The sequence below is a fragment of the Megalobrama amblycephala genome, linkage group LG1, assembly GCF_018812025.1.
Source record: "Megalobrama amblycephala isolate DHTTF-2021 linkage group LG1, ASM1881202v1, whole genome shotgun sequence".
In the NCBI taxonomy this organism is placed as follows: Eukaryota; Metazoa; Chordata; class Actinopteri; order Cypriniformes; family Xenocyprididae; genus Megalobrama; species Megalobrama amblycephala.
In genome coordinates, this window is record NC_063044.1 from 51,434,463 (window position 1) to 51,504,756 (window position 70,294).

The 70,294-nt window shown below is 37.3% G+C and overlaps 3 protein-coding genes across 5 annotated transcripts; all 3 read right to left on the minus strand.

Annotated features, from left to right (window-relative positions):
* Positions 1-10,667: 10,667 nt before the first annotated feature.
* On the minus strand, positions 10,668-18,601 carry hook2 (hook microtubule-tethering protein 2). The gene is made up of 6 exons (XM_048200247.1): positions 18,454-18,601; positions 18,295-18,377; positions 18,067-18,170; positions 17,869-17,976; positions 17,708-17,779; positions 10,668-11,190 (listed from the first exon to the last, which is right to left on the minus strand). The coding sequence occupies exons 1-6, from the start codon at positions 18,543-18,545 to the stop codon at positions 10,996-10,998; spliced, it is 654 nt and encodes a 217-aa protein (XP_048056204.1). The 5' UTR covers positions 18,546-18,601; the 3' UTR covers positions 10,668-10,995.
* A 2,571-nt stretch (positions 18,602-21,172) lies between these two features.
* Positions 21,173-37,810, minus strand: LOC125274055 (nuclear factor 7, brain-like). The gene is made up of 6 exons (XM_048200102.1): positions 37,160-37,810; positions 36,967-37,062; positions 36,543-36,770; positions 36,436-36,458; positions 36,236-36,354; positions 21,173-22,239 (listed from the first exon to the last, which is right to left on the minus strand). Exons 1-6 carry the CDS (start codon positions 37,550-37,552, stop codon positions 21,737-21,739), a joined length of 1,362 nt encoding a protein of 453 aa, XP_048056059.1. The 5' UTR covers positions 37,553-37,810; the 3' UTR covers positions 21,173-21,736.
* Positions 37,811-46,145: 8,335 nt separating this feature from the next.
* Positions 46,146-60,742, minus strand: LOC125273997 (protein Hook homolog 2-like). 3 transcript variants are annotated; one of them, XR_007186168.1, is made up of 24 exons: positions 60,585-60,742; positions 59,564-59,646; positions 58,372-58,444; positions 58,220-58,270; positions 57,922-58,054; positions 56,560-56,627; positions 54,818-54,880; positions 54,652-54,732; positions 54,405-54,568; positions 53,073-53,213; positions 52,790-52,991; positions 52,592-52,702; positions 52,428-52,509; positions 52,245-52,311; positions 51,673-51,810; positions 50,349-50,436; positions 49,834-49,839; positions 49,670-49,704; positions 49,511-49,593; positions 49,264-49,367; positions 49,062-49,169; positions 48,903-48,974; positions 46,385-47,360; positions 46,146-46,257 (listed from the first exon to the last, which is right to left on the minus strand). XR_007186168.1 is itself a non-coding variant. In XM_048199974.1 (23 exons), the coding sequence occupies exons 1-23, from the start codon at positions 60,705-60,707 to the stop codon at positions 47,229-47,231; spliced, it is 2,208 nt and encodes a 735-aa protein (XP_048055931.1). In that variant the 5' UTR covers positions 60,708-60,742; the 3' UTR covers positions 46,146-47,228. The 3 variants fall into 3 exon arrangements, 2 of the variants coding, with proteins under 2 accessions (XP_048055931.1, XP_048055946.1); XM_048199974.1 differs by having other exon boundaries at positions 46,146-47,360; XM_048199989.1 differs by lacking the exon at positions 49,834-49,839 and having other exon boundaries at positions 46,146-47,360.
* Positions 60,743-70,294: the final 9,552 nt, after the last annotated feature.

Genomic DNA, 70,294 nt, shown 5'->3' on the forward strand with positions numbered 1-70,294 from the left:
CTGTAATACACTGTACTGTCACCAAATTCACTGCACACATCACTTATGTCCTGATAGTTACACTACAACACTTATTTGGGGGAAATATATTTTTGTATAATTTTTATGATTTTTTTTATATGAAAATAATTCCATAACTTGACTATTATGGAAATTATATTCAATAACTTCACTGTAATACACTGTACTGTCACCAAATTCACTGCACACCTCACTGATGTCCTGATAGTTATACTACAACACTTATTTGGGGGAAATTTGTTTTTGTATCATTTTTATGATTTTTTTTTATATGAAAATAATTCCATAACTTGACTATTATTGAAATTTTATTCAATAACTTCACTGTAATACACTGTACTGTCGCCAAATGCACTGCACACATCAATTATGTCCTGATAGTTATACTACAACACTTATTTGGGGGAAATTTATTTTTGCATCATTTTTATGATTTTTTTTAATGTAAAATAAATCAATAACGACTATTTTGGAAATTATATTCAATAACTTGACTGTAATACACTGTACTGTCACCAAATTCAGCTCACACATCACTGATGTCCTGATAGTTATACTAGAGCACTTATTTGGGGGAAATTTCTTTTTGTATCATTTTTATGATTTTGGAATATCAATCAGTAACATACTCAGTTACAAATGTAACCTTGGTTCCCTGAGATACAAGTACTGTGTATGGGGAAAGGTCTCCTTTTTCCCCGCTGCTGAAACCTTTTTCAATAGCGCAGTGTAACTGCATGGCCATTGGTTCAAGCTTGAGAACTGAACTTTTCTTGGACACCGCAGGAGAACCAACGGACAAGTGAGATCGCCGAAGCTGTCAAACCCTTTATTATTACACTTGCAAGGAGGGAGCTAGCTCCCTAGGGAGGCATGATGGCGGAGCTCAACAGAGGCCGCCGTATCACACCGAGAGGACCCGAGCTTGTAAGGTCGGGATATCCAGGTTATAAAATCTGACAAAAGTGGACGGCGAGGACCAGCCGGCCGCCTCACAGATGTCCTTAATAGAGACTCCACTGGACCAGGCCCATGAGGAGGCCATTCCTCTCATGGAGTGGGCTCTAACTCCTATGGAGCAATCAAAGCCCATAGAGGAGTAACAGAGAGCAATAGCGTTAACTATTTAATGCAAGAGACATTGCTTTGAGACCAAAGACCCTGTGGTGCGGCCGCCAAAGCAGATAAAGAGCAGGTCAGGGAAGGGAACGGCTGTGACCACTCAATGTAGGTCCTCAACGCCCTAACAGGTCAGAGTAATTCCAGCTCTCGCTCATCCAATGAAGGAGGCAGCGCTGAGAGGGAGTCGAGAGCACTTTAGGGACATAGCCATACCTAGGTTTCGAAACGACCTTGAAATCATTGGGCCCAAATTCAAGGCAAGCAGGGCTCACAGAGAGGGCCTGCAAGTGGCCAACACACTTAACCGATGCTAATGCAAGTAGTGGAGCGGTCTTGAGCGTCAGGGGCCTGAGGGTCCAGCTGACCGCAGCGGCTCAAAGGGGGACCTTTGAGCGCTCTATGGACCGTGGAAAGGTCCCAGGTGGAAAAACCTACACCTTGAGCGTAGAAGGGGTCAGACCCTTATCCAGACGCTCCTGGAGAAATGACAGTATCGGGGATACGTCGCATTCAACAGGGTCTTCGTTGCGTGCCAGGCACCAGTCAACGACAACCGACCACTTCTGGGCGTAGAGGCTTCATGGATGGGGCTCTCGCCTGAGAAATGGTGTTCAGCATGTCCCCGGGGAGGTTTACAGGCTCCCATCGAGGGACCAGAGGTGCAGAGCCCAGAGTTTTGGCTGAGGGTGTCAGATCGTCCTGTTTGCCTGAGAGAGGAGGTCCCGTGTCAGGGGAATCGGCCAAAGGGCTTTCGTGGAAAGCCTGAACAGCTCTGAGGACCAAACTTGGCTCCTCCAGAGCAGGGCCACCAGGAGGACTCTGTGCTTGTCTTCCCTGATTCGCCCGATGACCTGAGGGATCAGAGCGATCGGGGGAAATGCATAAAGGAGGAGGCTGGGCCAGTCGTGGACGTAGATGGTGCATCTACGTCTTTCGAGAAATAAATTGGGCAATGAGAGTTGTCTTCTGAGGCGAAGAGGTCTACCTCTGTCTTCCCGAAAATCTCCCAGATTGTGAGAACTGTCTCGGGATGGAGCATCCACTCGTCCGAGGGGACATTGCTCCGAGATAGCAAGTCTGCTCCCAGATTTGTTCTGCCTGGTATGTGTGTCGCTTTGAGCGACTGCAACCTTGGCAATGCCCATTCCAGGAGGCGCCAGTGTGCAGAGGCGGCTGGACGAAAGGCCGCCTTGGTGATTTATGTAGGACACCACTGTCATGCTGTCTGACTGGACTAAGACGAGGCACCCTGTCAGGAAGGCCTGGAAGGAGTGAATGGCTCAAATCACTGCCAGCATCTCGAGGCAGTTGATATGGAGATGGCTCTCCTCGTGAGACCACGAGCCGAAGGCTGGTCTGCCCTCGCAAAGAGCACCCCAACCTGAGTTAGACGCATCTGTTGAGAGCACCGTCCTTCTGGACACCGCCTGTAGGGGTACTCCATGACTGAGTCAAACAGGGTTTGTCCAGGGTTTCAGAGCTGCTAGGCAGGCCTGATTGGCCATGCCGCCAAGCCTGAGGAGGGACCTGAAATTTCAACCAGTATTGCAGAGGTCGCATCCATAGAAGGCTGAGCTGCAAAACTGGGGAGACGGAAGCCATCAGCCCTAGCATCCTCTGGAAAAACTTAAGAGGGAGATAGGCTTTGTTCCTGACGGAAGCCGCAAGCTGCTGAAATAGCCAGAGCGCGCTCTGGGGAGACTACAGCCGTCATGCAGACTGAGTCGAAAAGTGCCCCCAGGAATGGGATACGTTGGCTGGGAAGCAGTGAGTGTAGCGTCCAGTCGAAAGAAGTCAGCCAGAACTGATGGTTTAGTGACTTTTTTAATGAGTTTCCTTGCAGGTCATAAACCAACGTAAGAGCTTGTTGCCACTTTCGACTGAGGCTATATTCCTAATATCTTTATCCTTTGTGGCCGTTTCACCTTCTCTTTATTGCTAGCAAACTTTTCCTTGTCCCTTTTCTTTTTCTATTAGATCCCCGCGCATCCCGTTCTTTCAAAATAAAAGCCAGTTTCTTCTAAACAGGAAGTGTCAAAATAAAAGCATTTAAAAGTATATAATCGTCATACTTTGAGGTCCTTTACAGTGAGCTCTTGGCAAAGTTGACCCTGAGTTCTAGGCACTCTAAATGGCTGAAGAGCACAGATCTGTGATGTTCTATTTCAGTTCGCGACAGTGCCAGAATGAGCCAGTCGTCGAGATAATTCAGAACCCGGATTCCCATTTGTCTCAGGGGGGAAAGCGCTGCGTTCATGCACTTCGTGAAAGTGCGGGGAGCTAGGGACAGCCTGAATGAAAGGACTGTATATTGGTAAGCCACGCCCTCAAATGCGAATCTCAAAAATCACCTGTGGTGGGGGGCTATCTGGATGTGAAAGTAAGCATCTTTCAGATCCAGTGAACATCCTGTACTTCCGTCTCATGAGGTAGAGGTTCAGGAGTCAGAGGTCTAAGATGGGTCTGAGACCGCCATCTTTCTTAGGGACGAGAAAATAACGGCTGTAGAACCCCGATTCGCTCTCTGAGGGGGAGACTATTTCTATAGCTCTCTTCCTTAGCAGAGACATCACTTTGGCTCGGAGAACATGAGCATCGTCCATGTTTACCGAGTGGGAAGCACCCCGCCGTAGCGCGGGGGCCTTCGGGCGAACTGTAGCGAGTAGCCTTGATTTATTATCCCCAGAACCCACTTTGACACTCCGGGGAGTGAGGTCTCGGTCCACTTGACAAGGGGCTGAATGGCGCTGGATGATGGACCGCTGAGAGGGAGCCCGTACACCAGCGAGTGTAGAAGAGGAAGTTTGCTCTTTCTTTGAGAAGGTAAAATATTTATTGTGTTTGCCATAACAACGGCGTTTTGCATGGGCACAACAGCAGTGGACCCAGGTAGCAGAACACATCCCCCACGTCCCCCATGCCCGGGGTGGCGGGGGGATTAAACGAATGAGCTTTCGGGGTGGTCCGGCCTCTGCGGGACTTTGCCCCTTCCTCTTCTTTCCCGTTAGATCAGGAAGACTTGGGAGGTGTCGGGTCCAGCGAAATCTTTTGCCGGGGGCCCTGATGTCTTGGGAAGGAGGAGCGTCTGGCAGGACGTGCTCACTGGCGCTGTTCCTTTGAAGGTGCTGCCTGGGAGGTAGAGAAGGCAGGCTTGCTCTGCTGAGCCGGCACAGTCCTGGGGTGGCTCGAGGCAGAGGTAGAGTTGGAGAGCTGGAACGCTTGTGCAGGAAGTGTCGCATGGCCTGGGACTACTTCTGAGCTGCAGTGTAACACGCTCTGTAAATCCCTCTACGGCTGGCCCGAAGAGACCGGTTGGAGAGACCGGGGCATCCAAAAAGACCGTCTTGATCACCTCCTTAATCTCGGTCAAGTTGAGCCAGAGATAGCGCTTGAGCATGACCAGGCTGGCCATGGATCGTCTGATGGCCTGGGCTGTAGCTTTCGTGGCACGCAGGGCCTAATCCGTGGCGCTGCGGAGGTCGCGAAAGGCAGGTGCATCAATCCCAGACTCGTTCAGAGAGCGGAGGAGCTTCGCTTGGAACATCTGGAGGATAGCCACGGTGTGCAGCGCTGAGGCAGCTTGGCCTGCAGAAGTGTATGCTCTGCCGGCTAAAGCAGAGGTAGTCCTGCAGGGCTTAGATGGAAGGGCCCTCTTGTTTTTCCACCCCACAGCCGCGGAGGGGGGCAGAGGTGAGCCGCCACTGTTTCATCCAGGGACGGTAGATGCTTATAGCCCTTTTCCAGTGAGCCATCAACTGAAGTGAGAGCTGAGTAGTGTGCAGTATGTAAGCAGACCTAATAAGGTGGGTGCCACGACTTGGTCAGCTCATCATGGACTTCATGGAAGAACGGCACAGAGCGGGGGGGCCTGGTGACGTCCCAGCAGGAACCACTCATCCAGTCTACTGCGTGTTGGCTCTTCAGGTGGGGCCAACTCGAGGTTAAGTCCAGTGACGGCAGGTGGGCGGGGTCCTCAGAATCACCGGCCCATTCCTCTGTTTCAGAGGCCCGCCAGGAGTACATGGCAGTCATCAGACGGCTCAGACCTCAGAACCGCCGAAAGAGACAAGGTCGCTCGCTTCTCGTGGCGAGAGCTGCCGGAATGCTCTTTTAGAAAAGCGCCATTAAACCGCGGAAATGTGCTCTTTTAAGCAGCACCGGATGAGTGAGAGGAGCTTCAGCAGTGGGGAAAAAGAACACCTTTCCCCAATTATTTTCATATAAAAAATTTTTTTTAAAAAATGATATGAAAAGAAATTTCCCCCAAATAAGTGTTGTAGTATAACTATCAGGACATCAGTGATGTGTGCGGTGAATTTGGTGATAGTACAGTGTATTACAGTGAAGTTATTGAATATAATTTCCATAATAGTCAAGTTATGGAATTATTTTCATATAAAAAAAAATCATAAAAATGATACAAAAATATATTTTCCCCAAATAAGTGTTGTAGTGTAACTATCAGGACATCAGTGAGGTGTGCAGTGAATTTGGTGACAGTACAGTGTATTACAGTGAAGTTATTGAATATAATTTCCATAATAGTCAAGTTATGGAATTATTTTCATATAAAAAAAATCATAAAAATGATACAAAAACATATTTTCCCCAAATAAGTGTTGTAGTATAACTATCAGGACATCAGTGATGTGTGAGATGAATTTGGTGACAATACAGTGTATTACAGTGAAGTTATTGAATATAATTTACATAATAGTCAAGTTATGGAAATATTTTCATATAAAAAAAAAATCATAAAAATGATACAAAAACAAATTTCCCCCAAATAAGTGTTGTAGTGTAACTATCAGGACATCATTGATGTGTGCAGTGAATTTGGTGACAGTACAGTGTATTACAGTGAAGTTATTGAATATAATTTCCATAACAGTCAAGTTATGGAATTATTTTCATATAAAAAAAAATAATAAAAACTAATACAAAAATATATTTCCACCAAATAAGTGTTGTAGTGTAACTATCAGGACATAAGTGATGTGTGCAGTGAATTTGGTGACAGTACAGTGTATTACAGTGAAGTTATTGAATATAATTTCCATAATAGTCAAGTTATTGATTTTTTTTTCACTATGAAAAATCATAAAAATGATACAAAAACAAATGTCCCCCAAATAAGAGTTGTAGTATAACTATCAGGACATCAGTGATGTGTGCGGTGAATTTGGTGACAGTACAGTGTATTACAGTGAAGTTATTGAATATAATTTCCATAATAGTCAAGTTATGGAATTATTGTTCATATAAAAAAAATCATAAAAATTATACAAAAAGAAATTTCCCCCAAATAAGTGTTGTAGTATAACTATCAGGACATCAGTGATGTGTGCGGTGAATTTGGTGACAGTACAGTGTATTACAGTGAAGTTATTGAATATAATTTCCATAATAGTCAAGTTATGGAATTATTTTCATATAAAAAAAAATCATAAAAATGATACAAAAATATATTTTCCCCAAATAAGTGTTGTAGTGTAACTATCAGGACATCAGTGATGTGTGCGGTGAATTTGGTGACAGTACAGTGTATTACAGTGAAGTTATTGAATATAATTTCCATAATAGTCAAGTTATGGAATTATTTTCATATAAAAAAAATCATAAAAATGATACAAAAACATATTTTCCCCAAATAAGTGTTGTAGTATAACTATCAGGACATCAGTGAGGTGTGCAGATGAATTTGGTGACAATACAGTGTATTACAGTGAAGTTATTGAATATAATTTACATAATAGTCAAGTTATGGAAATATTTTCATATAAAAAAAATCATAAAAATGATACAAAAATATATTTTCCCCAAATAAGTGTTGTAGTGTAACTATCAGGACATCAGTGAGGTGTGCAGTGAATTTGGTGACAGTACAGTGTATTACAGTGAAGTTATTGAATATAATTTCCATAATAGTCAAGTTATGGAATTATTTTCATATAAAAAAAATCATAAAAATGATACAAAAACAAATTTCCCCCAAATAAGTGTTGTAGTGTAACTATCAGGACATCATTGATGTGTGCAGTGAATTTGGTGACAGTACAGTGTATTACAGTGAAGTTATTGAATATAATTTCTATAATAGTCAAGTTATTGATTTTTTTTTCATTATGAAAAATCATGAAAATTATACAAAAAGAAATTTCCCCCAAATAAGTGTTGTAGTGTAACTATCAAGACATAAGTGATGTGTGCAGTGAATTTGGTGACAATACAGTGTATTACAGTGAAGTTATTGAATATAATTTCCATAATAGTCAAGTTATGGAATTATTTTCATATAAAAAAAATCATAAAAATGATACAAAAATATATTTCCCCCAAATAAGTGTTGTAGTATAACTATCAGGACATCAGTGATGTGTGCAGTGAATTTGGTGACAGTACAGTGTATTACAGTGAAGTTATTGAATATAATTTGCTATAATAGTCAAGTTATTGATTTTTTTTCATTATGAAAAATCATAAAAATGATACAAAAACAAATGTCCCCCAAATAAGAGTTGTAGTATAACTATCAGGACATCAGTGATGTGTGCAGTGAATTTGGTGACAATACAGTGTATTACAGTGAAGTTATTGAATATAATTTCCATAACAGTCAAGTTATGGAATTATTTTCATATAAAAAAAAATAATAAAACTAATACAAAAATATATTTCCCCCAAATAAGTGTTGTAGTGTAACTATCAGGACATAAGTGATGTGTGCAGTGAATTTGGTGACAAGTACAGTGTATTACAGTGAAGTTATTGAATATAATTTCCATAATAGTCAAGTTATTGATTTTTTTTTCACTATGAAAAATCATAAAAATGATACAAAAACAAATGTCCCCCAAATAAGAGTTGTAGTATAACTATCAGGACATCAGTGATGTGTGCGGTGAATTTGGTGACAGTACAGTGTATTACAGTGAAGTTATTGAATATAATTTCCATAATAGTCAAGTTATGGAATTATTGTTCATATAAAAAAATCATAAAAATGATACAAAAAGAAATTTCCCCCAAATAAGTGTTGTAGTATAACTATCAGGACATCATTGATGTGTGCGGTGAATTTGGTGACAATACAGTGTATTACAGTGAAGTTATTGAATATAATTTCCATAATAGTCAAGTTATGGAATTATTTTCATATAAAAAAAATCATAAAAATGATACAAAAAGAAAGTTCCCCCAAATAAGTGTTGTAGTATAACTATCAGGACATCATTGATGTGTGCGGTGAATTTGGTGACAATACAGTGTATTACAGTGAAGTTATTGACTGTTTTTGTAGTATTCGCTTTTCCGGTTTTGCACTTTGCAGACGGTCCCTTGGAATCTGTCTCTCAGTCGTCCGCACATAGAGACTAATATATTTTGTCCACCGCGGAGGAAAGCTGATTTTGAGGAAAATTGGGTTGTAGCTGCCTCTCTACATTACTACGATAGAAAAGAGGTGTTATTTGTGTAGTAACATCGTTTAGCTCAGGAGTTATTGACCCGGGAAAGTCGAATCTGTGAATATGCGGCCAACTTTACTTAAGTATGGCACTTACACTTTTCCAAATATGGCCCAATGACGCTACGATGAGCATTTAGCCTACTACTTTTTAAAAATGCGTTAAGGAAGCGGGTCGGGTACAATAGCCTATTTTTCGTTCTTTTTTTTTTTTTCTTTTTTTTTGCGGTCCGAGTTGCGGGCGGGTTAGTTGAAAACGTCGGTCGGGTGCGGGTTGTTTATACATTGATCCGCGCATCACTGATGGGAACCGGAGCTTCTAATGGCAGGTGCAGTGATGCAATGGCTTTGTCAATTAGCTATTGGCTCTTTTACTTAGAATTATTGCAGTTTCTTCCATTCACAACTAACAGGAGTGAACCGTCTTTCTTGTCAATGGAAAGAAAAGTGTGACCGCACCTTAAATCAACACAAAGTTCGATGGACTTTATTTATATACATACACCTCTTTACCTAATATGACAATGAACTCACACAAAACAGATTATTTTTGCACCAATAATCTCATCTATTGTAGTGCAAAGAGCAGTGAGATTAAAGTGAATTATTCATGTACCGACCCCATCAGTCCAACACCAACAGCATGATCGAACACTGTGATAAAACACAAACAGAACTATCAGAACATCATCACTGTGACAGAACATTAATAAAGCAAAAAACAGTGGAAAAACTGCAGCGTAAAGAACAAACAAACATCTGGAGATCGTGAGCGAACAAACCTCAGTGTTTGGACTGATAAGGGTGAGATCAGTAGTGTTTCTGAACATACAGTACTGACTGAAGATCAATAAATACAAGCTACACTGTAAAAAAAATCCCGTTGTTTCTACGGAAAAATACCGGCAGCTGTGGTTACCAGAACAATACTGTAAAAATGACATCAAACCGTAAACATACTTACGGAGTTACATGTGAATTTTACATTTTAAATATGTATATTTAACATTGGATTTCAGTACACTGTAAAAAAAATCCCAGTAAAATTTACGGTAAAATAACATATTTCATTAACTGATATAATGTTAATTTACCAACCTAATGAAGTACTAATATCTGTTTTGTACCTTTATAATACACTGACAGTCACCAAACACAGTGGTGATAAGAGTCACATGATGAATCAAAGTTCATCACAACCAGCTTTTCCACAAGCTGAGGAGGACAATACTAATATATAGAAGGAGCACACAGTGTCATTCACACACACACACTAAACACCATCATGGTAACACACATGACATTTTAAAAATGCAATAAACATTAATTTAACAACATTAGATGTAACATAAAACCCTAATGTACATAACTGATTAGAAAAAAATGAGATAAACTAAGAAGAAACAGAGTTATTTCAACAAAAATATATCAAATGTGAAGTGTCACGCAGGGAATTATGGGAATGTCAATTTACGGTTTTTCACTGTAAATTTTACAATGAATTGTTATTTTTCACTTTCAAAAACTGTGAATTTAACGGTATTTTACTGTAAAATTACATTAAATGTACCGTTAGATCTATTACAGTTATTCACCGTATATAGTACGGAAACTTTCTGTAAACCAATTAACAGTTTTTCACCGCAGCATTTTTACAGTCTTTTACTGTTAAAATCACGGTAATTTTTTACAGTGTACAGGATCAACCTTCAGCAGCAGACTTTGGTGACGTTACAATAAAAAAAAAATCCATTATAAAAATGGTAAAGCAGCAGTTTTCACATGCAAATGACAACATGTGCGGGTAGAAAATCCTCCAGAAGTTCATCTCCGATTAGTGCCAGTTGCACATTCACACAAAACACAGCAGCTCATACTTAATCAGACTCATAATGAAATTATGATTAAATGAAAATAATAATAATAATAATAATAAAAGCACTTCATTTGTTCGATGTATTAAAGGCATCCCAGCATTCAGAGTTTGGTTTGATGAGATGTCACACACATGATTGACAGCTGTCAGATGATGGATGATTGAAGGCACTGAGTGTTTTAAGTGCACTCACACATGCACCGTACCCTGATGAACACAGAAAACTACCGTACAACATTAATAAAACACTCAAAACATCATTAAAATAATCAAAATTGATCTACTTCATTAAACTCATTCGTTCCTGCGGCCCGATTAAGACCCTCTGGCACTAATTAACACTAAAATAAGACACAACTACATACCGACACTCGGGTCAACTAAAAATAAACAAAACATCATCTAAAAGATAATAAAAATCATCCTCCACGTGTTGTTTCTACGTTCTCAGCAGGGTAATCAGAAAGTGCTGGAAGAGAAATAAAGGGAAGCATGAACCCCTGCATCCCGATTAGGCCTCGGACAGATCTGGTCGAGTTTGAGTGTTGATCGTCTGAATGGAAGATCCGTGTTTGTTCATCTGGGCTGCAGACGGGCCAGTCCTCGGCGCGCATGTGTCGACTGTCTGCTGGGCCAGGAAGGACTGAGCCGAACCAGAACCGGATCTGGATTGCTCTCCAGCCACCTTCTGATGAAGAGCCATTCCCTGACACAGAAGGAGATAACGTACGTTTAATTATAGGAACAGGGTGATGTAGAGCTCAAGTGCAGCATCTGTGAACTGCTGTTGATTTTAGAGAAAATAATTTCAACTTGCCCCTTAATGGAAGCTTGTTTCCACTATGGAATAAAATTATGAAAATCTGAGTTTGTCTCTCACAATTCTGACTTTATTTCTCGCAATTCCTACTATATTTCTTGCAATTCCAACTTTATCTCTCACAATTCCAACTTTATTTCTCGCAATTTAGTTAATTTTTCGCAATTCCAACTTTATATCTCACAATTCCGTCTATATTTCTGGAGTTTATTTCTCACAATTCCAACTTTATTTCTTGCAATTCCGATTTTTTTTCTCGCAATTCTGAGTTCATTTCTCACAATTACAACTTTATTTCTCACAATTCCGACTTTATTTCTCACGATTCTGAATTTATCTCATAATTCCGACTTTATTTCTCACAATTCCGACTTTATTTCTCACAATTCTGACTTTTTCACAATTCCGACTTTATTTCTCACAATTCTGAATTTATCTCACAATTCCGACTTTATTTCTCACAATTCCGACTTTATTCCTCACAATTCTGACTTCTTCACAATTCCGACTTTATTTCTCACAATTCTGAATTTATCTCATAATTCCGACTTTATTTCTCACAATTCCGACTTTATTTCTCACAATTCTGACTTTTTCACAATTCCGACTTAATTTCTCACAATTCTGAATTTATCTCATAATTCCGACTTTATTTCTCACAATTCTGAATTTATCTCACAATTCCGACTTTATTTCTCACAATTCTGACTTTATTGCTCACAATTCTGACTTCTTCACAATTCCAACTTTATTTCTCACAATTCTGAATTTATCTCATAATTCCGACTTTATTTCTCACAATTCCGACTTTATTCCTCACAATTCTGACTTTTTCACAATTCCGACTTTATTTCTCACAATTCTGAATTTATCTCATGTAGCAAATTAGCTCAAAATAAATATGAATAATTAATCATAACTAGTTATAATTAATTATTAATATTTTAATCAGTTAATAAAATTAACTTAATGTAATAAAATTAATACTACAATCAATTAACCTGTTGTTCAATGAACACACAGTGTTAATTGTTTATTAATTCTAAGAAATGTTCATTTCCAGGTTATGGGAAATAACAATCTTATTCTACTAAAAGCCTGTAGTCAGGACCGACATGAATAGGGACTCCCGTATATGAGCGCAAAACACGGACAACCTTACGTGTGACATGAACAAGACTTTATTAACTAGACTAAACACTTAAACTACTCTAACATTCACACACATACATGCATACAGTTTACCAAGAGAGAGAGGGCTAAAGCAGAGTACAGGAAGCAAGAGGTTACAGCATTGTTGTACATTTCAGCAGATCAACAGCCTTGAGCAAACCACCAGTTTAGTTTTAACAGGCCCTTCTTTCAAAGGGGTAAGGATACTCAATGTATCCGATAATGAGACTAAGTTTGATACTTGCATGTCTCTCCAAGTTGAATTAAAACTGTCCTGATGCAATTTGTGGAGGCTCCCGTTGAATCTTTGCTGATATTGTCTTGATGAAAGAGAACCAGTTGGATTCAGAGGATCTTTGGTGAATGGAAGGTCTAGGCCGAGGCCTGGCACAAGCTTGGGGTTCCTTAGAAGCTTCTAGCTTCTTAAAGCGTCATCTTGATGTCAGCATTTGTCAGTAAAAAAAGAAGAAGAGGAGGAAGAGCAGGAAGAGAAAACTTGATCTTGTGATCAGTGAATATAAGAGGTGAAGATGTCACACCCTCTTAAGGTGTCTGAGCCAATAAGGAGTTGCCCCCTCGGAGGGAAGTTTTACGAGTCTTTGTTCTGTAGCAAGATATTAGCATAAGACACTGGATTGGATAAATGAGAAAAGAACCCTCTAAATTCTTATAATACTAACATGTCACAGAGTTAGTAACATGTAACATAAATTACCAAATAGGAAATTAAAGTTGGAGTCCGTAGATACCAAACATGCTGCCAATGTGATCTCAGTTAACTATACATTTGCAACTATGGAACATTAATACCAAAATAGTTCAAAAGAGAGAATTAATACATAGAATAAAGCCTATAAAAGGAAAGTCGTGATATGGGAAAATTGGATACATGTTTATACATTTCCCAAGTGGTAATATAGAGAATACATAGGATTAAGAGAGTTTATTTGTCCTTCTCAGGAAGAATGAGTCACTAGTCTCTACAGCATTCTTCTGGATCATAAAAGTACCATATAACTGTAACAGGACACCTAGTTGTGCCTGTGTGCTAGCTACACTTGGGATGCTGGTTGCAGTTTTAGGGGGATGAGTTCAGAGAACTTTGATAGTGAGAGTGAGTTTATGGGTAATTCATTAAATACAATGAATAATTGTGTGGCTGATTGGTCCAGACGCTACACTCATAATTCCGACTTTATTTCTCACAATTCCGACTTTATTCCTCACAATTCTGACTTTTTCACAATTTCGACTTTATTTCTCACAATTCTGAATTTATCTCATAATTCCGACTTTATTTCTCACTATTCCGACTTTATTTCTCACTATTCCGACTTTATTCCTCACAATTCTGACTTTTTCACAATTCCGACTTTATTTCTCACAATTCTGAATTTACCTCACAATTCTGACTTTATTTCTCACAATTCCATTTTTATTTCTCGCAATTTAATTTTTCGCAATTCTAACTTTATATCTCACAATTCCGACTTTACTTCTCGTATTTATTTCTCACAATTCTGACTTTATTTCTCATAATTCCAACTTTATTTCTCGCAATTTAGTTAATTTTTCGCAATTCCAACTTTATATCTCACAATTCCGTCTATATTTCTGGAGTTTATTTCTCGCAATTCCAACTTTATTTCTTGCAATTCCGATTTTATTTCTCGCAATTCTTAGTTCACTTCTCACAATTCCAACTTTATTTCTCACAATTCCGACTTTATTTCTCACAATTCTGAATTTATCTCATAATTCCGACTTTATTTCTCACAATTCCGACATTATTTCTCACAATTCTGACTTTTTCACAATTCTGACTTTTTCACAATTCTGACTTTTTCACAACTCCGACTTAATTTCTCACAATTCCGACTTAATTTCTCACAATTCTAAATTTATCTCATAAATCCGACTTTATTTCTCACAATTCTGAATTTATCTCATAATTCCGACTTTATTTCTCACTATTCCGACTTTATTCCTCACAATTCTGACTTTTTCACAATTCTGACTTTATTTCTCACAATTCCATTTTTATTTCTCGCAATTAAATTTTTCGCAATTCTAACTTTATATCTCACAATTCCGACTTTATTTCTCGTATTTATTTCTCACAATTCTGACTTTATTTCTCACAATTCCAACTTTATTTCTCGCAATTTAGTTAATTTCTTGCAATTCTGAGTTCACTTCTCACAATTCCAACTTTATTTCTCACAATTCCGACTTTATTTCTCACAATTCTGAATTTATCTCATAATTCCGACTTTATTTCTCACAATTCCGACATTATTTCTCACAATTCTGACTTTTTCACAATTCTGACTTTTTCACAACTCCGACTTAATTTCTCACAATTCCGACTTAATTTCTCACAATTCTGAATTTATCTCATAATTCCGACTTTATTTCTCACAATTCTGAATTTATCTCACAATTCCGACTTTATTTCTCACAATTCTGACTTAATTTCTCACAATTCTGACTTTTTCACAATTCCGATTCCATTTTTATTTCTCGCAATTTAATTTTTCGCAATTCTAACTTTATATTTCACAATTCCGACTTTATTTCTCGTATTTATTTCTCACAATTCTGACTTTATTTCTCACAATTCCAACTTTATTTCTCGCAATTTAGTTAATTTTTCACAATTCCAACTTTATATCTCACAATTCCATCTATATTTCTGGAGTTTATTTCTCGCAATTCCAACTTTATTTCTTGCAATTCCGACTTTATTTCTCACAATTCTGAATTTATCTCATAATTCCGACTTTATTTCTCACAATTCTGACTTTTTCACAACTCTGACTTAATTTCTCACAATTCTGACTTAATTTCTCACAATTCTGAATTTATCTCATAATTCCGACTTAATTTCTCACAATTCTGAATTTATCTCATAATTCCGACTTTATTTCTCACAATTCTGAATTTATCTCATAATTCCGACTTTATTTCTCACTATTCTGACTTTATTTCTCATTATTCCGACTTTATTCCTCACAATTCTGACTTTTTCACAATTCCGACTTTATTTCTCACAATTCTGAATTTACCTCACAATTCTGACTTTATTTCTCACAATTCCATTTTTATTTCTCGCAATTTAATTTTTCGCAATTCTAACTTTATATCTCGCAATTCCGACTTTACTTCTCGTATTTATTTCTCACAATTCTGACTTTGTTTCTCACAATTCCAACTTTATTTCTCGCAATTTAGTTAATTTTTCGCAATTCCAACTTTATATCTCACAATTCCGTCTATATTTCTGGAGTTTATTTCTCGCAATTCCAACTTTATTTCTTGCAATTCCGATTTTATTTCTCGCAATTCTTAGTTCACTTCTCACAATTCCAACTTTATTTCTCACAATTCCGACTTTATTTCTCACAATTCTGAATTTATCTCATAATTCCGACTTTATTTCTCACAATTCCGACATTATTTCTCACAATTCTGACTTTTTCACAATTCTGACTTTTTCACAACTCCGACTTAATTTCTCACAATTCCGACTTAATTTCTCACAATTCTAAATTTATCTCATAATTCCGACTTTATTTCTCACAATTCCGACATTATTTCTCACAATTCTGACTTTTTCACAATTCTGACTTTTTCACAATTCTGACTTTTTCACAACTCCGACTTAATTTCTCACAATTCCATTTTTATTTCTCGCAATTTAATTTTTCGCAATTCTAACTTTATATCTCACAATTCCGACTTTATTTCTCATATTTATTTCTCACAATTCTGACTTTATTTCTCACAATTCCAACTTTATTTCTCGCAATTTAGTTAATTTCTTGCAATTCTGAGTTCACTTCTCACAATTCCAACTTTATTTCTCACAATTCCGACTTTATTTCTCACAATTCTGAATTTATCTCATAATTCCGACTTTATTTCTCACAATTCCGACATTATTTCTCACAATTCTGACTTTTTCACAATTCTGACTTTTTCACAACTCCGACTTAATTTCTCACAATTCCGACTTAATTTCTCACAATTCTGAATTTATCTCATAATTCCGACTTTATTTCTCACAATTCTGAATTTATCTCACAATTCCGACTTTATTTCTCACAATTCTGACTTAATTTCTCACAATTCTGACTTTTTCACAATTCCGATTCCATTTTTATTTCTCGCAATTTAATTTTTCGCAATTCTAACTTTATATTTCACAATTCCGACTTTATTTCTCGTATTTATTTCTCACAATTCCAACTTTATTTCTCGCAATTTAGTTAATTTTTCACAATTCCAACTTTATATCTCACAATTCCATCTATATTTCTGGAGTTTATTTCTCGCAATTCCAACTTTATTTCTCACAATTCTGAATTTATCTCATAATTCCGACTTTATTTCTCACAATTCTGACTTTTTCACAACTCTGACTTAATTTCTCACAATTCTGACTTAATTTCTCACAATTCTGAATTTATCTCATAATTCCGACTTAATTTCTCACAATTCTGAATTTATCTCATAATTCCGACTTTATTTCTCACAATTCTGAATTTATCTCACAATTCCGACTTTATTTCTCACAATTCCGACTTAATTTCTCACAATTCTGACTTTTTCACAATTCCGACTTTATTTCTCACAATTCTGAATTTACCTCACAATTCTGATTTTATTTCTCACAATTCCATTTTTATTTCTCGCAATTTAATTTTTCGCAATTCTAACTTTATATCTCACAATTCCGACTTTATTTCTCGTATTTATTTCTCACAATTCTGACTTTATTTCTTGCAATTCCTACTATATTTCTTGCAATTCCAACTTTATATCTCACAATTCCAACTTTATTTCTCACAATTTAGTTAATTTTTCGCAATTCCAAATTTATATCTCACAATTCCGACTATATTTCTGGAGTTTATTTCTTGCAATTCCAACTTTATTTCTCGCAATTCTGACTTTATTTCTTGCAATTTCGATTTTAGTTCTCGCAATTCTGACTTAATATCTCACAACTCCAACTTTATTTATTGACTTTATTTCTTGCAATTCAAACTTAAATATTGCATAGGTAATGTAGAGTTAATTAATATTTTGGTAACACTTAACAATATGCTCCCATACCCGTTTGTCAAGTGTTACCAAAATATTAATAAAAACTATAATAGTACATAAATAATCCTAAACAAGACTGGTCACAAGCTGTTCTGACTGATCTGGAATATCGTCTTACCATGTTGTACCATGCCGAGATGATGAGCTTCTCCTCCTGGTCATGTCTGGAGCGCGTCTTCTCAAAATCATGCTGAAAACAGACAGACACGAGAACAAGATGATCATTACCATAGTAAAACAGAGTCACAGACCAATAATGAGTGTGTTTGTGTGTCTGACCTCCAGATGTTGTATCTTCCTGTCTTTCTCTGTCAGCTGGTTCTTCAGGGCCTGAACTTCAGCAGGAACCATGTTACTCTTCTGCTTCGGGTCTAGAGTCTTAATCACCTGAAACACAAACAACATGTGCACTGTTATCTATATGTATAGATATACATGATCTTTCTGCATCCTGAGTGAACCTGACGTCAAACTGACCGTGCGAGCTTTGTCCACGTATCTCTTGTATCTCTCCTCCATTCGTCTCATATCTTCATCCTTCTTCTTCAGGATCTCCTGCAGCTCATCGATCTTCTTTGCCACTGACAGACACACAGACAGAACCTCATTACTCAGTAGCTCAGGTGTTTCCATAAGACTAAACAGCTTTGTAGTGTCTGTGAGCTGTTAATCAGAGTGACCTTTGACCTGCTGCTGTTCACTCACTGTTGCTGTCCACGTGCGGCTCCAGATCATCGATCACCTCTCGCTTCTTCTGCAGGTCAGAATGAGCCTCATGGAGCTTCACCCTGCAGAAAACACACATACAACATTAAAACAACATTTGATGAGCGACGCTGCTTCACAGAGATCAGAGACACTCACAGATGCTCCTCCAGCTTCTTCTTTAACAGCGACGACTGTTGAGAAAGAGAAACAGATCCGTGAGACAGTGACAGAAGATATTCTGTGTTCATCTCAACACATTTACAACTCAGTAACAATCAGTGTCCAATCAGAAAGCAGACGGGCTGGGGGGCGGTACTTACAATGACCTGAGGCGGCGGATGATTGGTCGATTAGGAGAAGTGGGCGGATAAAAACAGACGAGCAGGCGTTAATTTCATCACCGCAAACAAATCAGTTACAGATTTCACACACAAATCAACCAGACAGAGACAGTGAGACTCTTTACAGGGAAATTCAGTAGTTTTGCATCAGGATCAGATGATCAGGTCAGTGATATTACATGAATCACAAACAGATGGAGATCACTCAATCGCTGCTGTCTGAGGAGAAACACCTCTAAAGCCGTCGTTCACTACACATTTATCATTACATAATGATTTCTGAAGGGAAGGACTTTCATTGGGATTTGACTGGTCATGTTTTTGCTGTCCTACTCCTGTAAAGCTCTCTGCAGCTCCTCGACCTGAGACGTCAGCTCTGATATCTGCTGCTGACTCAACCTGACAGACACAGACAACACGTCATTCGCATATCACATGTCATAACGGAAGAAAATCAGTTTGCTCAGTTCGCTATCAGTTATCAGAAGATGAAAGTGATATCTTTGTCATAGTATCCTTTCAACGTTTAAAGAGTTAGTACTCACCCTCAAGCCATCGTAGGTGTATATGACTATCTTCTGTCAGACGAACACAATCAGAGATACTGTATATTATAAAACATCCTGGCTCTTCCAGGCTTTATGCTGGTAGTGAAAGGGGGGGTTCACTACCAGCCCATACAGCTCTAGGGGGTTAATAAAGGCCTTCTGAAGTGAAGTGATGGGTTAATGTAAGAAAAATATCCATATTTAAAACTTTATTAACTATAATAACAAGCTTCCTGCAAAGGATAGAGCAAAACAAAACACAAATTAGAAGTCTAAAATGATAACTTTTAAAGAAAAATGTCAGGAGGATTTCGATACAAGAGAAGAGGAGCTTGAGTTTGTTGCCCAGCTCTATTTGTTTGAACCGCGAGAGCCGTCTAAGCTTACAATACTCCTACAAGAGTCAATCGACTCTTTTGGCGTAAATCGATGTGTACCGCCGTCTGCCAGAAGCTAGTTATTTTACTTCATAAAGTTTTAAATATGGATATTTTTCTAGTCGACTAATTGCTGAAATGTAAGACTACTAGTCGACTAGAAAAATCTTTAGTTGAGGGCAGCCCTAACTGTATAATATATATATATATATATAATTACTATTTATTTATTTATATTATTTTTACAATTTCTAGATTTGCAATTTATAATTTCCACTTCTGGAAGAGAGGCGTACACATGTTTTTTTTTTTTTTGTGCGTATGTTTGTTCTCTGAATAACATGTAGGCTATGCACATTTGAAAATGAGAAATAAGATCAAATGTAGGACGGCTTCTACGCAACATTTTATAAATGAAGTATGTCATAATCTTGACATTGTCATACTTTTTCATCTTTTTGATGTCATCAGCGTTCTCTGATGTAGCTACTGCAGCATCAGAAACTACCTACTTATTAACAAAATGAATGATAAATGCTTACAAATGACAGGCCTGTGATATATAATGCTATTTTGTTGCAATGTAGCTTTTTAAAATAAGAAGAAAGTCCGTGGTTGCAGGAGATGCCGCTGTAGCGACAGCTGCCACCTGAAGTGCCGCTACGAGATGCCGCAATTTCAGCTTTGTGCAGCATAGCCTATCAGAAATTTATTTCTGTATTAACCGAATATCAGTTTATGTTCATGTGCATTTCAAAGCAATGGATAATACTGCAGTTTTATTTTATCAAAGCATGTGATTTACTATTTCCGTCAGCACTGAAACACAACTGATATTAACACTTATTTCTGGATATGTAGCCTAAATAAACACACGCAACAATTTCAGCTTTCTCTTATGTAGTGGAGCATCAGAACGTTATTAACAAAATTTGTGATAAATGCTTTCAAATGATAGTCCTCTGGTATATAATGTTATTTTGATGAAATGTAGTTTTTAAAATAAATAAATATTACATTGGATTATATTAGCCATCGGCAGGTGCTGCCGAATAAAGTCCCTGGCTGCTCTAGATTCCGGTGCCGCAGCTGTTGGAGATGCCGCTGTGGGGAGAGCTGCTGAAGAAGTCCCTGGCTGCTGGAGATGCCCCCGGAAGTCTCACTGCAAGATGCCGATGCCACATTTTGTGCCAGCCCTCTCTCCAGAATCAAATGTAAACATCCAGATAAAGACCAGATTTAGGTGATCTGATATGCTGCATCACGAACACTTTGTAAAGATCCATTTTGAGAGTTGTGAACTAGCTGTGTGAACTTATTGTATTGTTTATGCAATGTATTATAGAGTTGCGAGCTTGGGGGCGGGGAGCACAAGCATTTAAAGGTGTACATGCACTGAATCGGTGCTTTTTTTTTTAATTACACCCCAAAATAGGCAATTAAAACATGGTATAATAAAAAATCTATGGGGTATTTTGAGCTGAAACTTCACAGACACATTCTGGAGACACCTTAGACTTGCATTACACCTTGTGAAAAATGGTTCTAGGGGACCTTTAAATCTCTGACGTTCTGAGCAGATGAGGATTAAACAACTCCACAAACAGCATTACCAGCTTCACTTATTACTAACCAGATTTACTTTATTTCTGTCAGACATCTACAGCAGTTCTTATTGAGAATAACAGAGATTTAGATGTTGTTTCTTTGAAAATGTTCAGTTTTCACCATCATGGTGATCAGTGTTCGCTTTAGTTTGGCTCTTGCCTTTGGGGAGAGTATTGTTGCATTTTTCCAAATAAACAGACCGAGATTAACAAATAAATGTAAAGAAATTCACAAAAATTAAAAAAAATAAATAAATAAAATGAGATTTGCAAATAAAAAAAAATATTTAAAAATATGTTGTGTCACAAACACAACTCCTGGCATTCATTTCTGGACTCCACCCACCGTCTAAGCCAATCAGATAACAGACACATTACATTTTTATGTTCAACAGAAGACAGAAACTCATACAGGTTTGGGTCGACATGAGCGTGAGTAAATTATGACAACATTTTTGGGTGAACTATCCCTTTAAGAGCATTTCTGAGAAGTTTTACACACAAATATTGGAAACATGATGTGTAAAAGATGAAAGCAGCTCGATCCAGACCTACAGATGTAACGTTTACTGACTATTGACCGGTAAGATCCTCAGACAGGAAAAACTATATGTACAGAAGAATGGAAAGAGTGTGTCAGTGAAGGTGGTTGTGAATGTGTGTAGATGTGTGTTAGTTACAGGATCAGAGAATGACACTGTTCCTCTGTCATAATCCAGATGTACTCTCACACACTCAAGATCCTCAAGATCCTGTTCAACACAAAAACCAAACTCTTCAATCAGTCCGTACTGCACGCTCCAGACATCAGTGTTAAAGAAATCACGTCCCTTCCTCTGGTTTGATGCTGTAGTTACTCCAAGACTCCAGTGTTCACTCTCTTTAACCTCCACATCCCAGCTGTGTGTTCCTGAGTTAAAACCCTCTGAACCCAGAACACAGTCATGATAGTCAAATCTCTCTGGATTATCAGGAAGAGGTTGTTTGTTCCCACTGAATCTCACACCGGTCAGATCATCAGACAGGACGAGATGTGGAAAAGCAGTGTTTGGATCCAGAATCACAGGAGCTGATGAGACACAATCAACAGATGCTTTTATTCTGTAAATCAATAAAGTACACAAATCTGCCTTCAAACACATCAAAAAGATCACAGGATAATAGGAAATAAACAACTTACATTCTGGTCATTAATTATCTCACATAAGTTCACTACTCAAGGAAAAGGAGAAATAAATTCTGCATTGGAGCATTCATTGGCTGTATCCGTAAACCTAGGCAGCTGACTTGTTGCCTTGCCCTATCTGGAAATGACGGCAGTGTTTGAGTATGAAGGCACTTCACGAAACTGATTTCAGACATAGGGGAGAGTGGGGTAAGATGAGCCAGTGGGTAAGTTGACCCACCCCCAGTATCTTGGCAACCATACCATTTTATTGTCATGTGACCATATATTTTAGAAGCACCCATCATTTCTGCCAGACTGTGAAAAGGAGAAGCACATGAGAGGAGTGGAAGTCGCTTATTTACTTTAAAAACTGTTTTTTTTAAAAACAGCAAAATTTTAACATAACAGATAATTTAATGCAGTAATGGCTGTTTCATCAAAGCAAATTTGTCCAGGTGTAAAAATATTTATGATGAATATTCGTGATTTAGCAACATATAAAACCATGCAAGTAATTTAGCTAAATATTATTCTGAATTGGTAAGTTAGCTAGCTTTTCCTAAAATGGCAGCTATGGGGCAAAGTGAGCCAAATGCTGTGGGGTAAATTGTGCCAGCGTATTAACTTACCCCACCATAAAGCAATGAATTTAAGTTAAATCTGAAGTATAAACTGGTGTCATTTCAATGTAATATTACACAACTGGTTTAGTTTATCTTTATTTTCGAGTTTATTTGATAGGAACAGTGTACAAGTACACCAAATACGAACCAGAGGATGTTTAATCATATATATCTTTACACCTGTAGTCTCTAATGGCCTAACATGGTCAACATTGCAGAAAAACTACCATGTCAAGAACCTTTTGACTAAAATGTTTATTAGTTTCAGTGACATTTATTCATTCTTATTTAGTTTTTATTTAATTTTACTCAAACTCTCTGTTTAGTCTGTTTATGTGAAGGTTATCTTTGGTGTTCATATTGTTTCAGAAATGCAAACAATTAAACATACTGAAATTTCAACTTAATTTGGTTGGTTTTATGTTGTTTAAGTTAGCTTTAATAAAATAAATATTTGTAAAATAATTTAACAAAGAATATTTGTAAAAGGAAATTTGATTATTAAGTAGTTTTTAAAATAGGTACATTATCTTTTCACATAGGTTTGATTCAGATTCAGTTAGATGGTCAGTTTACACCCACCTACTGACTCGGCTCAACTTACCCCTAACCTGGGGTAAATTGAGCCAGAGGAACACTTTTTTTATAAGAAGCCATATTCTTAGAACCCTTTGTCATAGATGTATTCTGATCATTTAAAATAATAGGAAACATCCTGAAATTACTTTAAATACTTTCATTATACTTCTGCCTCATTTTCCCTTATCTTGAGGACCATAGAAGTAAAAAATGGCTCATCTTACCCCACTCCCCCTTCTTGAGACAGCGTAAAGGTTTAATGATATAGCTCGAGCTTTGGTGAGAACTAAACAAATATTTAATTACTACAGTAGTAATTTCTCGCTCAAAATGACATCAAAAGTGGAAAATGTTGGTCAAAAACGTACATTTACACAAACTGACCAGCAAACGCAACTTTTGGACAGCATCTTTATTTTTCTAATCACAGAATGGAAAGCACGGGATTGTGGGATATCAAAGGCAGTGAAGGATACATCTATGCTGCCTTCAAAAATCGATCTGATGAAGGTGTCTCAGGAGACAGGAAATGAAGCTAACATGGGATACAGACGTGCCTTGATGCCTTCCTACCTTAAAATGTGTCCTCCGAAGGCAGCATTTTCCAGTTTTCGGACACAGCCATAGTTCGTCTCTTGCTGACTGCGAGGCACTGATTGACGTCATTCAGTAAACAGCGCTCTAATTGGATGAATCCTTCTTAACACTGCCGCCCCCAAATATGCATATTTGTACTCTACATAATTAATCAGTCTGAGGGGGCTAAGACAGGTTCCTCTTAATCTGTGAATGTGGGAAGGGGGATCAGGTCGGGTGTAGGTCTTGTCCTTAACCTGGATCTCTGCAGCTCTGATATGGCCATCAGAACCTGGGAAGGTCTTCACAACTTTGCCTACTAACCACAATGCACATGGTTGTTGTGGATTGATGAGCATTACAATAGTTTTGGTAGAAATGTCACTGGTGTCACTGTGACACTTGTTGCGGGTCTATAGCGTAGGCAGGTAGTGACGAATGAAACTTAACCAGAACTGATCGGCCAGAACTTGACTCTGTCTCCATCTCCATCTGCCAATAAATTCTGTAGCAGGATAAACTACAAAGGGTTGTCTGGCCGCCCCATAAGCAGATAATTTGGTGTGCTACAACCCCTTGGATCTGAGAGCCTCAACTGATGCGTGAAGTGTCCTTTAATTCACCATGCATGACAAAGTGATGTATTCGAACAGCATCTTTATTCCGTACACCATATTCCGTTCACTTTCAAGCAGGAGCACTAACTTTTGAACTGGTCTTTCTATGATTGAGGATTTAAACTCACTAACTCGCACTAGTCCATCACTGTCCACAATTGTTTCCAGTATTCGTCCCAGCTGCCACTGATTTCTCGGAAAGAGATCTTCCTTTATCATAACTACGTCATCCACTTTAAGATTAAGCCGTATTCTATGCCACTTCTGCCGCATGGATGCATTCAAGAAATAACTCTCTCTTCCACCGACTTCAGAATTGTTCAGTGAGATATTGAATACAGTGCCAACGCTTGGTACCATACGCGTCCTCTCTCACAAATTACCCTGGAGGCGGAAGGACAATCTTTGACTTCATTTGAATCAGATGATTAGGTGGGATGATTAGGCTCAAGGGAATTAGGATAATTTCTTCCAGGACGGCTGTTAACGATGGACATGGCCTCATAAAAGAGTGTTCTGAGAGAGGCATCATCAAGTCTTCCCAAGCTTTGAGCCAAAGTAACATTCAATACATTTCGGATGGTATGTATTTGGCGCTCCTAAACACCGTCAGCATGACTTGCTGATGGAGAGTTAAAGACAAACTCACATTGCTTCTCAGCCAAGAATGTCTGCAAAGCATGACCATCACATTGTTTAAGTGCTTCCTTTAATTCATTCCTGGCTCCGATGAAATTTCTGCCTTGATCACAATAGAGTTGGCACACAGCTCCTCTAAAGCTAATAAAGCACCGCAAGGCATTAATAAAAGAGTCTGTGGAAAGATCTTCCAGCATTTCCAGGTGGACAGTTTGGGAATAAAAACAAGTGAATACCAGACCGTACCTCTTGTACTCTTTACGATTCCTTTTAACAACAAATGGTCTGAAACAATCCATTCCACAATATGTAAATGGAGCGGATGGTTTGACTCACTCTTTAGGAAGCTCCGCCATATGCTGTTCTTTTACTGGACGCCTCACTCTTGTTTATCAACTTAGCAACCAACTTCCTACAGCCAATAATCCAAAAGCCATTTGCTCTGAGCCAGGGCTTAAAAACGGAAAAAAAAATTCAAGCGTTCCACTCCGAGCAGAATCGGTATTTTAACGTTTCTGTTCCAGCGTTCCTTCGTATTATAAACGTTCCGAAACCGGTTTGATTAGAAAAAATAATGTTTAATAATTATTTTTATATTTATTAATATAAAAAATTTATTATTTTATTTATTTATTTATTTATTTTTTGCATGTAGCCTAGCTACTTAATAATAATAATAATAATAATAACAATACAGCATTTTATTAAAAAACAAAGAGAGTGTAGGCTAGGCTATTTGCCGTCTTAGCCAATAGGTCTACAATTTCCTTTTATAACAAGATTCTGTCCAAATGTAAACCTATTAAACGAAAGGAAAAACAATGGTTTATAAATTAAAGTATTTTTTCAAGATATTTTAATGTTTGCTGCATTAAAAATACCGACGCTATTCCTGAGAGGAAAAAAGATAAGTCACATGGGCCTATACGTCGCATTTTATTATTACATTCAGAAATAATGATAATAAAGTTATCGGTAAGAAAAGTAAAATGTAAAAGTAGCCTAGCCTACATAGCTTTGTTTATAATGTTTGTAAACATAAATTATGAACAAAACTGCCCTATATTATTTTACCTATCCACTTATGCAGCTACTCCACAAAAAAAAAAAAAAAGAAAGAAAAAAACTAAAATTAACAGTTGGGCTATTCAGGCTATATAAACGTCAAGCCAAAACGAATAAAACAAAAAATCTCTTTTCTTTTTAATGCCATTCCAGCTTCTATTGCTCTATTCAAGGCGAGAAACAGGTTTATTCATTGAAAATAAAACTAAATAAGATGCAAAACAAATTAAATTAAAGTGAATCTGTAGCCTACCTTTCTCATTCGGCACGAATCCAACTGTTTTCATTTTCGAGACGAATGCTAAACTATTATTTATTATATGAGCTTTGTTGTTCACTCGCATTATCAACATCATCCTTCACATATAACAGCAGTGAGGTGGTGGTCACGGGTGGTAAACGGCAGATTGTATTACAGAATTGAATTGAGCAGTGTAAAGTTTGGTTTATGTATTTTATTTTAATATTTAACAGGCTGAGATATCAAGTAAGCAATGCAATAATTAGTGTGCACGCTTGAGGCGCAGGCACGACCACTGGATTTGTTTTCCTTCTATAAGGACCCGTCCACATGGAGACGCGTTTCTGTGAAACCGCACAAATTTTTTATCGGATAGGCGTTCTGTCCACACGGATCCGGCGTTTTCAAAAGGTGAAACCGCTATTTTTTGAAACCGGGTCCCAGAGTGGATAAATTTGAAAACGCCGTCTTTGCGTTTTCGTGTGGACGGGGCAATCCGTATATTTTCTGAAACGATGATGTCATCACCCCACGTGTCGACCCTAGTCAGACGCGCTAACACCACAAAACAGCACCAACAACAGCAATAGCAGACTCTACATGCTTGCGTTCGTGCTGCAGAAGCTACTGAGCCAAAATAAAGTGTTATTTCTAAGCTTTGCTTAAGTTTGTATTCAGCGCGCAAGGTTTATGCGCATGCTCCAAGTCTTCTTCGCTGCTTTAAGTGCATTTCTGTGGCAGAATTACAGCGCTACATAATGGTCTGGCATGTATACTACATCGTTTTGAGTCGTTTCAGTGGTTTCGTGTGGATGCAGATATTTTTTGAGACGAGGAAAAAAAAAAAGATCGTTTTAGGGTAAGCTCCGGCTTCGTGTTAGACTGGGTAAACCCAGCCTGATCTGCCGGCGATTTGATTTCGCCCGGCAACTCAGTCTGGAAACCCGTACATTCATTTCTGCTGCTTCTGTTACACTTTTGCGGGAACCAATCACAGACTGGCTTATCCACCTTGCTCGCTATTGGCGGGTATAACATGATGATGATGATAGAGAAGCGACGGCAAGCATGACCCTTCACAAAGACCCGCCTCCCTTAGTTACTGTTGCTTTGCTTTGTCCGACAAGCCGTGGTGCTGTCACGCCACACAGAGTGAAAAATACATTGCGGAGCAAAGAGGATACTGACAACACGTCGACAGACAAGACAAAGCAGGTTACTTATGATATTAAACAAAGTCCCAGCTTCAAACTGTGTAGTTTTTTTAAGAAATTCAAACAATAAAATCCGTTTTGTGGCTCTTTAATGTGTTGTGACAGATTGCTGTAGTGCCTCAGCTCAAGAGGCTCATGAACCGATCATCTCTTCCTACTAGTTCATTTATAGCATCAAATAAACATGAATGAACATGAGAAGGAATGTTGTTTCAAACGCAGAAAGACGTCAATATACATTTTTTTTTTAAGTTTAACTCCACCGAGGTTAATCTTCTAACTCCTGCCTGCTTGTCGGACAAAATGGCAGATTCTGTGTTCTGACTGGTTAGATCGCTTGTCAATCAAACTCCCGGCGAAGAGTCAATTCCTTTTAACCTCTCAACGATGCTGAATGACTAATTTAGTTTAGCAAACAAATCGCTCGAGTGGGTGTAAATACCACTCACTGTCATGTTTTTTTTTGCACAACCTGCAAAAATCGCTCGATGCCATTGCTGCTTCTGCAAACCGCTGATCAATGCTACAAACCAATACAAACTAAACCTGTCTGGAGTTTTTGCGTCACTCTGCAAAGTACGTCACCCGGATCGTTGATCTGATTGGTTGAAGGACTATACAATTGCGTGAATAATGCTCGTTGATCACGCCTCTTGTGCACAAGAAAATACATACAGACTCTCCAGGCCAATGTTCAATTTTAAATTGAGCTTGGTTTGGTGATAGCCAGACAAGCTTCGTGTGGACGTAGCCTAAGACAGTAAACTGTCTCAGTGATTTATGGTCATACAGGTAAAAGCAATACATAATTCATACATTTACAAAAGACACTCAAATAACGAAAACAAGCAGACTGTCTGTTTCCTTGTCTAGATCTTTGGAGTGCGCCACAAATAACCACTTTCGTTTTGTTAATCTGTAGACATATTTTTTTAGCCTATAGGCCTAAATATTCCCTTTTATTGTATTTGTGTTATGTAGGTAGGCCTAGTTTTCTCCGTTCACAGAAGCGCTGCAGATGCGTGATGTGACGTTGAAAATTGTAATATCCTGCAATTTTCGCTGGTTTCAAAATGCACAACAAGATGCATATACTTGACATTCATTTTCATTTAAATATAGGCCTAATGCTTGACGGTTGGTGACATATATCATCGGAAAAACTAATGCCAGGGCATTGCCATTGTGACTTACCTAACCTATGATGACTTGACAGCTGGGCTGAGTGCGTCAGCGCGAACGCGGACGGCCGAAGTATACCCGAGGCTTTAGAGCCTGAGCGCGGGCATTTAACTCACTTTGGATGCATCAGCGTCGCATTTGCATAGGCTGTACTATATGAATTCGTGATTGGTTGACTGCCAAATCAAAATATTAAACGGAACGATAAAATAACATTATTAACCAGTTAATGGCCATTTCAAATTAGCGTTTCTGTTCAGAACAATTACATTTGATTTCGTTTCCGTTTCTGGTTACGTTCCGGTTAAAATTTCGTTCGTTTCCGTTTTCGTTCCTTGAACCGGTTCAGAGCCCTGCTCTGAGCTCCATCAGAGTTTGGCTTTTACCTTGATGGCATATTTGAGAATGGTAATGTAGCAAAATAAGTTGAGTGATATGACTATCCTTTGGCAGAATTAACGGGTGCTTAAATTCTTCACTGAGAGATAAATACTTAAGTCTTCCACCAACACAAAGTATACCCTCTCTCAAAATTGGATCAAGGTTGAAAAGAGGATTAGAACAAGGAAGACTTTCTTCAGCTTGAAGCACCTTTATCTCTCGATTGAATGCCAGCTGTTGCACAAGCTTTATTACTGCCTTAGCAGCACTCTCATACTCTTTGGCAGTCACAACATCAAGACTCTTCCTTTTAGACCCCAATCTCTTAATTCTTGCAACTACCTTAAGAAGTGTTGTCCAAGATGAAAACCTTGACAAACTCCCACCAGTGAATTAATCAGATCAGGCCCTTTAAGTAAGGTGTCATTCAAGGAGATGCCACAGAATTAAGCTGAACAAAGACAACTCTTAGCTTGCCAGGTTTCTATGGATGATATACCCCATGCAGTGGCGTGCAGTGGTGTTCTGAAATGAGGAGGCACATTTTTTTATTTTTTTATGAATCACATGTAAGTGCATTACTCTTAACACTGACACATCTTCCTTGTTAAATTACTTTACATGACATCAAAAAAGAAAAAAAAGAAACCAAATACAATTCTATTTTGTAATTTTACATTAACAATGTATTGTAATAAATGTTCTATTTATCAAAACCAAGTTAGTGTTTTAAGCATTTCTACATTTATTCCAAAATTATAACTAAAGGCAGTAACAATTTAAACAATATATTTTATTTGTGTATTGATTTTTTCTTTTTAATAGTCAACTTAGGCTATTTTGGATTATCAGTCATGCTCCGTAAACACTGTCTGTCACAGACACGAAGATGCATTTTTAATTTCCACAAGCTGATTGCACTAAAAAACCCGCAGTCATCATGTTTTCAGTCCATTTCAAGTTTGATTTTGACGTGACATAAAGCGGTGATATTTAACTGGGTGATCTGTTTACTTACTTTTCAATTAGTCTTCCCATTGACGGCATCATTTATTCACTCAAACTGACACGCGGAACCTGCATGTAAACAAGAGGCGGGATTTATCACAAACCAATTATATCCAATCATAACCAATTACATCCAATCATACCGCGATGGAGACGTTGCCTCCTCTCATGTGACTTTCCCCCTCTCACGTGACTTTCCCCCATTCATTCTCAATTACCCCCACAAAACCCACCGCACACTTTAGGGGTCTAATGGTTTTCTATGAGTGGAAAGGGAGGCATGACTCCTGCTGTAACTTTACCTGCGGGTGTCGCTGTTGGGCAGTGTTCCTTTAGAAATACGAGTGACTTGCGCTCTTTTTAATGTAATAATTTGTAATATTTGTGTTGTTTTATATGTAATATGGATTCATTTCTCATCCTATTTTTTTGAGGAGGCAAACGCCCTCAGAGGAAACGCCCCTGACCCCATGATGAGGAATGTACCATACAATATTTCCCACAGATACTTCTGGGGCTAACTCTGCGTCACCATTTCTGATCACCCCCTCCATGAAGGCCTTATAATGATCACAAAACTGGCGGTTTGCTTTCAAATTCCTCTTCAGATGCTGCAAGCAAATGATGGCCAACTTCTTATTATTTGGTAAAGTGGGAGGACTACAGTTGGGAGAGGCTTTATAAAACGCACATCCTCTTAGCCTCTCGCCATATAAACGTATTTACATTCAAAGTTCCTTTCACTGAAGTCTGACTCCAGAACTCTCAAAATATCTGCAGCTGATGGAACTGGCATTTCTCTTACTGCAACTCTATGCACAAATCTTTGACCTCCTTGCCTATCCAAACGAGGATTGACTCCTATTATACTCCATCCCAGCTCAGTCTTTTGTGCAAATGGCTCATTCTCACCACCTATAACAACTTCAAGAGGAGCCAAAGCTGAAGGACAATTATATCCAATTAGCAGTCCCACATCACAATCTTGAAGTGATGGTAATTTATTTGCAAGATGTTTAAGATGAGGCCATTGCATGGCTGTAGCTCCAGTTGGTATACAAGACATGTCAACAGGAATGAAGTCATGTGTATATGTTTACTGCAACATATGTTTTTCAAAATGAAAACCTCGAACTCACAGCCCACGCACACTTTGACTAGCTATTATTGTATCTGTGGCAGTCAATGTACTTAGCTCCAATTGCAAGGGTTGAGTATTTACATTCAGCTATCAAACAAGATCTTAAAAAACAAAGCTTGAATCACTTTGCTTATCAAGAAAAGCATATGTAATTATTTCTTTCTGGGGTTCATTTACAGATGACAAGAAGACAGGAACAATGCTAGAGGTGGCAGAAGCATTACAAATTAGTGCATTAGACAAAACTCTGTGGACTTCCTGACCAGTTTCGCCTTTTGGGGAGGTAGAAACTCCATTTACTTCTTCCCCAAACCTCCTCTCTCTCTCCTCATGCAGACAGGTTGGATGGCATCGGCCACACATTTCACAAATGTGCCGTGTTCTACAGTCTTTAGTAACATGTCCTTTCCGTAAACATCCAAAGCACAGATGATGTTGATGTATAAATGACCTTTTATCTTCCATTGGCTTAGAAGCAAAGACCGGGCACTTTGCAATGCCATGAAGCTCTGCTTTACAAACAAGACATGGTAGCTTTGGCTTAGAAGCAGGGAGACTTTCTACAGTCTTAGATTTATGATGTTTTCTTTGGGCACTAGTACTAAAAGCCTTTGCTCTATTAGGCAGCTTCTCATCTAATGGTCCAGGGTTTAACAAAAGAGGAGCAGTGGTGGGATTACAAGCTATACAGGCTTCCTCCTCTACAAACTTAGTAAAACATTCAAAGGTTGGATTTTCCATATGCGTCAAGTTCCTCTATAACAATTCTAATCCATTTGTGTACAGCCCAGTCAGGGAATTTGTTCAACAGCTTATGATTTTCCTCACTGTCATTTAAATTGGCCAATCCTTTAACATGGGGCATAGCCTCTGCACAGCCCTTTAAGAAATCGTTGGTAACGTCGCTGAAGGTCTGCAACAGGGTATGAATGTTCAGCTAAGCTCAGTAGTTCTGCAGTAAAGGCTCCTGTTATTTTGTAACTCCTGCCAGGCTGGGATGGAGTTGAAATCTGAAAGGACACTGAGGTACCACAAAGCTAACTGACAGCTTGTCTTATAGTTCTCAAGGCTAAGTCCTCTGCCTGGCCTGTAAATCCCAACCTCCAGGCTGCAAATGGCAACAGCATAGTCCATTCAGGACAATCATCAAGCACAGAGTAAGTATCTAGGCTCTGTCCCTTATGCTTCAGAATGACTCTGAAGCATAAGCATAAGCACAAGGATTAGGTGTAACACAAGCACAAGGTCTAGGTATATAAGCACAAGGTCTAGGTATAACATTTTGCTAGTTGAACTGACTAAACAAGTCCCTACTTTCACTGGTTTAATGTTAACTTCATGGAGGATCTGGAGGTGTTTTCCATTACACAAATGGCAGTTTCTTGAGAGTACACTGAGCAGAAGTCCACACTTCCAGCATCTGTTGTTAATCTTAATCCAGTCGATCATTTGGTCTTTGGTTAGCGACTGGAATGTGGCACATTGACTCAGAGAATGTTCTTTACTGTTGCAGTATGGACAGAAAGCGGAGCCTTTGCCTTTTCTCTTGGTTGACACTGGTGGAATTGGGGGAGATGGTTCGTTTGTGCCATGAAGGATTGTAGTCTCTCTAACCTTGGCTTTTGTCTCCTTCTGTCGATCCACTCGGGAACAGCCTCTATATTTCTTGGGTTTATATCCACCAAGCTCTCTGGATCTTGGCATCAGGATTTGAAATTAAGCCATTCAGCTAGATCAAGAAGCGTATACACTGAGACCGGTTCATAACTCATGTGCCTGTGGAAGGATGCTCTTTGTTCTGAAGGGAGCTTAGACAAAAGTCAAGCCACATGGGATCCACAATGCAATTCAATGCCTCCTTCAGTTCCTAATGTTTTAAGGAATCATACTAGGGCTTGTATGTGAAGAGCAAAGCATTCAAAGCCTACTTCGTCGCCAGGCTGAACATCTGATGCATCCATAATGGCAGCAATTTTGCTCAGAGCAAGCTGATGAGATTGACCGAACCATTCAGTGAGGGCTGCCATGGTATGCGAGTAGGGAGTAGATGAATTTAAAAAGGAATCAGCGATGAGGTGAGCATCTGGGCTGCCTTGTGTCCTGAGTAACTCAAGTGTCAACAGTGCCTGAGAAAATCTGAGCAGCCACATTATCTGGAACAGAGGCGTGTGAGTAAGGCACTGAAGCACTGAAGGAGCATGCTGTGCATAGCTGACTGTAGCTGCATAATGATCTGTATTCTTTGGTGTAGAAAAGCAGCATGGTGCAGTAAATGGAAAGGCTCTAGGAGCTGATTTAGGCACTGGAGAGTCTGACTGTCTGCTTGCAACTCTAGACAAAGGAACTGGAGGGGTTAATACTTGATACTGTGGCTGAGGTGTAGGAGTTGACCTTTGACTTTGCGACTGGTTAATCAGCATCTCCTGCATGCTTTTCTGGATCTCTGTAAGTTGGCTGATCTCTTCCCTCATGGATAACTGAGCAGCAAAGAGGCGTCTATTCTCTTGTTCCAGATCATGCAAGGTGCTTTGGATGTCAGGAGGTAAAGAACGTCCATACCGGTGAGGGCTGCGTTCATCTCTCTCACTCCAATGATCCGTGGTAAGGTGCCAGGTCTCTAAAGCCAAGCGGGTGATCAGGTGATCCAACAGCCCCTTCTCTTTGATCATGATAAATACTGGATGCATGTGGATGGGCCATAGGAATATCTCTATTCTCGTCATCCTATTGAAAGTCATCTGACACATGTGGTTGCGGTGTTGACTGAGGCAGGAGGACATTTGCTCTAGGCAGCCCAGCATACTGCAAGTTAAAATCTTGTAAGTAGGCTGGTTGACAAATTATATGTCTGATGTCTGACACTGCTGCAGTGGTTAATGTCTGCAGCGTTTCTTCCCTGTCTCTATATAATACATTTTGGTATTTCTCAGACAACCAGAGTCTTGTGTGCGTTGTCTATTCGGGGTTTGTGATGGTTGTAGGGATATAAGGCCACATCGGGAACAACAAATGTTACACGCACACACTAAAAGCCTGTCAAACAGCACCCGAATAGTGGACTTTATCTTTTGCGTCTGATTGCGCTAATACTGTCACAGTTGGTTATGTCTAAAGTGAAAGTAATCAGATGAGAGAAAATCAGATGCATGTCTGTATTTTAGATGTGTGCAGGTCTTAAAATAACAGCCGCATAGTAACAGCCAATAGTAAACATGCTGCCCTTATCCTTAAAGGGACAGTTATGTCATTATTTACTCACTCTCATATTGTTCCAAACCAGTATTAATTTCTTTCTTCTGGTGAACACAAAATAGGAAATTTTGAAGAGTTGGTGACCAGCAATCCACATTCTTCAAAATATCTTATTTTGTGTTCAGCAGAAGAGAGAAATTCATTCAGGTTTAAAACAACTTGAGAGTGAGTAAATGATGAGAGAATTTTCATTTTTGGGTGAACTTTTCCTTTAATGTAAATAAATTTATTATTATTATCTTCCTACAGGTCCATCTGAACTGTTAATTTTTATCTCATTATTTAAGTATTTAATTTAATATTGTCCACTTTGTACATTTACATTTATTTTTTATATAAGAAGATACTGTTTATCATAAGTTATTTTAACTGAGGGGCCCCGAAATAAAATTCTGCTAAGGGCCCCATAAAAGCTTGGGCCGGCCCTGCTGTGAGGCACTGATTGACGTCATTCAGTAAACAGCGCTCTGATTGGATGAATCCTTCTTAACAAATGAATAATCACTAATTTTGATCTGGTAAACACATTATTATCTGAACAAACCCTCATCATTGTGTTTCTGAAACATGGAAACATCAAGATACATGAAGCAACACTTCTTCAAGAAACCCTTTCAAATGGATTCAGGATTCATGAAAATCCTCTTAAGAAAAGAAAATTTTTGAATGTTCCTGCAATTCTTGAAAAATTCTTAATAAGTTCTCAAATATACCAATAACAACATCTTAAGGAACATTTTCTTATTATATCCCTTATATGGAAAGAAAATATATTTCCATATATTTATGATGAATATAGCCTACAGTTAAAATATAGTCAAAATTTAATGCAAATAGGTGCCTCAGTTATTTTATTCAAACCAAAACAATATTTTTACAGTGTGTGAAAACCGATTTCCTTAAATTTTTCAAGCATGTTTTACTCAAATTTGTTATTAATACAAAGACATAAAGTGTGTTCCTTTTTATGAATCTGACTGCAGCTCTCTGAGGAGATTATAAAATTAATAATTTTATCTTCATGAACTCTAGAGACTGTCAATAGTCCCTCTAGTAACACCATCATAATAGAAATTCTCTGAGGAAACTGAAATACATATTGAAGTTCTTGAGTTCACAATACTATATTTGAGCTTCAGTGTTTCAGTCTGAAGAATCTCAAATGAAGCCTCAAGTATCTTTTCACTTTTACACTGTTGAGTTTGTTCTGGACTTGAGTAGATGAAGAAAACAGAAACATTCTTAAAAAATAGTTGATAATATTATATACCAGAGCTAAATGACTATCACTTACTACAAACTGAAATAACCTGCTTTTGTGTCATGAAAAACCCCTGTGTGATTTCCAGTGTGTGTGTAAGAGCATTCTCCAGACTCACTGTTTTGGACAATGTCCTGCATCTTCTTCCAGACTCTGAACTGCAGGTTGCCCAAGTAACGTGACACATGAATCAAAGCTCCAGAAGCCATCTGTGGATCCGGCTGTGAGATCTGGACTCTGGAAGAACATTCAGGAATCAGAACTGCAGTGGCTTTGGATCAGAACCAGAGAGACCAGAGACACCAGCAGATCACTCACCTTTCCATTGAGACTGGAAACTTCTGCAGAACAAACACACCATTAATCATCAAGAACTCAATCAATCATCAATCAATCATCAATCAATCAATGATCTGAAATCAGACCTTCAGAAAGCAGACGTCATTGTCTGTCATCATCTCCTCCATGTCTTTGATTGTGTGTGAAAGAGCTGAGATGTGTCTGTTCATCTCCTCCAGCTTCTCCATCATCTGCTTCTTCTGCTCCTCTTCCTCCCTTAGTGCAGTGATTGTAGCTTCTTCTTCATCTCTGAGAAACTGATGAAGCTTCTCAAACTGCTGTTTAATCTGATGCTCTGTGTGCTCAGCTTGAGACTGAAATAAAATCACATTCACATCAATCATCTCAAAGACACAACTGATTCTGGAGCAGCATGAAGACTGAGTGGGTAAATGTGGGTTTGTTAACTACAACTGTTTCAATCAATAAAGGAACATGTATTTTTGTCAGATAAATCACTTCAGCTGTTCTAATCAAACTTGTAAATATGTTAAAAGTATCAATCCTCACCTTGATGTGTTGAACTGTTTTTTCAAACTCATCTTTAATGTTTTTATTGTGTTTCAGTTTCTCTTTTAAGGACTTCATTGCTGTTTTGAGCTCCTCCTGGAATTTAAAGAGAAAAACAATAAGATTTCTGTAATATGATCTTATATGTCATACATAAGCTTAATGTTTATCCTCATCTGTAAATCAGTCTTACCCTATATGAAGAAACAACTTCACTGATGGGTCTGAATGTGTGATTGTCGTGTTTCTCTGAAGTCAAGCACACTAAACACACAGGCTGTTTGTCCTCCAGACAGAAGAGTTTGAGTTTCTCACTGTGTAAACTGCAGATCTCCTCAGATCCTGAAGAACGCCTCTCATTTCTTTCCTTCAGGAACGACTCGCACAAGTTTTTTAACCCAAGATTACATGGAGGCTCGTGTCTTGACAAACTCCTGCAGACAGGACACTCCTGAGTTTCCTTGGTTCTCCAGAACTGTTGAAGACACTCTTTACAGAAACTGTGACCACATGATAAAACAACAGGATCCTTGAAGATTTCATGACACACAGGACAAGACAAATCATCTTCAGATAGAGAAGCCATTTTCACTGTTTGAGCTCCACAAATCTAAACTTTACATTCACTTTCTGAATCAAGGTTTAAAAATCAAGGTTTCAAAAAATGAATAACCAGGAGAATCACAAAGATCTGCTGCCTGTTATGAAACAAATGTTTGAAATGAAAGTTTTTCTTGTTTTTCTTCATTGATTGCTGATTTTGTTTTGTTTTGTTTTGTTTTTGTTTTTTTGCTTTTTCCGTGAGAGAAGCGAGTCAGTGTGACAAAAGGAGAAATAAGTCAGCCTCTTCGGGGGGAAATCCAAGATGGCGGAGTGAGCGGTATAGCATTTATGCAGGCTCTGATAAATTAGTTTAACAATGTCCTAAAATTGAATCCTCCGGCAAAGAACCCTACCACAAGTGTTCATTTGAAGCACCTGAATTTTGGTTGTGGCGTATTACCTATAAAGAGTCCCTCCGTTCCTTTAAATTTACGCGAGATGGCTAATCAAGCCGATACCGGACAAGCCGACCATGAATATAACATGAGCGCCCTCATGGAGGCATGCGACGAAGAAGAAGTTGAAGCGATGATGGAAGAAACTGCCAAAATAAGACATGAACACACACCTGTGCCCAGTCCAAACCCCAAGAAAGTAAGAAAACAGGAGAAAGTCAAAAGTAAACAAGCTGATGAAATCACAAATGAGGTGATTTTTGACGCAATTCAAACTTTAATTAAGAGATTTGATGAGCAGGATCAGAGACTGAAAATTATCGAAAGAAGAATGGAGGAAAATGCACACGCAGTCAAAGAGAACAAAGAAGACATTGGCAGAATGAAAGAGGAAATAATGGACTTAAGAAAAGAAAACGTCTCACTAAAACAACAGTGTTTGGAGCAAGCCAGATACAAGAGAAGATGGGATCTCAGACTAATCGGACTTCCAGAAAAAGAAAAAGAAGACACAAGAGAAGTAGTGATTGGAATCCTTACCCGGGTGGTTCCGATGTCAGTGGAGAAACTCCGGGGGTCGGTGGATACAGTGCATCGTTTAGGAAAGAGGAACGACGCCGCTACTAACAAGTTACCACAGGCCAGTGATCATTCAATTCGTAATGCGAACTGTTCGAGACGAAGTGTGGAAAAAATCGAGAGAAGCAAGAGTGTGTAAAGAGATGAACATCCAGTTCAAAGAAGACTTTTCAAAGGAAGATCGTGAAGCTCGTGCTAAGTTGTGGCCAAAAGTGCAAGAAGCTAGAAAAAATGGGAAAAGAGCGTTCTTAAAAGAAGGCTTTGCACTCATTGATGGACTGAGAGTTGACCCGTAACTTTAATGATCCCTAAAGGTAACGTCTAAATTAAAATTAAAGTATTCGAAGTTTGTCAATATATCAGATGGAAATAATCTGTTATCGCTGTCAAAGAAAATATAGTTAAAAACAGTTAATTTGCAAAGTTGGTATGGTTTGTATTGTGCTCTAAAGGACAACATGTTCACTCCTGCATACTAGAACAAGTTGAGTTCATATAACAGTTACATTATTCATCTATGTCTGTTTCTTTTCTATCTTTGAATGTCAGGGGGTTAAAAAATAGTGTTAAGCGTAAAGCAAATTTTTTATTTTGCAAGGAACAAAAAGCAAATTGCGTCTTCTTACAAGAGACTCATTCTGTTTTGAATGATGAAAACTTTTGGAAAATACAGTGGGGTGATTTAGCCTTGTTTGCACATGGATCTTCACATTCTGCTGGAGTGATGTTATTATTTAACAGATTTGAAGGCTCTGTAATTGTTCATGAAGGGGACAAAGAAGGTCATTGGTTAATGGTAGCTGTGGAAATAAATGACATAAGCTATATATTATTATGTATTTACGGATATAATAACAAAGTGGCCAACAGAGAAATGTTAGAAAAGCTGGGTAATTTGATTAACGAATGGAAAGTAATCTACAAATCAGATAATGTGATAATAGGGGGAGATTTTAATATAGCCCCTGATGCATGGTTAGACCGAAATCCCCAAAGAAGCTCACATTCTGTGTATAATGACACTATATTGAATTTATGTACTTTAACAAATGTGGTTGATTATTGGAGGGTATCTAACCCAAACAGCATTCATCATACATGGTATAACCCCTCAGGAAATGGACAAAGCTCAAGACTAGATTATTGGCTTATTTCTAGTGAATTATGTAATAATGTCCTAGATTGTATAATTTCAGCTTCCCCACTTACAGATCATTGTATGATTACTCTGTCCTTAACAATTTCAAAGAAATCTCAGATCTCTCCTAATATTTGGAAGTTCAATAACGATTTGTTAAAAAATGAAAACTTTTGTCAAAAGGTGATTTCTCTCATTGAGGAGATTGAAAAGCTTGATATGTCTTGCATGAATAAATGGGAATGGTTTAAATTTAAGGTCAAAGAAATAGCCATCGATACAGGAAAGCTCTTATCAGTGATGAGAAAACAAAAACAGAAGGAATTGATTGGGGAAATAAATGCATTGGCAGTTAATACACAAATATCACCAGAAAACACAGCAAAACTACAAGTCCTGCAATCTCAATTAGATGAGCTGTATTCAGAAAAAGCAAATGGAGCTTATGTTCGTTCAAGAGCCCGGTGGATTGAAAAAGGAGAAAAAAGTTCATCATATTTTTTCGGCCTTGAAAAACAAAGGCAAAAAAAGAAAAAAATTACTAAGCTTGAAATTAATAATACAATAATTGAAGATCAAAAAGAAATTCAAAATGAAATTTGGCTTTTCTATCGTAATATTTACAAATCTAAATACAAAAAGGCGGATTGTGATTCTTTATTTGAAAATATTAGAGATAATATCAAAAAATTAAACGAAGAAGATACAATTTTAATTGACGATGAGTTGACTTTAGCGGAAATGGATGTGGCATTAAAACAAATGAAGAATGGCAAATCACCAGGTATCGATGGTTTGTCAACAGAATTTTTAAAACATTTTTGGAAGGATATAAGGGAATTGTTATTTAATACATTTTTAGAATGTATTCAGAAAGAGAGTTTATCACCGTCAATGAAAATAGGATTAATAACCTTGCTGCCTAAACCCAAGAAACAATTACTGTCATTAGATAATTGGAGACCAATAACTCCATTATGCACCGACTATAAATTACTTGCCTTGGTATATGCTAATCGTTTAAAAAATGTACTTGGTAAACTTGTAGAGGAGTTTCAATCAGCATTCATTAAGGGAAGATATATCCAAAATCATATTAGACTAGTACTGGATATGATCGATTATAATTCAATGATACAATCAGATAGTCTTATTTTATTTATAGATTTCTTTAAAGCATTCGACACCGTGGAACATGAATTTATATTTACAACACTTAAAAAGTTTGGTTTTGGGGAAGGGTTTTGCAAGGTTATTAAAATGTTGTATAATAATATTTATAGTTATATATCCCTCAATCCTGGAATAAGTCCTAGAATTGAGATCTTACGTGGAATCAGACAGGGTTGTCCAATTTCCCCCAAATTGTTTATACTTTGTACTCAAATGTTAGCCTACCTAATTGTCAACCATCCTCAATTAAAAGGAATAACCATTTTTGATTATGAGTATCGAATTAGCCAATTCGCTGATGACACAGTAATTTTTTTAAAAGACAAATCTATAATTGAGAAAGCCTTAAATATTATTTCAGTTTTTTCAAGAGCATCTGGCCTATGCTTAAATCTAAAAAAATGTGAACTGCTACCTCTGTATTCATGTGATGAGGAAAATATAGAATCCATTCCGGTTAAATCTGAAGTGAAATACCTTGGTTTAACAATATCTAAAGATTCAAAATCAAGAGAAATATTAAACATAGAGGACAGAATAGATAGTATGAAAAAGTCTCTTAATCACTGGCTTATGAGAGATCTCTCCATTATGGGCAGAATCCTTTTGACAAAAGCAGAAGGCATATCTAAACTAATCTACCCATCGTATTCTCTTTTTGTTTCCCCTCAACTAATTAAAAAGGTTAACTCTGTAATGTTTAATTTTATATGGAAAAACAAAACTCATTATATTAAAAAGTCCCAGATGATTAAAGAATATAAAAATGGAGGTCTGAAAGCCACTGAATTTGAATCAATGATTGGAGTACTCAAACTGAATTGGATAAAATCTTATTTAACACAGCCTAATTCAATGTGGTTTCATATACCAAAGTGTTTATTCAAAAGAGTCGGAGGACTAGAATTTTTGATGAAATGTGATTTTGAGATTTGTAAATTGCCTATTAAGCTGTCAAACTTCCACAAGCAGATACTGCAATACTGGAAAATGATATTTACTCACAACTTCACACCACATTGTTCCACCCTGTGGAATAATAGGACCATCACGATAAATAGGAAGACATTATTCAAACAAGAGTGGTATGAGAAAAAAGTTTTATATGTGGCTGATTTGATAGATGAAGCTGGTCAGTTTATTCAATATAATTCTTTTGTGGAGAAATTTGCGATAAAATGTTCTTTTAGAGAATTCAATAGTGTGTGTAGAGCAATCCCTCTCTCATTGAAACAGCTAATACATAACACACTTACATATTCAAATGTAATTGTTAAATTGCCTGAGTTGAAGATTGGAGAAGTGTACATTGGAGATAAAAAGTGTAATAACAAAGTAATAGGGAATGTACTGAAATGTAAATTATTCTACGATTTCAATACACCAGCAAAAGTAAAGAAATTTGATAATGAAACATTTAGAAACAAGTACTGTTGTTATCTTAAATGGCCAATTATGCCTAAAATGAAGGATATGCAGTTTAGAATCATAAATAATGTTTATCCTGCTGCTGAAACTTTACGGAAAAGATTCCGTTTTGAAGTAGATTTTTGTGGATTCTGCTCAGAAGAGCCTGAAACCATTGAACATTTATTTTTTTCTTGTCCAGTCTCATTGCAGTTCTGGCAGGAGCTGTACAGATGGCTAAATGTTGGTACTGAAATTCCTTCACTAAATTTATTTCAGGTGTTAATTTATGTTGATGGTCCTTCAAAAAATATGTCATTGATGTTAAATGTTATCATTACTATGGGTAAATTTCATATACATAAATGCAAATGGAATAACAGTAAACCATCTTTAACTTGTTTTAAAAATGAATGTAAAAATTATTTAGCATCCATAAAGTATTTATCCAAAGATAATCAATCCCTTGGTGAACTATATAAAGTCTTGCATGAGTCTCTGTCTTTCTAAGATTTTGTAGATGCTTTATATGTATTTTTTTTTTTTTTTTTTTTTTTTTTTTTTTTTTTTCTCCCTATATAATTTCCTTTCATTTAATTTCCTTGTAACCCCCTCTTAAAGGTTTAAAGATTGTGCTTTTGTTTATTGTATTAACATGCTGTTGTTTCTTTTGTACACATGAACCTATCAAAGCATAGGTCTATATGCACAGATATACAAATGGAAATGTAATTACTTTGTCATATGTGTATATTTCCATATGCATGTTGCTGTTCCCTACTTAAATTTGTATATTGAAGTTGTTCAATAAAAAAAAAAAATAAATAAAAAAAAAAAAAAAAAAAAAAAAAAAAAAAGTCAGCCTCTTCCTGGTAAGTGTTATCAGAGGGAGTTTCTGATCACTTTTGGGCGTGTTTAAACAGGTCAGAGAGCAACATCAGAATTTCCTTTAGGTTAAAGGTACATGGCTGCATCCGAAATCACATATTCTCTTAATTAAAAAAAAAAGTAATTAGCCTTCTTCACAAGTGCTTAACCATGGTTTTATTATAGTAAAAGTGTAGCTTATAACCATGTTTTTTATTGGATTGTTACCATTTGTATAACCACAGTTTTACAGTTTTATTTGTAGTAAATCATTGGCTAATTTTCGTAAGGGTTAGCTTAGCCTACCTGAAACATTTAAAATCATTCTTGTCGGTTATTGGCTGGAGCATGTTTATTATGTTTCGTGATCCAGGCTGCACCAGTTTGTTTTTGTTGCCGTTTTCGGAGCTTGTGGCGACTACAGAGACCGCGTTTTTTTACAGTGTGTTCAGGGGACAGGCAGTTAGCAGATAGTGAGGAGATGTTTGGTGTATGTGACAAAAAATGTTTTGGCCTAAAAACGCGTGACATGCCATCGCTTAGAGCACCTTTAATATAACCACTAATTTGTGGGTGATGTTCAATAATTATAAAACATAATTTACAACCTATTACATTACTTATTAGTTTTTAATTTCGCAGACGATTATGGCACGCAGAGGGATAATCACTGAAGTCTTTCTTTATAAACCTGAATTCAACATATAACAAATAGTAATAGCCTACATTAAAAATGTAAAACAAAAAAACAAACACAATCTACTCCACTTTAATGCAAAAATATCGTTATTTATAATTTAGCAAAGAGACATATCAATGTTTTACTGTCGTACGTCTTCACGTGATGCGATGCACCTCAAGAGTTCACCAAACTTGAACTTTGGTAACACAGCGAAATGTGAAACTTTTCGCACAAGCTTGCGTTTGCGGGTTGTGAATGGAAGCAAAGTCCCTTTCAAGGAAATTCTGTTCACTCGGCAAATTTGAAACACCTCCGGGCAGCTATTTCGGGCATCCAAGTCCTATTTGAATTGGGGAATCCTGAAATCACAAAAACTGCTTGGCGAAATCACAAATAACATATTTAAAATCAGCAACAAAATCTGACATGAACTGTCCCATAAATGTTTCTTAAGCTCAAATAGTGTTAAAAACGCTTATTTTTCAATCTACACTGCGTTCCAAATTATTATGCAATTGACATATCAGTAAGATTTCAGTACAATAAACATTCAGATTTTAGTTTTTCTAAGAAAATGCTTGTTTGTTTGTTTATTTATCCATGTCTTTTTAGATAACTGGTATCAATCTCAGACAACATAATTTGCCAGGTCTATGGAAACCCTACTTAGAGGTTGTTCCACATTATTAAGCAAGTCACAGTTCTCATGCAATATGGGGAGGAAGAAAGATCTTTCTGAAGATGAAAAGCATGAAATGGTGCAATGTTGTGCAAAAGGCATGAAAACAACTAATATTGTGTGAAACTGAATGGAGATTATCGAATGATCGAGTGATTTAGAGCACAGCAGAACTCGGTCAGATAAAGTCTTATTAATTAAAGTTCCTGTCAAAAAAATTAATTGTATTAAAAGGGCAGCTATAAAAAAAGCCAGTGTTGAGCAGCAAACAGGTATTTGAAGCTGCTGGTGTCTCTGGAGTCTTGAGAACCTCACCATGCTGGCTGGCAGTTGTGCGTAAAGATGCATTTTAGACACCACTAACCAAACCTCGCAAAGAGAAACATTTACAGTGGGTGTAGAAATACATTTTCAAACAGTTTTACTGCTGTGGTGTTTTTTTGCAGCATGGGATAGTGCATAGTGCATTGTACAATTTGTGCATTGTACTATGCACTATCCTCCTTTTTATACCATAGCTGAAAATGGCCAGTTATGAACTCCACATATCTTGCAAAAGTCATTTTAATACCCTCCATCTCACTTCCCAATATTCCAGCCCAAATCATCACCCACCAGCTCCTTGCTGACGTTGCAGTCTTGTTGGAACGTGGTGGCCATTCACCAACCATCCAGAAATCCATCCATTTAGATCATCCATTGTAGTACGGCATTAGTCAGTGAAAAAAACTATTTAAAAATGAGTCTTCATGTATTTCTAAAACCCACTGTAAATGTTTCTCTTTGTGAGGTTTGGTTAATGGAAAAATGCATCTTTACGCACAACTGCCAGCCTGCATGGAGAGATTCTTGAGACTCCAGAGACACCAGCAGCTTCAAATACCTGTTTGCTGCTCAACACTGGCTTTTTTATAGCTGTGCTTTTAATACAATTAATTTTTTTGACAGGAACTTTCCTCAATAAGCCTTTATCTGACCAAGTTCTGCTGTGCTCTAAATCACTCACAAATGATATGATAATTTGATAATTTTCTCCATTCAGTTTCACACAATATTAGTTTTCATGCCTTTTGCACAACATTGCACCATTTCATGCTTTTCATCTTCAGAAAGATCTTTCTTCCTCCCCATATTGCATGAGAACTGTGACTTGCTTAATAATGTGGAACAACCTCTAAGTAAGGTTTCCATAGATCTGGCAAATTATTTTGTCTGAGATTGATACCAGTTATCTAAAAAGACATGGATAAATAAACGAACAAACATTTTCTTAGAAAAACTAAAATCTGAATGTTTATTGTACAGAAATCTTACTGATTTGTCTCTTGCATAATAATTTGGAATTCAGTGTAGACGAGCCGATGCGCACGTGCAGTCCTAAGCGCGAGTTTCAGGTTTCTATGGGAACCGGAGCTTCTAATGGCAGCTGCAGTGATGCAATGGCTTCGTCAATTAACGATTGCCTCTTTTACTCAGAATTATTGCGCATTGCAGTTTCTCCCACTCACAACTAATAGGAGTGAACCGTCTTTCTGTATCTATAGTTGTCAATGTAATGAAAAGTGTGACTGCACCTTAAATCAACACAAAGTTCGATGGACTTTATTTATACACCTGTTTAGCTAATGTGACAATGAACTCACTCAAAACAGATTATTTTTGTACCAATAATCTTGTTTATTGTAGTGCAAAGAGAAGGACAGTGAGATTAAAGTGATTTATTCATGTACCGACCCCATCAGTCCAACACCAACAGCACGATTGAACACTGTGATAAAACACAAACAGAACTATCAGAACATCATCACTGTGACAGAACATTCATAAAGCAAAAAACAGTGAAAAACTGCAGTGTAAAGAACAAACAAACATCTGGAGATCGTGAGCGAACAAACCTCAGTGTTTGGACTGATAAGGGTGAGATCAGTAGTGTTTCTGGACATACAGTACTGACTGAAGATCAATAAATACAAGCTACAGGATCGTCCTTCAGCAGCAGACTTTGGTGACGTTACAATTAAAAAAAAAAACATCCATTATAAAAATGGTAAAGCAGCAGATTTCACATGCAAATGACCACATGTGCAGGTAGAAAATCCTCCAGAAGTTCATCTCCGATTAGTGTCGTTTCCAGTTCCACATTCACACAAAACACAGCAGCTCATATTTAATCAGACACATAATGAAACTATGATTAAATGAAAAAAAAAATAATAATAAAAGCACTTCATTTGTTCGATGTATTAAAGGCATCCCAGCATTCAGAGTTTGGTTTGATGAGATGTCACACACATGATTGACAGCTGTCAGATGATGATGGATGATAGAAGGCACTGAGTGTTTTAAGTGCACTCACACATGCACCGTACCCTGATGAACACAGAAAACTACCGAACAACATTAATAAAACCCTCAAAACATCATTAAAAGAATCAAAATTGATCTACTTCATTAAACTCATTCGTTCCTGCGGCCCGGTTAAGACCCTCTGGCACTAATTAACACTAAAATAAGACACAACTACATACCGACACTCGGGTCAACTAAAAATAAACAAAACATCATCTAAAAGATAATAAAAATCATCCTCCACGTGTTGTTTCTACGTTCTCAGCAGGGTAATCAGAAAGTGCTGAAAGAGAAATAAAGTGAAGCATGAACCCCTGCATCCCGATTAGGCCTCGGACAGATCCGGTTGAGTTTGAGTGTTGATCGTCTGAATGGAAGATCCGTGTTTGTTCATCTGGGCTGCAGACGGGCCAGTCCTCGGCGCGCGTGTGTCGACTGTCTCTGCTGGGCCAGGAAGGACTGAGCCGAACCAGAGCCGGATCCGGATCGCTCTCCAGCCACCTTCTGATGAAGAGCCATTCCCTGAGAATCACACAGGAGGAGAGAGCGTACAATTATTGATAGGAATGGAGTGATGTAGAGCTCAAGTTGATTATTAAGTGCACAACATGCAGAATCTGTGAACTGCTGTTGATTTTAGAGAAAATAATTTAAACTTGCCATTTTATGGAAGCTTTCTTCCGCCACATAATAAAAAAAATTAAAAGTTAATTCTGTGTTTGTCTTTAGCAATTCTGACTTTATTTTTCACATTATTTCTCAACTTTATCTCTCACAATTCCAAGTTAATATCTCACAATTCGGAGTTCATTTTTCGCAATTCCGTTTTTATTTCTCATAATTCCGACTTTATTTCTTGCAATTCTGATTTTCTCAACTTTATTTCTCACAATTCCAAAATAATCTCTCAAAATTCGGAGTTAATTTTTCGCAATTCCGAGTTTATATCTCGCAATTCCGTTTTTATTTCTCGCAATTCTGATTTTCTCAAATTTATTTCTCACAGTTCCGACTTTATTTCTTACAATTCCAAGTTTATCTCGCAATTGTTAATTTTTCGCAAATCCGACTTTATATCTCACAATTACGACTTTATTTCCCGCAATTACAACTTTATTTCTCTCAGTTCCGACTCAACTATATTTCTTGCAATTCCAAGTTTATTTCTCACAGTTCTGACTTTCTCACAATTCCAAGTTTCACAAAATTCTACGTTCATTTTTCGCAACTCCGACTTTACATCTCACAATTAGGGCTTTATTTCCCGCAATTATAACTTTATTTATCTCAATTCCAACTTTTATTTGAAGCTAGAGCTGCAAATAAAATTATTTTTTTATTATCGCAATTCTGACTCTCAACTTTATTTCTCGCAATTGAGTTTATTTTTCACAATTGCAAATTTATTTCCTTCAATTCCTGCTTTATCTCTCACAATTATGGCAATTACGACTTTATTTCTCAACTTTATTTCTCTCAAATACGACTATTTCTCACAATCCTGACTTTATTTCTTGCAATTCCGATGTTATTTCTCGCAATTCTGACTCTCAACTTTATTTCTCACAATTCCAAATTTATTTTTCACAATTCCAAATTTATCTCTCATAATTACAGCAATTACGACTTTATGTCTCAACTTTATTTCTCCCAATTCCGACATTATTTCTCCCGATTCTGACATTATTTCTCGCAATTCCTACGTTGTTTCTCACAATTCCAACTTTTTTCTGATTTTATTTCTCATAATTCCAAGTTTATTTCTCACAATTACGGCTTTATTTCTCAACTTTATTTCTCGCAATTCTGACTTTAACGCAATTCTGAGTTCATGTTTTGCAATTCCAACTTTATATCACACAATTCTGACTTTATTTCTCACAATTCCAACTTAAATATTACATAGGTAATGTATAGTTAATTAATATTTTGGTAACACTTAATATGGTCCGAAACCCGATTGTCAAGTGTTACCAAAATATTAATAAAAACTATAATAGTACATAAATAACCTTAACAAAACTAGTCACAAGCTGTTCTGACTGATCTGGAATATCGTCTTACCATGTTGTACCATGCCGAGATGATGAGCTTCTCCTCCTGGTCGTGTCTGGAGCGCGTCTTCTCAAAATCATGCTGAAAACAGACAGACACGAGAACAGGACGATCATTACCATAGTAAAACAGTCACAGACCAATAATGAGTGTGTTTGTGTGTCTGACCTCCATATGTTGTATTTTTCTGTCTTTCTCTGTCAGCTGGTTCTTCAGGGCCTGAACTTCAGCAGGAACCACGTTACTTTTCTGCTTCGGGTCTAGAGTCTTAATCACCTGAAACACACACATATGACATGTGCACTGTTATCTGTGTGTATAGATATACGTTATCTTTCTGCATAAGGAGTCAGCCTGACATCAAACTGACCGTGCGAGCTTTGTCCACGTATCTCTTGTATCTCTCCTCCATTCGTCTCATATCTTCATCCTTCTTCTTCAGGATCTCCTGCAGCTCATCGATCTTCTTTGCCACTGACAGACACACAGACAGAACCTCATTACTCAGTAGCTCAGGTGTTTCCATAAGACTAAACAGCTTTGTAGTGTCTGTGAGCTGTTAATCAGAGTGACCTTTGACCTGCTGCTGGGTCATGTGTGTCTGTGTGTTCACTCACTGTTGCTGTCCACGTGCGGCTCCAGATCATCGATCACCTCTCGCTTCTTCTGCAGGTCAGAATGAGCCTCATGGAGCTTCACCCTGCAGAAAACACACATACAACATTAAAACAACATTTGATGAGCGACGCTGCTTCACAGAGATCAGAGACACTCACAGATGCTCCTCCAGCTTCTTCTTTAACAGCGACGACTGTTGAGAAAGAGAAACAGATCCGTGAGACAGTGACAGAAGATATTCTGTGTTCATCTCAACACATTTACAACTCAGTAACAATCAGTGTCCAATCAGAAAGCAGACGGGCTGGTGGGCGGTACTTACAATGACCTGAGGCGGCGGATGATTGGTCGATTAGGAGAAGTGGGCGGATAAAAACAGACGAGCAGGCGTTAATTTCATCACCGCAAACAAATCAGTTACAGATTTCACACACAAACCAACCAGACAGACAGTGAGACTCTTTACAGGGAAATTCAGTAGTTTTGCATCAGGATCAGATGATCAGGTGAGTGATATTACATGAATCACAAACAGATGGAGATCACTCAATCGCTGCTGTCTGAGGAGAAACACCTCTAAAGCCGTCATTCACTACACATTTAACATTACATAATGATTTCTGAAGGAAAGGACTTTCATTTGGGATTTGACTGGTCATGATTTCCAGACGAGAGGCAGATCGTCCATCAGACAGCAGCATTTTGTGTTTGTGGATTTGAACTCAACTTCAGATGAGTGATTTTAGCTTGAACACAATCATGATGTGAAGAATGAGTGGCTTGAATGAGTTCTGTCAATCAGATACGGATCTGTGTATGTGTTTCTGTGTTACTGACATCCTCAGTTTTGCTGTCCTGCTCCTGTAAAGCTCTCTGCAGCTCCTCGACCTGAGACGTCAGCTCTGATATCTGCTGCTGACTCAACCTGACAGACACAGACAACACGTCATTCGCATATCACACGTCATAACTGAAAAAAATCAGTTCACTATCAGAAGATTAAAGCGATATCTTTGTCAAAGTATCCTGTCAACATTTAATGAGTTAGTTGACCCAATAATTATCCCATGATTTACTCACCCTCTAGCCATCCTAGGTGTATATGACTATCTTCTTTCAGACAAACACAATTGGAGAAATATTTAAAAACATCCTGGCTTTTCCAAGCTTTATAATAGTAGTGAATAGTAGTGAATAGTAGTGGGGGGGGGGGGGTCGGTGTCAAGATTTTGAAGCCAAAAAACCTTTATCCATCCATCATTAAAATAATCCATACGGCTCCAGGGGGTCAATAAAGGCCTTCTGAATCGAAGTGATGGGTTTTTGTAAGAAAAATATCAATATATAAAAATGTATTAACTATAATAACTTGCTTCTGACCTCTGACCTGATGCATGATGTAATGATGAACACAGAAGCTCAGAAGAGAGAGCAAAACAAAACAATGGTCACAAACTGAAAGTCTAAAACTTGAATTTTTAAAGAGAAAGGTTGGAGGATTTCAATATAAGAGAAAAGGAGCTTGAGTTTGTTGCACAGCCATATTTGTTTGAACCGCGAGATGCATCTAATCTTATGATACTCCTACATCCTGCGTAATACATCACGTCACGGGTAAATCTTGAGCAACAAGTTGACTTGTGCAGTATGTGTACAGCTGTCTGCCAGAAGATAGTTATTTTGAATTGATAAAGCTTTAAATATGGATATCTTTCTAAGAAAAACTCATCGCTTCACTTCAAAAAGGTCTTTATTAACCCCCTGGAGCTGTAAGGATTATTTTTATATTGGATGGATAAATTATTTTGGGTTTCTTAAAAAAAACATCCCTTTTTTGGAAAGTCTATTGTCCTCCAGTCTGATTGGAGAATTAGAACTTACTGGTATAAATTTAATAATAGCCCAATTAGCTTATTTATATAGCAAAATAACAACAATTAAGATCATAATATGGTAAAAATATCGCATATCGTGATTTTGAGCCACTCAAAATCACTGCAAGGGAAATCCCTATACCTCAACAGCCCTAATCATGTGACACTGAAGACTGGAGTAAGTGATATTTCAGCTAATATATCAGTGTAAACCTTCACATTCCTCCAAACCACTGAAACACTCATCAGACTTGACCCTAATCTCTCTCTCACACACACAGACACACCTGTTCTGAGTCTCCAGTGTGTTCTGGCAGCGCTGCGACTCCTCCAGCTGCGTCTGCAGCTCCTCCAGTCTGTGTCTGTAAGACTCCTCCTGAACACACAGCATCTTATTCTCCTGCTGCAGACGCACGACCGTATCCCTGAAACACACACAAAACACCTTCATATACACGTCAGACTCATTATCATGTGTCTGTGTGTGATCAATGTTGTTTTCAAACTGCCAAGCTGCTCAAATGTTAAAGTAGAAGTCCAGACACTCTACCAGCTACTACTAAAACAATTACTATCCATGCTAAAATAATTGTGATCATCATGTAAATTTTAAAGCTACAGACAAAATAAAAATGAAAACTAATAAAACTATTAATAAAAACTGTACTAAAATAACTGAGAACAGCTAGTCAAACATAAGTAAATTTTGTACATATTGAAAATATATACTATTTTTATATATTTAAATATTTTATATTTATTTTTTTAAATGACATTTCTTGAAAAAATAATTAGTAAATAATGTAACAAGTACTTTCAAGTTAGCGTTTCTGATGTGTTAACACTGGCTAGCGCTCACCTGAACTCTGTTGGCATGATTTCTGACGCCAAGCTGCCAACTGCTCCTGAATCTCCACTCAGAGAATCTACAAACACACACAGTCAGGGACAGAGCTGATTGGACGATAGAGTGAGAGAGGGCAGGGCTTGTGCTGCTTCTGCTGGTACATGCTGTCAGGTTATGATGCTGTGTGTGTGAGACCTGTTAAACACTGCTGCTGCACTTGAGCACATCTCAGCTCTTCAGTCGTGTCTCTCAGCGTGTCCCGCTCAGATATCAGCTTCTACATCAGACACATTCAGAGCGCAACTGTAAGACAGTCATTATCATTTCATCTCATGTGATGTGAGTGATCATTTTTGTACCTCTCTCTCCTTCAGAAGGGTTTCATATTTGTCGTTGAGGTTCTTGTACTCAAACTGCCACTTCTCAGCTTTCATGGCCTCTGCCGAGTGTTTGGCGCTCATCTCGTGAGCCTGAGGAACACAAACATCCATCATTTATTCATCTGACCGTACTGTTTCAGATGACACGATTCGGAGCAGCGTTCAGCGTCGGCTCACCTGTCTCTTGTAGGTGTCGAGCTGCGAGCGGATGGTGTTCGCTCTGCGCTGCTCCTCCTCCAGCTCGCAGGTGCGCTGCATGTAGACGTGGTTCCTCTCCTCCAGCAGTCGCACCTGTCTGCGCAGATCGCCCAGATCCTCCAGCTTGCGCTTGTACGTGTCCACCATCGCCTCCAAACGGCTCACACGGTCCGACGAGTGCCTGAAACACAAACACGAGTGATGAATGACTGAAGAACGAACGTGGGGTTTGAAACAGAGGCTTCATGTCTCCGTGTCTGACCTGAGGATGTCCATCTCGTCTTTAAGGGACTGGGCCTCCTGAGCGAGGCTGGTGAGCTCCTCGTTCCTCATCTGCAGATCGGTCACCTCTCGCTCCAGAACCTCTGCTCGCACCCGCTGGTCATCTCGACTGCTCTCTAGCCTGAAACACAAGAGTCAGGCTTCCGGTTTGGTCAAAAATCATATGTAATAATTATGGCAAATAATACTGTTTTAACATATAATATCTCATATCGCTGGTGCTTATATGATATCAAGATGATGTCAAATTTAAAAGAACAATAAGGACCAATCAGTTTTTGCATTCACACTGAATCTGGATTTGAAAGTGGATTAAGATCTCCTTCTGGTCCATTTTAGTGTAACAGATTTATTTAATGTTCACATTCACACAATGTTAAAAAAAATTGTCAATTTTGTCACACAGTACAGCAACGAAGCTTAAAAATGTCAGACATATATAATAAAGAAATATTAATTTTATGAATATATTACATACTATAAAATTATAATTATTTATATACTATATAGTAATATATTTTTTGTATGAACTGATATAGCCAACGCCAATTAAGTAATAATTATTTATGATTAATTTCGATTGACTAAATTTATAAATTGCAAATAAAATATAGTATTATTAATATTACATAAAAACTAAAATATTATTTATTTATTTATTTATTTTTATATAGAAATATAATATTGTATTTGTATGTATGAATATATATAGCCAGAGCCAATTAAGAAATAATGAATAATTTATTATGATTACTTTTATTTATAATATAACATGGAAATAACATATTATACCATACTATTACTATAATATTAGATTAATGTAATACTATAAAATAATCTATTTTTATATATTGTATAGAAATGTAATATCGTATTTGCATGAATAGATATTGTATAATTAAATAATAGTATACATTTATTTGGATTAATAATTTCATTTATATGATACAATATAATTAAATTAAATAATTAAATACTATATCTGATATATTATAATAAATAAAAACAACAATAATTACAATAATAGTTAATAAAAACCATAATAATCATCATCATTAATTATTAATTAATTATGAATTAATGGATTATGATTAACGTTATGTTATTTGTCTACATACTAATTTGACTAATAAAGCAAAATCGAATCATTTAAAACTTAAAATCCATATGAAACTGTAGGTTTTGTATGTTTCTGGTTGTTCAGACCATAACTTCAGAGTCAGAGACACCTACAAATCAGATTTGGACATCAGTGTGAACTAAGCCTAATCATTCTGGGCCCCGTGGTGGAGCTGCACGAGGGGCCTCACACCTGTAGTTCTCCTCCTGCAGCTGCTCCATCTGACTCTGCAGCAGCAGCAGCTTCTTGTTGGTGATGGTGGAGGAGACGTCGGACGGCTCGCAGTGCGTCAGACGCTCCCGCAGAGACTGAACCTCCACCTGCAGCGAGGACTTCTCCTCCATCAGAACAGACAGCTGAAACACACATAAGCACATCTCAGTTTTCACCTCAGTTCTCTTGAACTCTCTGGCATTTATCGTGGTTTAGTTTTGGTCACCTGCTGCTGGAGCTCTCGGCAGCGCTGGGACGTGAAGTCTCTTTCGTCGGTCTCTTCACTCAGAAAATAATACTTCCTGGACTGAGGAACAACAAAACAGCCAAAAGAGAGTGAGATAATGAAGAAAACATGAACCTGTCCGATCCCAAAAACCACACACGCTCACCTGACTGTCGAAGTCCCCGTATGACTCTGGAGATCCTGCCTCCACAGGCTCTTTAGTGAGCAGCTGAAAGACAAGCACAGTAACGTCTCCATTAGATCAGGCTCACACAGCAGTCACATGCTCAGTCTGGTGCTCTTTATACACAGAACAGATCTACACAGAGCAAGTTTTCACAGACACACAGAGATCAATGCAGAGACTGTATTCCTCCTCACTCTAATGTGGGAAAAACGCCTGAAGGAGGAAGATAAAGAGAAAACACATGAATAAAGATCAACAGTGACAGCATCTTTCTTTATTATGTTTATTATATAGAAATGTATATATTATATAGAAATGAATCATAATTAATTATTACTTCATTGGCTTCTGGCTATTTCAGTTCATACAAATATAATTTATTATATTTCTATATGATATTATATAATTATAAATTATGGTATTATGTTTATGTAATATATTAATATGATATGAACATTTCTATATTATATCACAAATTCATAAGTGATAAAAAGTAAAATTGTTTATTATATTATGAATGAAACTTATAATTATTAATAATTTGACTTCTAGCTATAGCCATTAAAAAAAATCCATATTCATACAAATACTATATATATATATATATATATATATATATATATATATATATATATATATATATATATATATATAATTTTCTTGCTCTGTATATATATATATGTATGTATATATATATATATATATATATATATATATATAGTATTAAGTTTATGTAATATATTAATAATATGATATAAATTAGTATTTCTATATTATGTTATAAATAAAATTAATTGTAATTTATTATAAATGGCAAATACAATATGATATATAACATACATTAATATAATACAATAATAATAAGATATAATAATATTTAGAATATTTTAATATTAAAATTTCATATTAAATTAATACTATCTTAATTATATTTGTTATAAACAAAATGAATCATATATATACATACATATATATATATATATATATATATATATATATATATATATATATATATATATATATATATATATATATATTAAAACAGGAATTTCTTGTTCTACTTTGGCCTGTAACTTTTGCCCTGCTCTGTTTGTTGTAAACCCGTGAATGAGGGCTCAAACTGTGCAGCTTATTGAGGAGAGAGAGGTGAGATATGACTCTGATCAGTGATGGGCTGTAAAATATTCACACAGAAGGAGAAAAATTCCCATAGACTTGATGGCAAAGGACTATTTAGTCCTGAGTGTTGAGTGAAACCAACCAGATGAATCACAACAATAAAAAAAAAGGTATTTGTGAAACTGTAAATGTATCTGAAAACAGCACAAGACTGTCCACTTTTAAGGGAATAATTAGAGCTGTCGATCCAAAATGATTCTGAATTAGGAATAAATCAGTCTGTGTTTGTGTCTTTAACATATTTTCACATCAGAAAATACAACATGGTCTTTAATGGTACTAGCTAGCTGACATAATATAACATTGCTTGACTAATCTGCATAAACTCACTCAGAGTCTCTGACAGGCAGATCTGTGGGTGATTGTGTTCTGGAGGAGTCACATTTATCTCTGATCACACTGCAGGTCTGTTTTAAAATGTTTCTGCATTATCAGTAAAATATAACTGAATTCTGGTTATTTTGAGTGGGGTGCGCCCTGTTTTATTGTGTGCAGTACACAGAGAGAGAGAAACAGAGGAGTAAAGGAGGAGTGTTGAGTACCTCTTGTATGGCCGTCATCACAACATGCTGCACTGATTCCTCCAGCGTCATGATCTGCTGAATGTGCTCTGTGAAGACAACCAGTTCATGATTATGACATTTATCAGACAAATAAATGCCAATTTGTTCAACATCAATAGCCATTCTGAGATTAATAAACATGCATGTTATGAAGACATTCATCTACATTCAACCAGGAAATATAAATAAAATATTAATGTTCAGTAAACAAATACTGCACTGGGGCAGAATGACTATGAATATGAAATTTTAAATATATAGTCCACTTTCTATTCACAGAAAACCAGTTCAATTGAATATTGTATTAGAGTAGTAAACTGATTATTCTGCATATTGTCACTGTCAGGCGATATCTTCTACCTCTAAAAATGCTAGTTTTCAGGAAATGGAAAAAAACTCTTTTAAAAAAAATAATAATTTAACACAGTGTTGTCAAAGTTGATATTGTGGCTTTATATATGGTCAGACACTTGCATGTGTCATATTATATTATATTTTTGTTTTTAACTGGCAGACAGCTGAAGGAGACCTTTGACCTTTAGTTCTGGTTTCTTAATATGACTTTAAACATGGCTTAATCAAACTGTTTCAGAACTGTTAAATAATTTCTTATTTCTTGAGCTTCACTTTTTGTCTTTCTTGTCTGTCTTGGGATTTTTCCATTGTGCAGCTCATGTACCTACCTAGACAAAACAAGAAGTAGTAGTCCTTGGACACACGTAACCAGAAGTTGAAGACACACACACATTCACGCACATTCATTTCTTATTTGTTATTATATTTCTTGAAATGCCATACATGGTAAGGTTTGATTCTTAAGTCGTATGATTGGATGCTCAAGCCATCCTGGAGATTGTTGTTTGACCTATGACCCTTCTTCCTGAATAAATCTGAGAATGCTTTGTACCACACTTGATCTGTGTCTGCTTGGTCATTCTCCCGAGATCCCGCGCTGCTGCTGACACACATCACAAGGGTCGAGGCGCCTGTTTCTTAAACTGATGACTGGGATTACAAATATTCTACCTATTATTGAGATTTTGATCTAACAAGAACCCATTTAGAGGACGTTAATAACAGGTGTAAACAGCGTTTCACACACTATGGGAACTTCCTCCATCTGGCTCTTCCCATCATTCCCCTCATCTAATGATCTCCCATTGTGCTCGTCTCTCTCTGTCTCTATTCACGCTGTCAGTGGGGGTTGCTTTAATCTCCTCTCAGTTTTTGTTCTCTTCTCTAGTCATTCTCTCAAACACTGTGAAAGTGACACGGCTGATCACATGGTTTATAATCCCTTCATATCATGTGAGTGTTTGGGTCTGTTATGAGAAGCTGCACCTTGTTTCTGATCACAGCTGACGGCACAGCCCAGAACCAGCTGCAGCAAACGGCCCAGTTCAGTCACGTCACCCATCTCACCGATCAGACTCACGTCAGGGACGTGCTCATCAGACACCTGCTGACTCAACACCTGACAGAGACAGCACACGACACAAGGAGATGCGTGTAACTAGCCAATAACAGTTTCTTTAATAATTAAATATAACTAAATATACACATGTGTGTAAAACCTCTGGTTTAAAGGCTCAAATGAAAGATGCTTTATTACAGACATCAATCAAACCTCAATACTCACGTCATGATAATACTCCATCATGCTCTGAAGAATCTTCTTGAGGTTGCTGACCTGTCAGAGCATATAAATGTTCAGAGACACACACACACACACACACACACACCATAAACTGTACAGAAAATGCCTGAGCAGAATGAGAAAGAGTAAAATACCTTCAGCCTCCAGTTTGTGCCGCCCTCCTCTTTTATCCTGCTGAGCCATGTTTCATTAAACCAGGATGGATCTCTGACAAAAACAGAAAAGCAAACAGATCAGAAATGCTCTTAAAATACAAAACCGACAATTTTTTTTGGTATGCATCCTGATTTAGACCAGCAGAAGGAAAGATAATTGACTTTAAGGGGACCTATAATGCCCCTTTGTACAAGATGTAATATAAGTCTCTGGTGTCCCCAGAATGTGTCTGTGAAGTTTCAGCTCAAAATACCCCACAGATCATTTATTATAGCTTGTCAAATTTGCCCATATTTGGGTGTGAGCAAAAACACGCCGTTTTTGTGTCTGTCCCTTTAAATGCAAATGAGCTGCTGCTCCCCACCCCCTTTCCAGAAAAGGGCGGAGCTTTAACAGCTCACGCTTCAGTTGCTCAACAACAACAATGCTGGAGAATCTCACACAGCCAAAATGAGGATTGTCAGTAACGGCGTTCATCCTTACATTGTTCAAACCGGAGTCGACACTGATGGAGAGACTCAGGAAGAAGTTACAACTTTTAGAATGAAACTGGACGTTTCTGAACGGTTAGTGGATAAATTGATGTAGTTGCTGTGGAGTTGATTCAACTCATCGACTAGCATGTGCCGTCATGTTCATCTTTTGTGCAAATCCAGTGTTGAATTGACCCTCGTTTGTGAAGCAGTACGGCGTAAAATGATGGCATGATAACAACACTCTACTACAACAACTGTTCCTCTTCTCTAAAGCAGCCCAACATGGTCTCACCCCCTTTGTTGTGTGTTCTCGGGGGCGGGGTTTATGTAAAATTTAGGATTTATGATGTCACTAACCCAGGAAGAAGCTTGTTGTAGTCCTTAACAAGTGATTTCTGTAAAAATGTATGCTCAAACAGCAACATTACACACTAACTAAAGTTAAAAAAGAGAAATCATAATCAACCACCCCTTTAAATACGAGTCTTCTTGAGGGAGAGTAAATGATAATTATTTATTTAACATGAAGACATGAGCAGCTGTCATATTTGACATTGTCAGATGTGTGTTGGTGGATTAACAGTGTATCAGACATCCAGCGCATCTGTCAGATCTGCTTTCAGAGGAATATTTGACATTCCATCGCAAACATTTGCAGAAAGTCACACCCACACGCGATGACGTGAACACTCACATTTTGTTGAGCACATGTGCGATGGCCACGCCACTGGTCAGCTCATGTTTGCTTGCACACGACGGCACCTGAAACGTCTGCAGCTGAAACACACAGACAAAAGTCAAGACAGAAATTAGACAAACACTGGACAGAGTTTAAAACTAATGTCCCGTTTAGGGTCTGAGATGCATTTAAAAAATAAATAAATATATTAAAATGAATAAATGATAAAAAATAGATTAATATAAATAAATAAAAATAGATTTTAATAAAATTAAACAATACAAATTTATTGAAATATACAAATAAATAATACATAGCACAGTATAAAGTAAATATTTTCCAAATAAAGTTTTAATCTTTCACTGTATAAATTGGGACTTTATAATATATATATATAAAATATTAGGATGGGTGTTCATCACATGTTTGAAAACTCTTGGTATAGTGGAGAACAATTATATTTCTGAAATCTTCAAGCCTACTTTATGATCTATTAGACAGTTTACAGTAATATTATCTGTGTCTATGGAGTCAGAAAAACATGAAAAGACTACAATAATAGGTTACTTATTATTGTGACACATTTGCAGCAGAGAAAGTCAATATGAGCAGCTCATGAGATCACAAACAGTGAGTTTACTGAGCTAAAGTAAGGGTTTGTTCCTCAACTGCCTTCAAAATAACGTCGCTTTAGAAGGGCATTTATATTATTTAATTTGACGAGGATTTAATCGGAGGTTATTTTAGGTCTAAGTTGTTTTGAACTCTTATAATCAGCTCTAAACTCATTTTAAGACCTTTGATCAGTTACATAACGAGTTTAACACATGGTATAAAGCACTAATGAAATCGTCAGACTGATTTACGAGTGTATAATCCACAGAAAACAGCAATAAAATTCATGAAGTCTGAGGAGATCCACCTGCTGCTAACAGGCTAGCGCGCTACACTACAACAAACTACTTTATTCTCGCTGAACACAGGCAAACACGCTCTACATACTACAGTAAGTCAATGGAATGGGTTTATATCTTACCCAGATAAATAAAGAATCACTCAGCTGATGTTTATTCAGGCTCATGGTGCCGGTTTGTGCTGTTACACAAACACACACACTAGCAGCGCTGCTAAATGCGCGCACACGAACTGGACGCGTCATCGACGCACATATTTGCGCCGCGAGACCCTGGTAGGCGCCGTCGCCATAACAACGGAACGACGCGCGCTCTAGATATTTGATGACAGCGGTCCTTAAATGTACATAATTAATTAAAATTACATAAATATAAACTTATTGAGTTATCCAGTCACTAAACATTACTTCTTTAAAGGATTAGTCCACTTTCAAATAAAATTTCCCTGATAATTTACTCACCCCCATGTCATCCAAGATGTCCATGTCTTTCTTTCTTCAGTCGAAAAGAAATTAAGGTTTTTTGATGAAAACATTCCAGGATTTTTCTCCATATAGTGGACTTCAATGGCCTCCAAACGGTTGAAGGTCAAAATTACAGTTTCAGTGCAGCTTCAAAGAGCTTTAAAAGATAGCAGACGAGAAATAAGGATCTTATCTAGCGAAACCATCGTCATTTTCAAAAAAAAATACAACTGTATATGCTTTATATAAACAGATGATCGCCTTCCAAGTGGTTCGGCCAAAACCACACTTTCGTATGCTTCAAAAAGCTTACGCTGTATATCCTACGCCTTCCCTATTCAACTTACAGAACGAATGCGGCGCCAGTTACGTTTTTTCCGTAAGCAGAATAGGGAAGGCGTAGGACATACAGCGTAAGCTTTTTGAAGAATACGAAAGTGTGGTTTTGGCGGAACCACTTGGAATTTGTTTATATAAAGCGTATACAGTTGTATTTTTTTTTAGAAAATGACCGATCGTTTCGCTAAATAAGACCCTTATTATTCGTCTGGTATCGTTTAAAGCCATTTGAAGCTGCACTGAAACTGTTATTTGGACCTTCAGCCGTTTGGAGGCCATTGAAGTCCACTATAAGGAGAATAATCCTGGAATGTTTTTATCAAAATCCTTCATTTCTTTTCAACTGACGAAAGAAAGACATGGACACCTTGGATGACATGGGGGTGAGTAAATTATCAGGAAAATTTTACTTGAAAGTGGACTTATATGCTTGCCACACGTTCTGTGTGACCACTAGATGGCGCAAGCCAATAGCGACAAGATTTAATATTATTTTCGGTTTCTTAATATATTATATTTCTTGTCGCCATCAAGCCGGGGGCGTCATCTGAATTGATATTAATCATCTTAATATTGATCATTATCAATAATAAAAATCGTCATAATGATCTCAAAACGCTACTGTGATAAACAATGTGGATAATTAATTCATAAGTGTCTGACACAAAACGTGTTTTTAGAACATATTTATAATATTTTGGATTAGAATATTTCTCTCAGATCCATCCCATATAACTTTGGACAAACGGCTCTTGGCAAAGGTACTGGAAACATAACTACATTTTTCACCATGACAGCCGAGGGTTAAGCTCCCCATAATCACACACAGATCTGTGATTATATTCCCTCTCTCGGATAGTTGAAATCTCTCACATACTTTCTATTTCTGCCTGGCCCATCCGCCTCACACACACACACACACACACACACACACACACACACACACACACACACGTGTGCGCACGTCACTTCCTGCTCCTCCCATCCGGACCTGTCAATCATCTGTGGTTACCCAACACCTCTCATGCTGTTACTGTACGTGCACTCACAGTGTAACTTCCTTTCCTGAATGTAATATAGGCATCATAAATCATAAATTCTATTCTTCCATTAATCTGACAGGTCTGGAGCTGCTCTGACCCTCACAGGAAGTCCTTCACTTCGGACACTGGGTCACTAGTTTATAAACTAGTGTCTGGTTATGGTTAGTCATCCTCCAGGGGTTTATGACTAACAAACTGGCAAAAGACAGGAAGGGGATTTTCACAAGAACCGGCTATTTTCATTCAGGAACCTTCCTCTTCTCTGCTCTCCATCCGTCTCTCTGTCCAGATGTGCTTCCTAAAACTATTTCCGTAAAATAACCGTGACACACACTGTTTATTTTCTCCCTCTTATTCCCTTCTCGTTGTACATTTTACACATTGTATTGCCAAAGCAACAATACACAAACATATTGTGACAGTGGAGGGAAAAGACATAACAAGGTGCCAGTAATGGTAATGAAAATATAACAATGTTTAATTAAAAAAAAGACAAGAAATAAAATAAACTTTCAATAAGACATTAATGAGCACTTAATAAGTTAAATACTTGTTTATAATTATAAATTATTTAATAACAGTGCTGTCAAATTGATTAATCGCATCTAACATAAAAGTTTTATATATATATATATATATATATATATATATATTAGGCAAAAGTAGCCTGTATTTATATAGATATAAAATTATTTTAATATTAACTGACATTTTTAATCGATTTGACAGCATTAATAAATTTTATATGATGTGGCAGTAGGCCTAATGGTATATTGAAAATATAAATAATCATTTCAAGTAAAAAAATAACAAAATAAAATTAAAAAAATACTTTCAATTAGTATTTTAAATAAACATTCTAAAATTTTAGTGTATAATTTTAGGTATAAATGATAAATAATTATGCTTTTGTCTAATAATAATTATTAATGTAATTCATTTAATACAATTATTTTAAAATATAAAAAATATCTAATAGCCTACTTGTAAATGGTGTCTGATCACTTATTAACAGCACAAACTCTCTCTCAGAATCATTTATTCATGTGTGAAGCACAAACGCTGCAGGACGACTATAACAAACAATAAAATTAAATAACACTTCATTCAAAAGGGGTCTCTGCAGATTTAAGAAATGACGCTTTCAGACTCTAATTTAAGGTTACACACCCACATCTGACGTCAGGACAGATTAAAAATGCCTAAAATCCACAGAAACAGTGCTGGTCCAGATTGAATGCGTGACGGTTTTGTGGGTGTCCTGCGTCTTTAAGGCAGGAATGTGGGCTGCTCTGAATGACTGGCGGGAGTGCTGGCACGTCGCAGCAATGTGCCAGGTGCAGGAAGCACAGGAAAAACAGCACGGGTTTGCTGGACGCCAGGAAAGCAGCGGGCAGGGCAGGTGTCTCGACCGGGTGAAGCGCTTTCAGCTGGATCTACAAACCCTCGACTCCAGACATGAGCTCATGAGGGCAGGGCGACAGGACAGGTGTGTGTGTTCACCCCAGATCCACTGCAGATTTACAGCCTTGTCGAGGGCGGATCTGTGCTGCTCTGATACGAGGGAGAGTCAGACTGACAGCACACGGGTGAAAACCCTGCAGATGTGCCCAGAACAACGACAAGGGCCATTAAATGAGGTTTTAATGAGGCAGTGTGTTGACTCAGAGACCATGCAGGTGCTGCTGGAAGAGCTGGAGAAGAAAATAAACATCGTAAATATTCCCTCCGCCTTTTATGTGGAAACTTTAGCGGCCACTATACAGATGCAGAATGGCAACATGAAAGTCAAACAGCTTTTAGCCGCCCGAGCTTGATTTATTAGTGTTTTCTAAGTCAATTTGAACAACCCACTGATCTTTGGTAGCCTATTAAACTTTTGCACGCTGACGCAGCTTGTCCATTTATGAGATTTCACCTGGTAGATGATTTTAAAAATCCAGAGCAAAACTCCAAACAGTCATCTAAAACACCCAAGCAACTTAGAATATCTTGGAACTTGCAACTTTATCTTAGCAACACCCTAGCAACCACATAATAGCACACTACAAACCACTTAAAATGCCTTTTTAAATGGTATATTGTCATGCTGGTAACCATCCACATCACCCTTGCAAATTTCAGTATCTTAGAAACTACATAGCAACACCCTGGCAACCACCCAAAGCACCCCAGCAATGACAAAGTAAGGTTACAAAACATGTCAAATACCTTGCAATTGTCTCCCTGACAATCACCCAAAACACCTTAGCAACTCAGATTATCATATCAACTGCATAGCAACACCCTGAAAACCACCCAAAACTACATAGTTATGTTAACCAAAAAAAAAAAAAAAAAAAAAAAAACATGTTAAATACCTTGCAGTTGTTCAAAACCCTAGCATCTTATTTTAACAACTGCATAGCATCCTAGAAACCTCACAAAACTCCCTAGCAACCACACAGTAACAAATTACTTTGTAATTCTACAATGTTGCACTGGCAATCAGCCACAACAACACAAGACAACTTACAATGTCATAGAAATTGCATGGCAGCACCCTGGAAACCAACTGAAACACCTTAACTAACACTTAGTAATACATTTTAAAAACAGGTTTAAAAACGCATTACATACCTCGCAATTGCACAAATCTCATTCTGGCAACCGCCCAGAACACCCTAGAAACTTAGAAAATCTTAGCAAGCACATAATAACACATTATAAATTATGAATGTCACCCTGGAACTTACAACTTTATCTTAGCAACTGCATAGCAACACCCTAGTCACCACATAATATTACAAAGCACTTAAAATGCCTTGAAATGGTACATTGTCACACTGGTAACCATCCACATCACCCTTGCAACTAATGATATCTTAGCAACTACATAGCAACACCCTGGTAACCACACAAAGCACCCTAGCAACCACATAGTAATGTTACAAAACATATTAGAAAACATGTTAAATACCTCGCAAATGCATAATGTCATCCTGGCAACCGCCCAGAGCACCCTAGCAACTTAGAAAATCTTAGCAAGCACATAGTAACACATTATAAATTACTATAAATGTCACCCTGGAACTTACAACTTTATCTTAGTAACTGCATAGCAACACCCTAGCAACCACATAACATTACAAACCACTTAAAATGCCTTGAAATGGTACGCTGGTAACCATCCACATCACCCTTGAAACTTACAATATCTTAGCAACTACATAGCAACACCCTGGTAACCACCCAAAGCACCCTAGCAACCACATAATAATACCACAAAACATATTAGAAAACATGTTAGATACCTTGGAATTGCACAGTGTCGCCCTGACAACCAACCACAACAACTGAACAACTCACACAACTCAGAATGGCACAGCAACTGCATAGCAACACCCTGGTAACCTCAAAATAACATTACAAAACATATTAAAAAACATGTTGGATACCTCGCAATTGTACAGTGTCACCCTAGCAACCAACCACAACAACTGAACAACTCTGACAAACTCAGAAAGTCATAGCAACTCCCTGAAAAATTCAAATACCTTACAATTGCATAATGTCATCCTGGCAACCACCCAGAACACCCTAGCAACTTATTATATCTTAGCAACTTCATGGCAACACCCTGAAAACCACCCAAACTCCCTAGAAACCACATAGTAATATTAAAAACCATGTTAAATACATTGCAATTGTACGTCGTTGCCCTGACAGCCACCCACAACACCCTAGCAACCAGTGCAGAATTTTGTATGGAAAATTTATATAATGTAGCTTAAAAATTAATTAATTTTTAATTATTTTGTAGCTTTAAAACTAATTATAAATCAAAAATGAGTGGCAGAAGTGGAAGCAACTACTAAAATGACACAAAATAAATCCACAGATTTAGGCCTGCACAAACACAACTCAACTGTCTGAGATGTACTGCCTCAGAGATTGTGGTTGGTGGTTTATTTTGGTTCTTACCAAGCGTAAACGAGCCTTGAGATGAAATAATTTACAAGTATGATTCATCCCGGGCAATAGACAGGAGCTCATGTGGCACGAGAAGATGAGACAGGTGCGCCAGGAAGACCAGGTGAGCTTCATTCCTCAAACATGATTTACTGCTGTTGGTTCATATCGACGCCTGCGCTGGCATCTGCACATCTAAACACACGGTTACACAAGGCCTGCAGTGAGTCACGTCCCACTGGCCATGTGCTGCCACTGCATGGGTGGAAGTGTGTGTGTGTGTGTGTGTGTGTGTGTGTGTTTTCTGGGAGACACCCAACACGTGTCGCCATCATTATGGCCAAATCCTCCGATGCTCAGATGGATTCGTAGGCCGCAGCAACACGACACTGCTGCTATTGTTCAGATATGAAAACACACATGCAATAAACAAGATTCAGGCTGCGTCTGGTGACCTGCTTCACATATGTAGCATCATGTGCACATGACAACCGTGCCGTGTGTCACGGGCAGCACGGGATTGTGGGAGCACGTTTCAGGATGCTTTGATTCTGCTGATCAATAATTTCAATGATTTTTAGTCATTTTGAATACATACATTTTAAAAAATCATACCGACTTCAAACTTTTGAATGGTAATGTTTTTGAAAGAAGTTTCTTCTGCTCACCAAAGCTGCATTTTTTATTAAAAAATACAGTAAAAACAGTAAAATTGTGAAATATTATTACAATTTAAAAGATTTCAGCATCATTACTCCAGTCTTCAGTGTCACATGATCCTTCAGAAATCATTCTAATATGCTGATTTGCTGCTCAAGAAACATTTCTGATTATTATCAATGCTGAAAACAGTTGTGCTGCTTTATATCTTTATGGAAACCATGATATATATATTTTTTTTAGGATTTTTGGGTGAATAGAAAGTTCAAGAGAACAGCTCAAAACATTAAAACATTACACTTTAAAACTACTTCAAACTGAAAACCTTCAAACTTCAAGCTTTTAAAACTATGTCAAACTTTCTGGTTTGGCTTTCTCAAGCCAACTTCAAAGTTTGTTTACAAACTATTCATCTAGTTTGACATAGAAATCTTTTGTAACATTATAAATGTCTTTATTTTGATAATTTTAACGCATCCTTGCTGAATAAAAGTATTAATTTCTTACAAAAAAAAAAATTTAATCTTACTGACCCCAAACTTTAGGTAGTTTGTCTAATTGCAAGAAACAATCAATCACACATTCAAAAAAACAATTGTTGATTCCCATGTGAAACTGACAGAAAATAAGATGACAATCATTAAAACAAAGGTTGTTATTTTGAATGTTTACATCATCAGAATAATTATTCTGAATGTTTCTGAAACATTTTAGTGAAAACTAGATGTAACACCCAACAGTCGACCTGTTGAACTGAAGGTAATGTAATAATGAATTAGGTTTATTAAATAAATTATCACGGCAGTACCTGAAAAACTTGTGTCTATAAATCACTGCATCCACTCTCGACTCTTTAAGATTAGATTACATTTTAAGTTTGCAAACTAAATCCAGTAAAGCTCTTAACCACTCATGTACACCCATCTTGATGCATCCACACCCATACTGACACACAAACACACTTCATATGAAGGACTATCGGCACAAATGAACCTTTAAACAGGTTTTGCGCCGCTAATCTCGTAATTATCATGTGCTTTAAGAGCCGCCGTAGTGGATTTAGTTGGTGCCAGTCGGTGTTATTTTAGTATCACTGAGATATTAGTTTTTGTTAATACTTTGAATTCGTTTTGTAATTTTAATTACTTATCAATTAGCTGTAAAATATGTTTATATATTTTTTATTTTATTTCAGTTAACATTTATTTTATTTCGAATCACAAAAATGTTTCATTTTTATATTTTCCATTTATATTTTGATTTTTGTTAAAGTTTTAGGTTTTTATTGTGTGGTTTTGCAATTTGTATTGGTTTTTGTTTTTTATTTAAATGTATAGTTTTTTATTAATTTTTATTTCAGTTTTAGTTTATACTATTTTAATTCATCAAGTTTTATTCGTCAAATTTTGCCTCAGCAACTAGCTGAAATAAAAATAAGTTTAAGTTTCTTATATGTAATCTTATTTCAGTTAATGTTTATTTTACTTCAAAGATGTTTTTTTATGGTTTTATTTATGTTTTAGTTAATAACCCTGGCTCCAGTTTTAAAGGGTTAGTTCACCCAAAAATGAAAATAATATCATTTATTACTCACCCTCATGTCGTTCCACACCCGTAAGACCTTCGTTCATCTTCGGAACACAAATTAAGATATTTTTGTTGAAATCCGATGGCTCAGTGAGGCCTCCGTAGCCAGCAATGACATTTCCTCTCTCAAGATCCATAAATGTACTAAAAACATATTTAAATCAGTTCATGTGAGTACAGTGGTTCAATATTAATATTATAAAGCGATGAGAATATTTTTGGAGCGCCAAAAAATACTAAATAACAACTTATTTAGTGATGGCCGATTTCAAAACAATGCTTCAGGAAGCTTCGGATCATAAATGAATCAGCGTGTCGAATCAGCGGTTCGGAGCACCAAAGTCACGTGATTTCAGCCGTTTGGCTGTTTGACACGCGATCTGAATCATGATTCGATACGTTGATTCATAACGCTCCGAAGCATCATGAAGCAGTGTTTTGAAATCGGCCATCACTATATAATATTTTGTTTTTTTGGCGCACCAAAAATATTCTAGTCGCTTTATAATATTAATATTGAACCACTGTACTCACATGAACTGATTTAAATATGTTTTTAGTACATTAATGGATCTTGAGAGAGGAAATGTCATTGCTGGCTATGCAGGCCTCACTGAGCCATCGGATTTTATCAAAAATATCTTAATTTGTGTTCTGAAGATGAACGAAGGTCTTACAGGTGTGGAACGACATGAGGGTGAGTAATAAATGACTGCATTTTCATTTTTGGGTGAACTAACCCTTTAACTTGTGGAGTTAAAACTTTTGGACATCAAAAATATATTGACAAAGTACATTTAAAGCAGTTATTTCCAGTACAAGCTACTAACAAAAAGTAGCTAAATGCATTTTAAGTATTTTAATATCAATGTTTTTTTAAATAAACTACTGTATATAATTCTACTTTAAGCAAATATGGATTTTCAGGCACAAAAACAAATGTTTTTGAATGAATTAATTTGTGTGACAGCATCAAACTTGAGCAGAAACATTTACACTACATACAATTTAAAAACTGAGCGTATTTCACTATAACAAATGCAGTGCAGGGACTTAAATCAGTGAATCATTTTCTTAATCGGTTCATTTACATGCACCATCTGAACGAACTGATTCACTTAAATGAATCACATTATTGACTGAAACCAGTCATTTTGTCACACTGACATGAATACAGATGCCCTGATCACAGTCATGGGAGCGTCCCGTTGAAAACCAGAATCACTAATGAAAATAAACCCCACAATCTGCAGGATTCATTATGCATTCAATACTCTCACATAAGTATAAACTGAAAAATAAATGCAAAAACAGAACAAAGACACTCACAGCTGTGCTTCTGACTCATGCTTTTACAGTTATCGTCCACATGCTCTGCTTTCTTCCAGCTGTGTTTGTGAGTTTGGACACAGAAGTGCTTCTCCGGGAAAAACTGCAGCACAACTTTGACCTACTTGGACACAGAAGCGCCAGAAAGAGACAAAGACACAAGAAAAGCTGCTGAGATCCGCACATCTGCAGTTCAGCCTAGAGCAAAACTTCACAGCAGATTATTCACAACATTCACATGTGAGAAACTCCTGCAGCTGTAATCAAACACACTCTTGTAAACTACACTGGCAAGTCTGATTCTTTTAAGTGAATCAGTTCATTCTAAAAATGATTCACTGATTCAACTGATATTTTGCATTTTGTAGTGCTGCTGTTTGCACTGTTTTCAACTTGGATATCAAAATGAGTGTGTTTTGTAGCTTTATTAGTTGTATGTAGAGTAATTAAAAATATATA

Bases quoted from the DNA above. Each gene is read 5' to 3' on its own strand.
- hook2 (XM_048200247.1), bottom strand. From the start codon at position 18,545: ATGAACACAGAATATCTTCTGTCACTGTCTCACGGATCTGTTTCTCTT. The intron at 18,378-18,453 runs GTGAGTGTCTCT...TGTTTTCTGCAG, and splicing joins AAGAAGCTGGAGGAGCATCT to GGTGAAGCTCCATGAGGCTC. The intron at 17,780-17,868 runs GTCAGACACACA...GTCTGTTTTCAG, and splicing joins GGAAGATACAACATCTGGAG to CATGATTTTGAGAAGACGCG.
- LOC125273997 (XM_048199974.1), bottom strand. From the start codon at position 60,707: ATGACGCGTCCAGTTCGTGTGCGCGCATTTAGCAGCGCTGCTAGTGTG. The intron at 58,055-58,219 runs GTGAGTATTGAG...TGTCTCTGTCAG, and splicing joins TGATGGAGTATTATCATGAC to GTGTTGAGTCAGCAGGTGTC. The intron at 54,881-56,559 runs GTACTCAACACT...CTTGTCTTTCAG, and splicing joins TGATGACGGCCATACAAGAG to CTGCTCACTAAAGAGCCTGT.
- LOC125274055 (XM_048200102.1), bottom strand. From the start codon at position 37,552: ATGGCTTCTCTATCTGAAGATGATTTGTCTTGTCCTGTGTGTCATGAA. The intron at 37,063-37,159 runs GTAAGACTGATT...TTTAAATTCCAG, and splicing joins AAGTTGTTTCTTCATATAGG to GAGGAGCTCAAAACAGCAAT. The intron at 36,771-36,966 runs GTGAGGATTGAT...ATTTTATTTCAG, and splicing joins AAACAGTTCAACACATCAAG to TCTCAAGCTGAGCACACAGA.